Genomic DNA, 72089 nt, shown 5'->3' with positions numbered 1-72089 from the left:
TTGTTAGTGCGGCTAACCTGCCGGTTAGCCTCTGCACATCTCTCTTGGTCTTCGGCTCGGGTAAATCCAATGCCGCTTGGACTTTGTCCGGGTTCGCATCAATTCCTCTTTCGCTCACCATGAATCCGAGGAATTTCCCTGACTTCACCCCGAAGACGCATTTTTTTGGATTCAGCTTCATGCTGTATTTCCTCAGATTTCCGAAGGTCTCTGCCAAGTCTTTGACGTGGTCTTCCTCCTTGATGCTTTTTACGATGGAGTCATCCACATAGACCTCCACATTCCTCCCTTTCTGGTCGGCGAAGACGTGATCAACTAGCCTCTGGTAGGTGGCTCCGGCATTTTTCAAGCCGAAAGGCATCATTTTATAGTTGAACACTCCTGCGCTTGTGATGAACGCTGTCTTTGCTCTGTCATCGGGGTGCATGAATACTTGGTGGTAGCCTGAAAAGGCATCCATGAAGCTGAGCAGTGCATGGCCGCTGGTGGAGTCAACCAATTGATCTATCCTTGGCAGGGGATAACAGTCTTTGGGGCAGGCTCGGTTCAGGTCTGTGAAATCCACGCACATTCGCCAGGAGCCGTTCGCTTTATTGACCATCACCACGTTGGCCAGCCATTTCGGATACATGCATGGTTCAATGAATCCGGCCTCCTGCAACTTTTTCACCTCCTCGGCGATGGCTTTGTTTTTCTCCGAGGAGTAGTTCCTCTTTTTTTGCTTGACTGGCCGAGCTTCAGCGTTGACGTCCAGCTTGTGACAAATCAGCTTCGGATTTATCCCTGGCATATCTGCTGCTGACCATGCAAAGATGTCTTTATGATCCCTGAGTAATCGGATCAAATCGATTCGGAGCCTCGAGCTTAAGCCCTTGCCTATTCGGACGCTCCTGTCTGAATCCTCTTCGAGGAAGATATCCTCCATTTCTTGATCTGGTTCGGGAGATAGGGTTTCGGGGCGGGCATCAACTTCCGCGGGAGACAAGCTGCTCGTGCTTGCTCTTCTCCTTTTTGCCTCGCTTTCCTCTCCCGTAGCTCCCTTTTCTTCTTCGGGGTCGTCCCCTAGTTTGGGCTTTCGGACAGCAGTGTGGCAGGTTCTTCTCGCCACTTCTTGATCACCTCTGATTCGTTCGGCGAATCCTGCATCCGAGACGTATATCATCAGCTGGTGGTATGTGGAGGGGACTGCTTGCATCTTGTGAATCATGGTTCTCCCCATGATTACGTTGTATACGGAGTCGCAGTCCATCACCAAAAATTCGTCCCGAAGGGTTTTTGCTGCCTGGCCTTCACCCACTGTGACTGGCAGGGTGATCTTTCCTCGAGGGATAGCTGCGGATCCGTTGAATCCGATCAGAGGATAACTGACTTTCGTCAGTGCTTCCTCTGGCTCTTCGAGGATCAGCTGCTCGAAGCAGTTTCTGAAGATGATATTGACGGCACTTCCTCCGTCGACTAACACTCGATGTACGTTGTGGTTATTGAGGTCCATGGAAATGACCAGAGGATCGTCATGTTTGTACTGGACTTCGAAGCAATCATCAGCAGTGAAGGTCATGTTCGGGGGGTGTGGCTGGTTGTCTCCCACCGCGCTGAAGTTGACCCGATGGGAGAGGGCTCTTAGGTGTTTTTTGCTGGCCTGGCCAGACTTCTGTCCCCCGAACACCACTAGGATGTCATTCTTCTTGTGCCCTGTTGCTTCGTAGATCCTTTTCTGGGGTTGCTCGTGTTGTTTGCCGCTTGCGGCCTTTTCTTTTTCCTCCCTTCGGTCTAACAAGTACTGTTTCAGGTAGCCTCGGCGAACGAGGTCCTCAATGTTGTCTTTCAGCGAGTTGCATTCTTCGGTGTGGTGACCGAAGTCATCATGAAACTCGCACCATTTGTTCTTGTTTCTCCGAGCTGGGTTGGACTTGAGCTTCCCAGGTAGTTTCCACTTTTCGTCATTTCTGTTGAGGCTAAATATCTCTTTTCGGGGCAGAGCTAGTGGAGTGTAGTTGGTGTACTTGGGTTGAAGTTCACCCCTTCTCCCGTCTTTCTTCGGGCTCATCTCTCTAGCTCCTACTTTCTCTTTCCCCTTCCTTGAGCTGCCCTCGGGCTTGCTCTGGGTATTCTTTGTGTCTCTCGGATCCGACGATCCTTTCAATCTTGCAGCGGCCTTGTTGAACTCTTCGGTTCTGATGAACGCATCAGCCATTTGGAGCACGTCAGCTATTCTGGAGGGGTTCTTCATTGAGAGTTCGTCACGGAACTTCCCTTCCTGGAGCGCGTGCTTCAAGGCGAAGATGGCCACGTCTGGCTGCAAGTTTGGTATGTTTGTTGATTCCTTCATGAATCTGGCCATGAATTCTCTCAGACTTTCGTCTCTTTCTTGTTGGATTGAGGTCAGTTCTGCTGTGGTTCGCTCGGGGCGATTGTTGCTCACGAACTGTGTGCAGAATCTCTTTTTCAGCTTTTTCCAGCTCTTGATCGATCCCTTCGGCAGCGATCTAAACCACTCTCCCGCCACTCCGGTTAGCGTGGTTGGGAAATATTTACACCAACATGCTTCGGAGTAGGGACTCAAGAACATTTGCTGCTCGTAGGAGATGACATGATCCCTCGGATCTGTGATTCCGCTGTAGGTCAGGTGCGCTGGCAGTCTTACCTTCGGTATTTCTTCCATGATCAGCTCGTCCGAGAAAGGGGATGACGTGGGAGTCATGATTCTTTTCCCGAGTCTAGCCCTGATGCCTTCGTTTGCCGAGGTTCTGTGATTAGAACGTTCGGGCGTACGATGGGGGCTAGGGGTTCGATCATGCCTCCTGTCTCTTCTTCTCTCTCGGCTACTGACCTCGGGTCGTTCGCCAGATCTGCTTGGCTCGCCCACCCCGAGTCTCGTATGGATCGAGGGTCTTAGCCTTGAGTGGACCGAGGGCCTCAACCTGCTGAGCACCGAGCTTCGGACCCGAGTGTTACGAGTAGTCGATTCGCTTTGGAGAGCTGTTGGAGTAGGCGATGGTCTCGCAAACCAATCTGGTTGCTGTTGTGCCCTTTTTTGGGTGTCCCACGTGCTTTCCATCCACCTCGACGTCAAGTGTGTACCTGTCAAGGGAAGGAGTTCTCGTTCGGGTCTGGACACTTCCGCACTGGGTGGCTCGTTCAGCCTTCGCCTGGTCCTCCTCTCTTCTCTGCGGTCATTTGCCAGTCCTTGCTGCTTCTCATTGAAGAGGAAGTTTTGCATGATGGTCATGGCCGCAGTGAGCTCTTCCCTAGTTGGAATCGGAGGTCCTGCATTTGTGGCGGTCGTAGCCCTGCTTGGCTGTGACCTCGCCATCGATTGAGGGTGCCCCTCTTGGTCAGATTCTGAATCTGACCGCACCATCATATCGTCGTCATTGTTGTTAACAACATCATTCACCATTTTCGCGGAAAGAGGTGATTGATGTCTTTCAAAGGCTTTGAAGTGTTCTTCCCCACAGACGGCGCCAAATTGTTCCGGTGTTGTAAAGATGGAAACAATGGGCTTCGAATGAAGGCCCTTTTGTATGTGTTGAAGATCTTGCTTGTTTGAATGAGTGGAGTCCGAATTCACCTGCACAAGAGCAAAGTCACTAGCCTCGGGGGTGTTTCCGAGGAAAGCCCCTCCGATGCCTAAGTAAGAATGATGCTCGGATTCTAGAGAGAAGTTCTCTAGAAGAGTAGTCTTAAGGCGGTAAATTGGACGTACCTTGAGGTGTGAGCCTTGGCGGCCTATTTATAGTGTTTGCATAATAAATGCCCATAGGTCATTTATTGCTATTGGGCCTTGGGCCTTAATGGATGGCTGAATAGCCACTGGTAGGTTCGATGTTGTTGTTTAGAGCCATTGGGCTTTGGACTTAGTGGCCCAATTGAGAGTCAATTGGGAGCCCAAACAACAATGATTATATAATTACTACGTATATACTAATAAAATGTAGGTTGATTATATAATTATATACTAATAAAATGTAGGTTTCGGTACATAATCGGGTTAACCGAAGAACTTGTGACCCGATTAACTTTGCCTTTTCTCAAGCCTACTAAAAGTTCCAAAATCTATAACCCATAAAAAGTGGGATCAATCCCTTATGAACAGTAACACCTATTTTTTTTTTCTTGTTTATTATTTCTTTTAACATGTTGAGTAAAATGGCTAGCTACATGTCACGGATTGCTATATATATACATTGTAGTGATTAAAGAATATAATGGACAATGCTAACCTCCAATTAAATACAAAATCATATTAATTGTTCCGGGTATGAAACAATGGGTTTCGGATGAAGGCTCTTTCGTAATAGTGGAAGATCTAGCGTGTTCTTGAGAGTGTTTTGGCTCAAAGTACCTGCACACAAGTAAGTTAACTGGCCTCAGGGGTGTTTCGAGGAAAGCCTATCCGATGCCTAAGTAAGTACTAGGTTTGAGAGTAGAGAGAGTTCTATAAGTTAAAGTGTGTGTGAAAACAATAAATGAACGTACCTTGGTATGTGCACTAGGGCGGCATATTTATAGTGTTTGTGTGATAAATGCAACTGAGTTTTATTACAAATGGGTCGTGAGCCGCTTTAAGAGGTCTAGAACCTTCAGAGAGATGGTTGAGTTATGTTGTATTTCAACCAAGTTGGGATATCAAATCTGAAATATCAGAAATTGTACGTTGATTAATAAGTTCACTTGTACACGACTATTTCTTATACTCATAGAATGCTAGAACACCATCGGTACCAAATATCAAATTTTCAGCCACATTGCAAGCAACGCGCGCAACCAGCTACTAGTATTCCCAAAAGCCAAAAGGCTCCAAACTTCATTTAACATTGTTAGAATTGAGTTATCCAAGCTGGAGATCTGCAGTGAAACATCTGTATTCATTTTCCTTGTTGTTTCTCGTTTCCTCTGTTGGATTCTCCTTTTGCCCTCCTGCCTTACTAACTGCTGCAACTGTGCTTGTCACAATTGTTGGTATTGCGCCAAAAAGTATCTCAGTGGTGACTACTCGAGTTGGTTGATCTGCATGCAGTGGTTGCATCATCCAAATCTATCACATTGTTATTGCTTAATTCCTTCACCTTGTTGTATCCTCCTTCTCTCTGCATCCTCTAGCTTCTGAATGTCACCTTCATATGCCAATCTTGTGCCCTACTGCCATATTCAGGGCATAATAAGCAAGCCCATGAGCCACCTTATTAATTCATCTCGGGCAGTGCTTGACTACCAAAGACCTGAACCTGTCCATCAGATTCGTCTTGTTGTATCATACTCCGTACCGAAGAAGGCAATACAAGAACCCTATAGTTTACAAGAAACCTTTAAAAAAAATATTATCGCAATAAGAAAGCGAGGAAGTCTTGATCTATACTAGGTATACCAATGAAATGTTATACGAAGTACTAATATTCTGCATTTTTATTTAGTAACAAACCACATATTTTGGTACAAGAAAAGTAGTTGTATTTTCTCATGTGATACCAAACAACATAGTTTGATAACGTGGTTTCATTTTTACTTGGTTCTAATTAATATAATTTGGTACTAACAAGTCAAAGATAAATGTTATTTTTCGTGAGCCAGACTCAATTTATTACATGAGCTTACCATTTATCCCTTAATAAACCAACCGAATTTACTATTTTGCAAGTATACCATTTTAATAGTATACCCAGTAATCCGGTATAGATTCAGAAAACCCAATAAAAAAAACATAGAAAATTGTACTTTCACAATACAAAAACCTAAATCAATTTTTTTAATTTCTAAATAATTTTTGATCCATAACAGCAACTACATATAAATATAATTAATACTCCCTCCGTCCCGGAAAACTTGACCTGTTTTCCTTATCGGGCCGTCCCTTAATAATTGACATGTTTCTAAAAATAGAAATATTCTAATAATATTATATTATTTCTCACTCCACCCCTATTAACCCACGTTACCCTTCTCCATACAAAAAATAATTAAAAATTCAACCGCTACTATCCCCCAACCCCACCCCTTTACACATTTTCCACCAACTACATTAAAATAATACCCACTATCAACTACTACCTATTAAATTAAATAAGTCAATTCAAGTCCCTTAAACTCTGTGCCGGTCAAACCGGGTCGAGTATTCCGGGACGGAGGGAGTACTCCGTAGCTAGAAAATAATAACCTGATTTGACAAGATATTATCACCAAAGTCAATCACTAACTCCCCTCTTTTTTATTGATGGAATCACAAAGATGATTAAGCAAACAAACGTAATCTCAAATTTCGAATACTAATTAGGCAACCCAATGTCGGTGGTTGATATACATAGGTATCTTTTCAAAAAAAAAATTAATCATTATTTCCCTCCAATTCTGGTTATGCACGTGCATACATTATAGTTAATCCAACCTTGTTTTTTTTTTATTTTTTTATTTTATAGTTATAAACATCATTACATCAACAATAATATACCTTAATAAAATCGACAAATATTGTCTCCCATTCAAACAAATGTACGGAAGCTTCATGGGAATACAAATTAACATTTGTTTCTGTAAATGTTATGCTGCATGACCCGTCATCCACCTCCTATTCAATTGATATTCCCTCGATTTCTTGTTACTCATCCCGTTTTTCTTATAAAAGCGTCTTTTTTTTTAAGGGATTATAAAAGTGTCTCTTAATATTCACTTTGTTTTCCTTATAAATTTGTCTCCGGTTGACACATGTCATCCCCTCCTATCCATCAATTTTGTGTTTTATCAAATTTTCATTTTGTTGTTTGCTATATTTCTAACCCGTCTTCCCCTTCATCTTCCTGCATAACACATCAATTCACCACTTAATTTGTATATATTCATTCAATCTCTTTCACTTTATTTCTCTCTTTAACACTCAATATAAAGTGACCATTTAATATAAATATATATTCATTCAACTTTCAAATCACTATAAAAAATTGTACCATTAGCAACGGGAAATCCCGTCGCTAAAGGCCAATAATAGTTGATTAATGACGGGATTTTCTATCGTCTACCCGTCGTAAAAGGGGTTGTCGTTAATGGAAAATCCCATCGCTAACCGGTGTAAAAGACATTTACGACGGGATTTTTAACCCGTCGTAATTATGTTGTCGTTAAAGATACAAATTCTTGTAGTGAATTCAACCTCTATTGAAATAATATATTCCCACTAAATTACATCACCAACCCCAATAAAAATTAGGACTTTTTTTTTTTTTTTTTTTTTGGTGTTAGCACCCGGTTCACCCTTAGGGCTAATCCGGATTCGGGGCGAGTTTTGGGTGGATAGGTTCCAGTCCCCTCCCAATTGTTGTTGCGGGTGATCGAACACGAGTTCTCCCTACCAAGTTCAGCCCCAATCACCACTAAACCAACAGGCAAAACATCATTAAGCAACCACTATATAACTGTCTGTTTTTAAAAATGGCTCAAGAAATAGTTATATCTTAATAAAATCCACCTCTAACCACCGTACAAAGTATTGTCTCTCATTGAAACAAAGTACGGAAGCTTCATACAAATTAATTAACATTTGTTTCGTAATTAGCTGTTCCCAACCTAACCCTAGGAAGCTTCATTCTCATCTTCCTTAGTCTATAACTATAAAAGCATGAATTAGTAGCTAATTCTATCATCACCCACATCGTTAATTAGCAATAAAATTAAAATTAATTAAACCTCAAAAATGTTGTCAAGTCTTCCAAATTTCAGTGAGCTAAGGGACCTTCACAAACGTGCAAATGACCTCCTACACTCTTCTCAAATCCAACAAACCCTAACCCAACACCACCAAGAAACGCCGGCCACCGCCACGACATCGGTCCGAGAAATCTCCGAGGCAACATTAGAGATGCTGGATCTTTGTGGCACAACTAGGGATATCCATTTATTGGTGAAAGAACACTTGCAAGAGCTTCAACACACCTTACGTCGAGCTAAATTCGACGCCGGTGGTTTGGATTTTGAGGCTCAAATGTCAGCACACGCGCTCTATAGGAAAAAGCTTAACAAGGAGCTAGCTAAATGCTTAAGGACAATCAAGGGTACTAAAAACAACAAGTTTTTTACGTCGGATCTTTCGTTAATTGATCAAAACCTTATAGTAGTTGTTCATGTTTTAAGGGAGATTAAAGGGGCTACTATTTCTCTTGTTGAATGTTTATTAAATCTCCTTTCATTACCAACTACGGTAAGCATTGTCCATAGCCAAAGATCATTGTCGTCATCGTTGGCATCCAAGTTTCGAAGGGTAAATTGTCAAAGGTTGTTGGAGAGATGTGATTCAATGGAGATTCGAATGGCGAATAAGAGATTGGAAGAAGTAGAGAAGTCTATGGAAGATGTTGAGGTTGAATTAGAGTGTGTTGTTAGGCGTTTGATCCACACTAGAGTTTTACTCTTAAACATAGTTAATAATTAATTAATTAGGAGTAATTTCACATTCGATATTGTACAGACTAATAATTCAATATTTCGGAGATAACAAATGACATTCTTTATTCGTATATATCGAGATGTAATGTTATGCATGTTTTAATTCTGTTAGCCCCTAGTACATTAATATTTCGTTGAATGCCTATTTAATCTCCTTTCACTGCTAACTTCCGTAAGCATTGTCCGTAGCCAAAGATCGTTCCAGCTATGCATCGTTGGTAGACTTTGTTGTGTATTACTTACAATTGTCTTCTATTGAGAATATTGGTGTGTAGCATGTTATAAATATTATTATTGCAGGGAGATCGGATAAAATCTTCAAAGTACGAGATAACACGCTTTTCTAATGGTATTTCTTCTTCTTGTCTTCTTCCAACCTAGTTTTTATGCCCACAAAGAACTCTTTTCCCCTCTCTCCAAACTCAAACATCCTTCCCTCTTCCATCTCTCTCCTCCCCTCCCACACAAACAAAGAAAGAGAAAATGTCGAGTGATCGAAATGGATTATGAGATGTTCGACTTCGGCGAACATAGTCGTCGAAGGAAAATGACTTCACCCAACCCCCTCCCTAGGTGCACCGGTACTTCAAGAGCCGCAGCTACTAGAACCCCAAATTCATACTTCCCTTTCAATCACTACCACTAGACTTTCCCCTCTCAATCATTGAGGTCATCGGCGCTAAAATTCTCAACCACTATATCTGCAAAGAAGCACAGATTCCGACTTACCCTAAGATCCACATCAATAACATGACTTTCAGCCTCAAAACTCCTTCCAAATGGTTCCAAGTCAGTGCAAAGAAGATTCGATATTTAATCCTAGATCCACACGGAGTGGACACCCCATACCAGGATATGATTATCTCTCCAAAAAGCGGAGGTACGATGTATCCTTTCCACCTCTCGGATTTGAACACGATGAAAGAAATGTGCCCTATTCTGGAGAAGTTTGTAAGGTGGTGGATGGTCAGCCTAGAGGCGACAAGGGGGAGGAACATGCTACCACGGGAACTGGAGTTCATGAGCGACCCCATGCCGATTTTGCCTCAATTGAGAAGGACTTGGCAATTGTCATCCAAATCTCCTCTCAAAGGCACTTTTGGGGATAGTTCCAATGCCCTGATGGTGATATCAACAACAGAGAGTTTTCCCCAAGTGGAGATAAATGCAATACTAGTCAAGGAAATAGAGGAGGAGATTCGGGAGGAGAAATTGAAGTTTGTGGCACAGGAGGAAGTGCTATGCAGCAAGAGGAGCAAGGAGTTTATGGACAAGATGGATCCACTAACTCAAAAGAAGTACAAGGAGTGCTCTAGGACTTGCAAAATCCTTGATCCGATGATTATTGTTGCATAGAACTGCAGAGGGTTTTCGCGTCGAGGCTTCCAAGCTAACCTTTACTACCTTTACACCAAGCATCGCCCTGATATAATTATCCTAGCTGAAACTAAAACCACAAGAGCTCATACCAAACATATCCTGAATTAACAAAACCACCCCATATGAGAACTTTATGCTGGCTAAACCTTATGGGTTGTCAGGAGGAATAATAGTCATGTGGAACCCTCTCTTCATCAATTTTCAGATGATAAGGTCGGGTCGACATGCTATTCATGGCATAGTGGATATAAACACTAACCATGCTTCCAATTTTGTTTGTTTGCTATTTATGCTAGTAGTAAATACAAGAGCAGATTCGAAACTTGGCATAATTTAATTGAAATATCTACTCATATGTTTGTTCCTGGATTTTTTATGGGACATTTTAATGAGGTCACATGTCAGTCTGAAAAACTTAGGGGTAGACCTATTAAGAAGAAAAGAGTAGATAAATTTAACGAGTCTATGGATGACTGTGGATTATATGATTTTGGCTGTGTTGGTGTTTTCGAAAAGCTCTGTCTTTATCTGAACATCTCCAATGACATTGTGTGGAGGTACAAGTTCACTCAACAAAGTATATATCCAATGACTCGTGAGGAGAAATGTTTACATTCCTATTGATGACCATTAAGTAAAATGTTATCACTCGGGGGCTCGTGAGACACTCTCATTCGAATAAATTTTCCAAAATTAGATTCGCTAGACGCACTCAGTCTACAATTACTTTGATATTCGTCTTAAACATACTCAATCAAAGTGGGGGCTAACTGTAGACGCCTACATTTGATCACCGGCTAGAAGCAATAGTTCGATGACGAAACAAAACATCCACTTGGAAAACGCATTCCGGATCAAACAACAAACATTCTAAAACAGACTAACTCATTAAGGAAACCCAAGGTTTCTATTTATAGTAACTTCTATTTATAGTAGCTTCCTCCCTAAGTATTGGCTAAAGTAGTAAACCGTCCAACATACATTTGTGTCAAAGGAATTTTTATTGTATTCCAATTAAAATTCTAAAGCATAAAGGAATTTTAGTTGTACTCCAATTAATTTCCTAGAAAAGATTGAAAAGCATAAATGTTAATTGCATTCCAAAGAGATTTCTTAAGTCCTAAAAAATAGAAAAAGGATTAACAATAGAGTTTTAGTTGGAAATAACTGAAAATAAGGGCTGAAATGTAAAAACAGTTTTAATATAGCATAAAGCCGAATTAAACGCATGCAAAGAGATTCTTGCACAAGAAATCTCTTGCGCATAGGGCCTAGCGCAACTTATCCCTCGCGCCAACATTCATGCGCAAACATTATCTCGCGTACCTGTCATAATTCAACTAAAAAACAAACTCTAAAGCACATCTGGCGCCAGCACCCGTGCGCGAGACATTTCTCACGCCCAGGTGTTGTGCACGAAAGGTTTGTTGCGCCCACATGCTTTTCATCGTCCCTTGAATTCTAATAATTCATATCATTAACGGCACTTATTTCTTATACATAGAGCCTAAATAAGCGGAGAAAAGGGAACCAAAATAAGTTCGCATGTTATCCCCAAGATATAAGTCTAAGCCTAAGTTCAAGTACTCAAGACCAATGGTATTCTTCGTAATTCCACCGTAATTAACTCTTGTTAAGCGGAACTCAACCGGTATAAACACCCAACTAATTAAGCATGGATCCTTCCCAAGAGTCCAGTCAAGTCGAGGAAAGTTCTTTGAATAAAAGGAAAGCGAGTAAAGCCAAGTGGTTAGTTTTATGAGAACCGCAATATAGTCAAAACTATATTGTAAAGTGCCTTAATCTGATTTATTGCTTTAATCTCCTCTATAAATCTGTCAAACATAATCTGGTTATTTATCACGCCAAATAAAATATTCCTTGGACAATACTGATTATTATTACGTACCTTAAATCAACCTAAATCACCCTTTGACGATCGTTAGTTAATATTTTTGCATTAAAAACAACTCAGATTAGTAATATAGTCTAACGCATTTCCTATCTTCGTTACATTGAACTAGTAAGGACCTTTTCATGGGCTAATACGTGGCACTCCCCCTATTAGTAAATGTCCCTGAACCCTCAATCTCTATTCCGCTAGATGTATGTTGGGAGATTCCCACAACAGGAATCACAAGGGAACCTAAGGCTGTTGTGGTTAAATACGTTGAGCCTGGGTGTCACAAGCTAGCTTGTATTCACGTATCACAACAACCGGTTTTTGTCAGTTTTGTAAAACTGAATGACGACTCCATAAACTAGTAAAAAGAGGCTAATTGACCACACTTGGTCCGGTTTTGCATAATATTTCTTGCCACACATCTGCGAGGGAAGAAGTAAGAAAAGGCCCTAAACCCGTCTTTTCCGACCCCCCTCACACCTGAAAAGGACAAAAGATCAGTTTCTGGTCTATGGTGGTACTGATGAGTTGATTGTTGAAGGCTATACGGACGTAAGCTTCCAAACCGACAGAGTTGATTTCAGATCACAGTGGGGTTTTGTGTTTTGCCATAGTGGCAGAGCAGTAAGATGGAAAAATGCTAAGTAAAGCACTATTGTGGATTGTACAACTGAAGCCGAGTACATAGCTGCTTTAGAAGAAGCAAAGGAAGCTCTTTGGATTCGGAAGTTCACTGAAGAACTTGAGGTTGTCCCCTCCATAAAGGGACCAATGACTTTATATTGTGATAATAGTGGAGCCCTTTCCCAGGCAAAGGAACCTGGAGCCACTAGAAGGTCAAACACGTACTGCGGCGATTTCACATACTTCGAGAAATCATTGAACGGAAAGAAATAGAGATTTGCAAGGTTGAACTGACGACAACTTCGTGGATTCATTGACTAAACTGTTGCCACAAGTGAAGCACAAAGCACACGTAGCAACCATTGGAATTAAGCATATTGGATAGTGGCTTTGATTTTCTTCAGCTTGTTTTAGAACATTTTGTTGATTTGTGTTAAAAAAATTGGTTTAACCATTTCATATTTATGAAATTTTATGTTTCATATTAATTTAATTTTGGTTTAGTATTAAATGATAAAAGTTCAAGTGATTCAAAACATTCGAATGAGATGTCAATAATAGATTCTTCGGTAAAGAAACTGAAGGAAATAATGCCCTTGGTCCAAGTATGCATTTAATGTTAAGTCTAATAAATGCGGTTCAGTATTAATTAACAAGTTAATAATTCAGTGAGATCAAGTGAGCTGAATGCCTAGCTAGAGGCCGCTTCAGTTCAAGTGGAATTAATGATATTAATCCACAGCTTACTCTTGACTGAACCCGTAGGGTCACACAAATAGTACGTAAACTGATCAAGTATTTAATGGCATTAAATACTCCATCTATGGATATTCGGAATCGACGGATCTTGGTTTCAGTGGGAGCTGAGATCGTCAAGGCAAGAAATGAATACTCCGGAAACTATGATATTGCCGGAAACGGAAATATGGATCGTATCGGAAATATAAATATTATCCAAGTCGTAGATGTTGCCGGAAACGGAAACATGGTACGTATCGGAAAATATTATCGGAAATGGAAATATTACCGGAATCGGAAATATTTCCGGAAACGGAAATATTGTCAGAATCGGAAATATTATCGGAATCGGAAAATAAATACGTAAACGGAAATATTAAATATTTGTTCGAAACGGAAATTAATTCCGGAATCGGAAATGTTAAATATTGTTCGTGTCGGAAATGAATTCCGGAATCGGGAATTTAATCGGAAAGCATACCGTACGAATTAGCATCGGACGAGGCTTGCTAGACGAAGGCCCAGCACGAAGCCAGGCCGTCGCCTAGCAAGCCACACGCAGTTTTTCGGCAGTTTATTCGTTACTCATCCAAATCGAGTGAATTTTGTGTCAATTCCGCATGTAAAAGGCATTCTAAAATTTTGACAAAAATACGAATTTTCGGCCAAACCCAGAATTCCCAAATTCGAAGCCTAACTATGACTTTTCGGAGGTTTTAGTTTTTCGAACGCAAAAGTTTGTAAATTTAAGATGTTAAATTGAATATTTGCAATTCTTGTTGATAAATCTTGAATTTTTCATTGACCTACTGTATATGTTTAACAACTTTGAATGCCTAGACTTGTTAATTATACAACCTAATTTGTAATTATGATTAATTTGTTGAAATTCGAATAATTTAGAATTGATTTGATTTTCATAATTAATTAATAATTTAATTAGGTATCCATGATTAAAAACCACCATAAAAATAGTTAATTTATATTAAATTTTAAATTTTTATGACCTAGATTTGAATCCATGTTAATCGGAAATTAATTGATTAATAAATTTTCGATTTTTCGCCCTAAAATTATGAAATTAATATGTTTTATTAATTTGTCATTAATTTTGAATTAAAAATTTTAAAATTTTATGAAAAACGCCCATAAATGTTGCACGCACAAAGCAATGGAAGCTACGTGTTACCCTTAAGGGGTGTTGTATAGTGCGGGCACGCGACGACGAGCAAGGGAGCTCGTCGCCCGTGCGGTACGAATGCAACGAGCAACCAAGCATGGCGCGTGCGCGAGGCAAGGCTGCCTGGGCGTGTGTGCTATGTGCATGGGCGGTGGGAGATGGGGCGTGGTACAAGTCGAGGCGCGCGCGCGGGAGAGCGCAAGCTGGGTCGCCCAGCGAGCACTGCTCCGCGCACCAACGAGCGCTGCCTCGCCACGAGAGATTGCTCGCGCCTAGCGAGCGGTGTATCTCTTGCGTGTAGCTGCTGCTGCATTGTGCCATGGCCGTGCGATCAGTCGTGCACTCGATGGGGCGTTGGCGCAAGCCCAAGTGCCTCGTCGTGTTACGATTGAGCCGTTTTGATTTTAATTTGAAATTTTCAGTTCGGAAATAATTTTAATTAACTTTGAAATTAATAATTTAAATTGTTTTCTCGGATTTTAATTTTGAATATTATAATTATTATAAATTTTAATAATTAAACCTTGAATTAATTTAAATTCGTTTAATTCAACCGAAAATAAATTAATTGGATTCGATTATAATTTTATATGAGCTTTAAATTTTAATTAAATTTGTATGTTTCCGGTTAGACTAGAAATACATTTTTATGTTTAAAATTAGTAAAACATATAAAGTTATTGGTTTAAGTGGGAGACTTTAGTCATAAACTCTTGATTAGGTCTATAAATCCTTTAAGGTTAAACAACTTGATTAGAATTAATAAGGACTGAATAATTAGTAGATTATTGATGTCCTTGATTAATTGCTGCAAATATTTATGTGATGCATAACGTGTTTTTACTAACCAGCTATGTGGGCCATTCATGATAATGAATGGGTGAATGGTATATATTGTATATGTACTGTTTTGCAGGTTATGAAGTGACTAGTATGGCCCAAATAGGATAGAAAATATGGTCTGCGTACCATTAATTTGAATGTAATTAGTCTAAGGATTTTTTGGTATTTACTACCTTGAAAATACACCACTTTTGTATTTACTACCTTATGAAAATTTTATTTTAAATTACTACCTTAAAGTTTCAATTTATTTTTATTTACTACCACTTTACAGTTTTCTCATTTTAAAATTGAGATATCTCTTTTGTTTTTTAATCATTTTATGTGATTCAAATCCCATTCTTCTCATTTATGTGTAACGATTCCATGTGGAACTTGCTTTTACAATTTGGCAAAAGGTAAAACGAATTAAATATTATTTGTAAAAGTTTAAAATATATATGAACTATCAAACGAATTGTTTTGAAATGTCGTTCTCAATGAAATCCCTATAAAGAAAGGAGAATAATGAACTTTGAATCACATTAAACGATTAAGAAACGAAAGAGATATCTTAATTTTAAAATGAGAAAACTGTAAAGTGGTAGTAAATAAAAAAAAATTGGAAGTTTAAGGTAGTAATTTAAAATAAAAATTTCATAAGGTAGTAAATGCAAAAGTGGTGTATTTTTAAGGTAGTAAATACCAAAATTTCCTTAGTCTAATGCACCAAAGTTTGTTTTTCAATTCAAATATGGTCTGCGTACCATCAAATAGTTGTAATTAGTTTAATTATAGCTTATCCTATTTGAAGAAAAAGGCGCCTCCCATGGTGAAATTCAAGACGGAGTTTCCAATCCATTTTCAAAACGGACTTTGAAGTTGAAGCTTCAAGATGAAGTTGGGCCATACTAGATCACATTTATCTTATGCATGCTTTAAGTTATTTATTGCTTTAAATATGTCTTGATTATGCATGAGATTTTGGCTTGATTATGTTGCATGATTAAGGATTTTAGTTCACTTAAAATCTAACCAACATAGTAAGAGCCTTAAGTTCCAAACTTTAAAAATTGAGTTAAAATGTGCCATGCCAAAATAACATTTACTTGGATAACCTTTACAATCTAGTAATAGTTTTACGCTCAGTGAGGTGTTACTTATTGATCCTAAAGGGGTAAGGTACACAAATAATTGTGAGTACATGTTAGTTTTGGTGAAACTCAACGATATAAGTAAGGAGTCCTTTTATGTCGTGGCAAAATTGATAGGTTTACCTAATAAGCTCTTAGACGTACCTATTAACCAAGAGTAGTTTATAGACTATTAGCAAAAGGCTTTTGCTTACCTAAGAGATTTTAGAATTGAGTCTAAATACATAATGTGCTTAATTCTTCAATAGTTTTAGGGTCTTGGAATCATTTTATTCACACCTGCCGGAACAATAAATTCGAATAAAATGCCAATAACTTGTTCAAATTGCATGATTGCTTTAATTTTCAAGTTATTACTCATGATAAATGTTTAGACTTTGCATGCTTCAATGTATGTTTTAATTGTTTATAATTTAATATCTTGCACTGAAGTAAATCCTTTTATAAAGGTAACAGTAAATTTCCTCGATTGGTAGTGAATCCAAGAACGATTCACAAAAATGAGAGAAAATGAGCAATTTAGAATGTACGTTTCTTTTAGCGACTTTTATGGTTGTTTTCGAGTATCAAAGTCGAATGGTGAACCGATTGGTGCTTGTGAATTCAAAATACAATGTATTTTTGAGATCATAAAGCATTGAGTTTAAACGCTCAGCCTTACCAATGGTTAACAACCTAATATCTTTTATCCATTTAATTCTCGAATGAGTCTATTCCCTAGACATTCGAATAGATCGATGCTTAGAGAACTTTAGAAGCTTCTGGTAAGATCATCTAGTTGAAACAGAATATTCAACATAAATGGTAAGAACTTTGTTGGAGTGACATTGGACATGTCTAAAAAAGGTATAAAAGTCAAAACTAAAGAATTCAATTCTTAAGGCTATTAGAAAGGGTACAAGAAATAAGGAAACAAAGGAACAAAGGAAAGGAATTTACGATTCCGTTTCTACGTAAAAGTTTATGTTTAAAGAGAAGTGACCTAGCAATTGTGAGGGGGTCGAAAAAGCGCGAGGCTGATGCATGACCTTGTCCCTCGTGGGTGTGACGATTCTTTTTATTCAATCAAGTGTAATTGGATTTCCTGTGAGTATACACCCAATTGACTAGTAATATAGGAGTCGCCATTTAGTTTTTAACAACCATGAGAAAAACTGACAAAACCCGGTTATCGTGACATAAAGGGAGTGCAATTATGTTTGACCACGACGGCCGTAGGTTCCCTTGTGATCCCTGGTGTGGGGATCTCTCAATATACACCCGCAAGGTAGAGATTGAGGGTTATGGGGACTGTAACTACCGAGAGGAGTAATTCGCTCGTCGATAACTCTAGAGGCAGGATATCCTTACTAGCTCAGCATAAATAATTGAAGGGACATGCATTAACTATTAAACTAATCCGAGTTGATTTTAGCAATATGCAACATATAATACTAATTCGATCGTGATTATCTGATTTAAATAACATTAAGGGACCTAGCATGATAATCCGATTTCCCAAAAATATTATATTTGTTAGGCGTGATAGAATAATCATATTAGGTTAGTTTAACAGTTCATAAAAAGGGCGAGGAAAGCAGTTAAATCATCGAAAAGGGACACGTTACGACGCACCCTTGAGAGGTGCGTCACGGTTCTCAGAAAACTAACCACTTTGACTTTGCTATTTCTCCTTTTTATTTAACGAATCTCAATTATGGGACAGGATACGTTCTGTTCGATTTATGGATCGATTGCGACAGAACGCGTGAACAGTTTCGCAGCGAGAGGCTTAGGCTAAGGGGTTTAGAGTCAATACTCAGAATATGTTATGTGTTGTTGTGTGTTGTTTCACGTCGAAACTAGGGGCCTATTTATAGGGAAGAGTTTGTGGAAAGATAAAATTGCAGAGTTCTAATCCGCAAAGAATTAGGAAAAGAGACGTGCCCAGGTACTTTCAGCGCCCAGGCTTGGGCGCCGAAGATTTCGGCGCCCAGAGCCAGGCGTTGAAAATAGGATCTGGGCAGTTTTGTTTAGTCAGATTCGGATTCCTAAAATCCGTAGAGTTTGAGATTAATTCGAGTATTTTAGCGCGTATCAATTTCATGACGGAATGCGTCTGGGCCCGTTACGAACTCTAGGCTCGTTAGGATTTTGATTAATACGTAACTCTTATTTCCGAATCCTATTAGGAATAGGATTCTCGCGGTTTTCTATCTCATTTAGGATTTATGTTGGAGTGCAACACCTAATTCTGACAGGTTTCTATCTTTTATGATTTGCCACTTTTAGAAGCTACCTTTTACGGCAGTTACTATTTTTAGCAGGTTTCCATAAATAGCAGGTTTCGGGTGAAATGAAATGGGGAATTGAGATTCGTTTATTTTATAGGAGATGCGTTGTCAAGTGGAGTTTTTATGCTTTCATCATCGAACCTTTCCCTTGCGGGAACGAGGACAAAAGTAGGTGTCTACAGTTAGCCCCCACTTTGACTGAGTCTTGGAGTAAGACGATGGTCAAAGTATTAGACAGAGTGCGTCACACAAGCCATGGTGTATGTGACCTGTTTTGCGAGGGTCTCACGAGCCCCCGAGTGATAACATTTGACTTAAGGGTCATCACTTGAAGTGTCGACATATCCCTCACGTGTCATTGGGATTTGTCAACTGATAGTATAGAAACTTCCTCACTTTGTCATTGGAAGGATCTAAAGGTGCGTAGAAACTCCCTCACTTTGTCATTGGGAGTAACTACAGATGTTTTCGAAATTAAAGCTGTAAAGTGTAATTGGGCCTGGCCAAGCCCAATCACGAGGTAAAACGTTTTTAAAGATTCTCATTTTCAGGGCTAGCTAAACGAGAAAACCCCCTTATTTTTATAGGACGTAAAACGAAGGAAAATCCAACACATCGTTCTTTTTTGGACAAACGAAAAACCAATCCTTTAATTTTTGGAAAAAGGGAAAACCAATCCTTTAATTTTTGGAAAAAGGGAAAACCAATCCTTTAATTTTTGGAAAAAGGGAAAACCAATCCTTTAATTTTCGGAAAAAGGGAAAACCGATCCTTTAATTTTCGGAAAAAGGGAAAACCGATCCTTTAATTTTCGGAAAAAGGGAAAACCGATAAGAGTTATCGCTGCAGCGACTAAGGACCTGCGCTGTTAGTGACGCAGACCCCGCCCGCTGAAGGTGGGCGAGCCTGTCCGCTGAGGGTGGACCCCCCGTCCGATAGAAGCGGACGAATCTGTTTTGATGTTTTTGAAAAATAAGGACCTATGCGGTTTGGGACGTAGACCCCGCCGGCTGAAGATGGGGAACCTGTCCGCTGAGGGTGGACACCCCGTCCGATAGAAGTTGACGAATCTGTTTTGAAATTTTTTTATTTTTTTTATATTTTTTTTTTTGAAAATAAGGACCTACGTGGTTTGCGCCGTAGACCCCGCCGGCTGAAGATGGCGAGCCTATTTTAAATTTGAAGACTTTATTTTTCGAAAACTGAGGACCTGCGCGGCTAGTGACGCAGACCCCGCCCGCTGAGGGTGGGCGAGCCCATTTTGAATTTCTTATTTTGCCTATGTAGAAGAGCTCTTGGTGATTACAACCTGTTGGTGGGTCGTAATATTTCCTGATTAGATGTGTCCTATAAGTGGGTCCACACTGTGTATATTTTTGTTTAACAATTTTTTTTTTTAGATATCCAAACATGATATGGTGTATGGCGCAGTCTGGGAATGTGATTTTGATTGCGCGCTCCTTGTTGGAGTCCACTTTTTGCGAGCCCCCAAGTGTTGGGGCTCGTCGGTTGTTTTTCGCGTCTTGTAATCATGTTTGGGGTCACGCTCGTATGTGCGAGCGACCTCCTATAGTAGTGTGCTATTTTAGTGAAGCCGTGGAGTGCGACTTTAGTTTTCAGGCGACATCCGGTTTTGGCTTGGCCCGGATTATCCCTTTGACAGACAGACATTTTCTATTTGGAAAACCAATGACTTGACGACACATTTTTTGGTGTTTCGAAGAATGACCATGATATTTAACTTGCTTCTTTTTTGAAAAGTTTCGACCACGTTTCAATGTTATTATTATTTTTTGCTTATTTGGGAGCTAAAGGTGCTTTGGGCTTGATCTTACTTGCAATAGGGCCTCGTGTTTTAGCAACACGGTCTTAACTCCTTTCCTATTCTGTGTTTTGTGAAATCTGGGCCTTGGGCTGCATTTTCAGCGCCCAAGCTCAGGCGTTAAAAATTTTGGCGCCCAGAGGTGGGCGCTGAAAGTTCTTTCCTGGTAATATTTGATTTTCGGATTTCTAAACACGTTTCCGAATGGGATCAGGATGTTATTCGGTGCGTTCAGCTATATATAGGGGCTCGATACGTCCTTATTTTCCACCACTCTCAAATTCTTTCTCTCTTTTTGCTGTGCTCTAATTATTTACTGCTTTTGTCATGTCGACCCCTACTTTCTCACTCCAACGGACTGTTAGGCGTTGGCTACGAGCCCTTACTCCCACAGAAAAAGCCTTGTTAAAAGAATACCACTTAGAGGCACTTTTAGGCTTACAAAAAATTAATATTGATTATAATTTTCTGCATGCTGCCCTAAACTTTTGGGACTCCGATCATCATGTTTTTTCCTTTCGGGGCAATGAAATATGTCCTTTGCCTGATGAATTTGCTGCGATCCTTGGTTATCCTACTAATGCTACTCCTTTTACTCCTGGCACTATTGAAGAGGGTAAAACAACCATAAGGGCTTTCCTAGGGCTAGATGATAACATGTTTGCTGAACTTGTTGTAGACGATAAGGTTAACTTGGCAAAACTCGTAAAACATCATTTTAGGCCTAGTAAGAATATGACCGAACAAAACTTGAATATTCGAGCCCTTGTATTTTGCTTGTTGAATCATTATTTGCTGTCGAATAATAATGGTGAGTTCGGTGACATAAGGCTGATCCCCCTGATTAGCCAGATGGAAAGTTGCTATTTTATTATGCCGTTGGTTGTTGCTGAGACTTTGCTGAGTGCGGATGAGCTGAAAAAGGATGCCAAATCCGAAATTTTTAAGGGAAGCCCCCTATTACTGCAGGTAATCTATTTTTTCTTTGCGCACACATACGCCACTTTTATATATTTCTTTTCGCCTGGGGCTGAGTTTCAGCGCCCAGGACTGGGCGCTGGAATATTCGGCGCCTGGTCCTGGGCGTTGAAACTGCGCCCCAGGAACCTTTTTTTCTTTCTTTTCATTCTTTTGATTCGATCGTACCTGTTTTTGCAGATTTGGCTTGCGGAACGGCTTAGACTTTTGGAAGCTCCTGCCGATCCTAAACATTATCGCCCTATAGCTTTGGGTAACCGAAAATACTTGCACCAAGGCCAGGACGAGGCCGAATGGACCTCCTTTTTTACTTATGGCATTTGTTCTATTAAGTGGGTGGTACCATGGTGGGGTTTGACTACTATGACAGGGGGGTCTGATGTATCGGTTCATGTTTCTTTGTTGGGGCTATCTTGTCCCATTTATATTTTCCCTTACCGAGTCCTGCGTCAATATGGTTTAAGGCAGACTATCCCCTTTTCTGATACGGTACCACCTAAGGTAGCGGCCTTTTCACAAACACGGGTCTTAGCGTGGGCTAGGTATTGTGATGGTCTCCCGCGTTGGGCCGTAGCTACAAATGGCTTTGTGGGTCTTTCTGCAAACTATAAGTTGTGGATGAGTTCCGATGACAAAGATGTGAGGACCGAGGCTCGAAATGGGGAGCCGGCTGAGCTTTTGATACCTCGTATTCGTGTTAAGTATGAGGGTCCTGATTCCGCCAGACCTCGTACCTATAGTTTTAAGACTGTGAAAGCTCGTCCTGATCGAAAGCGAAAGGAAGTTCCTCCCCGTTCCAGTGTCAGGCCAAAAAAGATGCCTAACATGAAGGGGCCTGCTGTTGTTAAAAGAAGTGCAAGCTCTCGCGGAGATCGTCGCCGGAACAATGTATGGGTTAGGAAGGCTCAGCCGCCCGTAGAAACAGTGGCTAGTCCAGTTGATGATAGTAATCCTTCTCCCACCATCGTTTGTGCCCTTGAGGCTGAGCGGGCTATAACTGAGAATGTTTCTGAAGCTTTGGCATCTTTGGAAGTTAGTGTCCAGGAGCCAGTTCTTATGGAGATTGATATTGGGGCAGCGCAGAAGACTATGGGGGTGGATCCTGCGAACATTGCTCTCTTCAAGACTTTATTTGATGATCCGGAAGAACTTGAGTAGTGTAGTTCTTTGCTAGGGTGTAGGTGCCCTCTATTTATTTCAGTTGTGTTTGTTTTTATTCCTAGCACTTTGTTTCCCTTCTTATTATATTTTAATAAAGGCATATTTTTGGTTTTCATTTTCACTCTTTTTATTTTGTTTCTCCTCTTTTTTATGTATTTTATATGTCTAATTAACACTTATTGCAAAGAATATTTTTTTTATTTGGACCGAATCCTTGGTAAGGATTGCCTACGTATCTTGTCAGAATCAGGTTGCGTGTAGTTCTGGTTTTAGAATAGGTTCTAGTATGCCGGATTTCAGTAGATATGTCCTGAAGTGGAAACATATTACTTAATTGGTCAAATGAGTGAAGTATTTGCCATTATTTTCATCTGCCGTTTTCCATAGGTTGCGTAAAATTCGACCAATTTGTTGGTAAACCTATTTGGATACGTACTGTACCCCCCAAGTGTTCGTTGTTTTTCCGTTGTGTGCGGATAAAATGACGAGCACTTTCGAAAAAGAAAACTTTTGGCAGGCAGAGAGTTTCAACGCCCAGGCTGGGGCGTCAGAAATTTCGGCGCCCAGCCCTGGGCGCTGAAAATGACTCGGGCGGTCAATTTTGAGGCTTTGCTTCACATGTTCTTGCGTTTATTCCTATTTCGTTTTTTTTGTGCCTTGATATTTTGCTTTGTAGTTAAAGTTAATTTTGAGGCTGTTTTGGAGGCTTTTTTGACTGTTAGCGTGAAACGCATTTTTGTCCAGATTAATTTTGTCTATTGGTGACTCAAAACAGTTTTGAAAATGGAGTTAGGGTGCGGAACTTATGAAGATCTTTGTGTAGGCTTTGGAGGTAGGTTGGTAGTGAAGGGTATGATGGAATCTATGTTTTATGAATTTATTTTTTGGTAACATTTGCATTTGTTTTAAATTTTTGATTTCTTTTGATTTTGGGTTGCATGGATTGGCTCTTACGATGACATTGGTTGGCTTTTTAGGTTTTGAGGATGGGATAGTGTGGTTTATTTTGTGGGTTTCGGGAACTGGTTCACATGGCATTATTTCAAAACCGAGTGGGCTTTGTTTGTTGGGCCTAGAGTGGGCCGCTTCCTTATTTTTTTGTTTTGCAAGTACATTTGGTGTTTATTTAGTGTTAGAATAAAATTTTTAGGAGAAGTATTACGCCTTTATTGATTTGGAAAGTAAGGAAAACACACTGAAATAAAACTGGCCCATATTCTAAGGGGCCTTAGGACCATCTAAAGTCTCTATTTTTTTTTTATCAATCTAAAGAACTACTATGCGTTTTTTTACTAATGGTGCTCTATATGGCTCAAGCCTGGGGTTTAGTCTCATAAAACTTCGGTCCTTCACCGGTACTCTTCTTGAATCCTATTCCTTTTGCGTTGACCCACTAATATGTCTTCACCCATCCGTTCTCGACCTCTTCGAATGTTGATGCAGGAGAGATTAACCGGGTTGGATCGAAACCTTCATCTTGTAAAGCTAGGGTAGTCATCACAGTCTCGTCCTCCATAGGCCTCGATTCGTTAAACAATGTCCACAGAGCCTGGTTGTCCAATATTTGAGCTGTTTTAGTCTTGGTGAGGTGGGGTGCCTCATCCAAGGTGTGGCAGTCATGGATAATTTCAAATCCGGGTTTTAGCAAGCCATCCTGAACGAAGGGTTCAGGGAAATCACAGCATGGGTGTTCTTCTCCTTCCCGAATGAACATCCCGTTAAGGGTCCTTTGATATGGGGGAAGGAGGGTGGTTTGTTTAGTTTTGTTAAGGCGTAGCCTGGATAGGCGGTCAGCAATATCTTCCTCCGTTGGCTCATAACCTAAGCCAAATGGAGTAGATTTGTTGGGAAAAGGATGGAATGTGCATTCCTTCTTCCTTATGCCCAATGGGGTTCCTGGAAAATAGCCTTGAGCTAACAGCATCCTAGGGATGACTCGGGATGCATGCGGGTCTAGGAATGCTAAATCATAATCTTCGATGAACTGGATTGTTTCTTCCATTTGAAACCCATAAAGGTCGTCTGCAGTTTCAGACGTTCCAACCATAGTACAACTGACGTCGAGAGGAGGGGCGCGGATTTCTAGTATTACCCCGTTATGGTTAAGTTTAACCATTTGGTGCAAGGTTGAAGCCACACCTCCTAAGTCATGGAGCCAAGGTCGCCCCAAGAGGAGGTTGAAAGTGGGCTTGATGTCGATTATTTGAAACTCCGTTGTGCGTGCCACATGCCCAGTTTGTATGGTAAGGTTGATTTTTCCCAATACAGGCCTTCGGGAGTTATCATAAGCTCGTACCCCTTGTGAGGAGGTTTGGAAGTCATCGCTTCCTAGCCCCAAGCAATGGGCGGTTCGCAATGGGCAGACATTAACCGCCGAACCATTATCTACGAGCGCTAGGGGGATGTTTTGTCCTTTGCATCCAACCACTAAGTAAAGGGCTTTATTGTGAGCACCCCCCTCTTTGGGTAAGTCTTTATCAGTGAAAACTATGGCCTTTTCTCCGGCATCCCTCGTGACATGGCTAACCAATGAGTCAGGTGTTATATCTGTGGGTACTGAGATGAGGTCAAGTGAGCGAATAAGCTTTTCGCGATGTTCCTTTGAAGTACACATAAGATCCCAGATGGTAATCTCAGCCTTGGTTCTTTTCAGTTGTTTCAGGAAAGGATTTTCAATGACTTCCGCGACGGTGGCGTGCCGCCCGTTCTCAGGAGTTTGCCTAACCGGGATGTCGTCCATAGGAGGTGGGTGAATATCCGGTTGATATATCCTTCCGGATCGGGTGAGGTTGTCGACCTCGGGCTCCTGAGGGGTGGTGTCAATGAGAGCATACCCGGGCCAAGTTTCAGTGAAGAGGTCCTGGCCCGAGACTTGAGATAGGTAAATATCTTCAGCATCATCGTTCCACACACCGCACACTTCCCCCTCGATTCGATCCATAGGTACCACAACGAGTGGTGCACCTTGAGGTGTAATATACACCGTGGGGTCGAAATTCTCTGGTTGGTCGAGAGAGATGTGACAAGAGCCGAGTGGGCTCTTGTTGTTGTTGGGTTTTCCAACGTCAGGGAGAGGTATTACTTCATCCTCTATCATGTCCTGGATCGTATGTTTTAGATTCCAGCAGTTTTCAGTGTCATGCCCATTTCCTTGATGGAATTTGCAGTAAGTACCTTCGACCCAATATTTGTTTTTGACAGGAGGGTCACGGGTGGGGCCTATAGGTCTCAACTTTCCTTGATTGGTTAGTCTTTCAAAGGCTTGTACCAAAGTTGACCCGAGTAGGGCAAACTTTCGGTCTCGGACCCATCTTACAGGGTATCTTCGGGCGGGAGCCTCTTCTACAGCATGGACTTCTTGGGCTTGGGATGTGTTACCCCGATTATAGGTGTTGGTCTTATATGTGGGTTTGCTCTATATGGTTTTGGCGAGGTCGTCCTCGATTTTTATTCCCACATCATAAACCCTTTTGAAAGTGTCGAGTCCCAGGTACCTAAGGTGTTGTTTATAAGCTGGGTCCAGATTGTCAATGAATTTTTGGACCAATTCTGTTTCGGGAGGCCTATTGATTAGCTGGGCCGCCTGCTCCCTCCATCTAGCAAAGTAGGTTGTGAAACCCTCATTTTTCTTTTGGAAGAGAACTTCCAGCTCGCGCATGGTGACTTGAAAGTCCATGTTCGACGAGTATTGCTTGATGAAGACATTGACAAAGTCTTCCCAAGTGGGGAAGAGCTTAGGGTCCTGGTGATAGTACCATTTGAGCGGCACAGGTTCCAAGGACAAAGGAAAGGCAGGTAGGTACATGGACTTGTCCACGCCTTTCAAGTTCATGGTATTCACAAAGCTCAGTAGATGATCACGAGGGTTGTCCGTGGCCTTGAACTTTGGTAAGTCAGATGAACTGAACTTTTCTGGTAATTTGCCAGAAAAAGGTTCAGGCTCGAGGGAGAAGTATTTGCTCCCCATGGTTTGCTGTAGGACCATTTTTTAATTCCTCCTCTCGTTTTCGAGGTCATTTTTGGCTTGCGCAGCCGCTAAGGCTTCGTTTTCCATTTTCAGTTGGCCCATGAGTTGGGTCATTTGGACCATCTGGTCTCGCAAATCTTCGATGGACATGTTTGGAGGTGCGAATCGAGGTTGGGGAAGCGGAGATCCTTGAAATGAGGGACGACGGACGGAGCTTGGAGTTACTAAACCTGGTGTTGGTGATGTATCTCGAGACGCACTAGCCGTTGATTCCCTGATCGGCACCAAGTGGCAGGACCAGTCCTAGGCATAAGATAAGCTAAAGTTTAGGTTCCCAAAGTTTCAAGCATTACTTAGTCTAGACTTCGACTCTCTAAATTGGTGTTTTCTTTTCGCTCTTTCTTCTGTCGGTACACTTTTTGGGGGGTTTTTTTATTTTGGTCATTCTTTGGATTTTGGAAACACTTGCCCGTGTGACATTCATAGTTGTTAGCATGTTCGGTTTTGGTGCCGAGCATTGCCGTCGTAGGAGGCCTAACGATGACACAAAGAGTTATTAATTTTTCGCGAGTCGCCTTTTGAAATCGAGTGCTTTTCTTACGCCCTCGTAGCAATTCTTTTGATGAACATTTTTTGTGCTACGTACTTTCTTTTTGCTTGGGCACTGAGGCTGCTGCGCCTGATTAGAAAGCCAAGCAGCAACTTCAGCGCCCAGCAGTGGGCGTGAGAAATTTTGGCGCCCAGCCAGGGGCGTTGAAAATGCGTCCCTGGCTGGTTCTCGTTTTCTGTTTTCTGTTTATGCGACTTCGTTTTGCGTGCTTGCCTAATAATGTCCTTTACGCGTAACAGCGTTTGTGGGATTCGTTTCAGGCCATCCCGAGCGTCGCTTATTTTGTGGCGATCATTCGGGTTTGCAGAACACGTGTTTCGGTATAACTCTTTGGCAAATTAGTCTATGAATGTTTGGGCAATTTTTAAGGTCATTGGTTTTCTAGGATAGTTTGTCACACACAATCACATATTTCGCTACACATAACTACATTACAAACATGGATTTGAAAATTAAATATGCCACGTAGTTTATGATAGGCTTCTATGGCTAGTTTATTTGCACCTGGCTTGGTACCCCTTCTATCGTAGATCCAACACATGCCCCGGTCGAGGTAGTGTCTTCAACAGACGAATTTCGCTCAAGAGGCCAACCCGCAAGTGCAAGCCAAGGGGGCATGCAGGAGAGAGGGACCTAATGGGCGAGGGATTGGGTTCGGGATAGGTGTACTACCTGCACAAGTACCGAGTGGGAAACATGCGCGGCGTATGCACCCCCCTATTGGCGAAAAAAGGTATCCTTAGTCCCAACTCCCGGGGGAGCCGAGATTCGTTATGATGTTCTGCCTGTTCACATTAATATCCTGATTTTCAGGTCGTCCCAACTTGATGGGGAAATAAACGCGGGGTAGGATCGTTTCACCCTTCGGCTATTTTGATTACCTACAAGCACGAGTATTTCCTTCACTATCCCCAGTGGAGTTGCCACTGTGAGGGAGTCGAAAAAGCGCGAGGCTGATGCATGACCTTGTCCCTCGTGGGTGTGACGATTCTTTTTATTCAATCAAGTGTAATTGGATTTCCTGTGAGTATACACCCAATTGACTAGTAATATAGGAGTCGCCATTCAGTTTTTAACAACAATGAGAAAAACTGACAAAACCCGGTTATCGTGACATAAAGGGAGTGCAATTATGTTTGACGACGACGGCCGTAGGTTCCCTTGTGATCCCTGGTGTGGGGATCTCTCAATATACACCCGCAAGGTAGAGATTGAGGGTTCGGGGGACTGTAACTACCGAGAGGAGTAATTCGCTCGTCGATAACTCCAGAGGCAGGATATCCTTACTAGCTCAGCATAAATAATTGAAGGGACATGCGTTAACTATTAAACTAATCTGAGTTGATTTTAGCAATATGCAACATATAATACTAATTCGATCGTGATTATCTGATTTAAATAACATTAAGGGACCTAGCATGATAATCCGATTTCCCAAAAATATTATATTTGTTAGGCGTGATAGAACAATCATATTAGGTTAGTTTAACAGTTCATAAAAAGGGCGAGGAAAGCAGTTAAATCATCGAAAAGGGACACGTTACGACGCACCCTTGAGAGGTGCGTCACGGTTCTCAGAAAACTAACCACTTTGACTTTGCTATTTCTCCTTTTTATTTAACGAATCTCAATTATGGGACAGGATACGTTCTGTTCGATTTATGGATCGATTGCGACAGAACGCGTGAACAGTTTCGCAGCGAGAGGCTTAGGCTAAGGGGTTTAGAGTCAATACTCAGAATATGTTATGTGTTGTTGTGTGTTGTTTTACGTCGAAACTAGGGGCCTATTTATAGGGAAGAGTTCGTGGAAAGATAGAATTGCAGAGTTCTAATCCGCAAAGAATTAGGAAAATAGACGTACCCAGGTACTTTCAGCGCCGAGGCCTGGGCGCCGAAGATTTCGGCGCCCAGAGCCAGGCGTTGAAAATAGGATCAGGGCAGTTTTGTTTAGTCAGATTCGGATTCCTAAAATCCGTAGAGTTTGAGATTAATTCGAGTCTTTTAGCGCGTATCAATTTCATGACGGAATGCGTCTGGGCCCGTTACGAACTCTAGGCTCGTTAGGATTTTGATTAATACGTAACTCTTATTTCCGAATCCTATTAGGAATAGGATTCTCGCGGTTTTCTATCTCATTTAGGATTTATGTTGGAGTGCAACACCTAATTCTGACAGGTTTCTATCTTTTATGATTTGCCACTTTAAGAAGCTACCTTTTACTGCAGTTACTATTTTTAGCAGGTTTCCATAAATAGCAGGTTTCAGGTGAAATGAAATGGGGAATCGAGATTCGTTTATTTTATAGGAGATGCGTTGTCAAGTGGAGTTTTTATGCTTTCATCATCGAACCTTTCCCTTGCGGGAACGGGGACAAAAGTAGGTGTCTACAGCAATCAAACTTCCTTGGTATCATATACCGCTTGAGGTTCTTACTTTGGTAATAACTCAAATAATGGAAGCTAGGCTACACTATTGACCTACAAGTGAAAAATAAAGCACGGCAATGCTACATTAGTTGTAGGGTCATCTAGTTTGTTTTAAGTCCTTTCAAGGCTGGAACTTAATGGTTATTTTGTTCCATAATCAGCATACCTAAAATTTCTGCTTTATACACAGAAAGACTCACATTCAGAAGAACAAAAACAATGCTTGTTTGTTTGTTTATTTGAATGAAATTGTCATTTACGGGTTGAGTCAATATGCTTGATTAAAAACAAACAACTCTTTAACAATAAAAACTTTACTAGGTTCAAATCAACCCCTTGATTTGAGTTCCACTAATCTTTAGCATTGTTGCTTAGACCATATCAACAAGTTAACATTCATAAGCTCTATTTTGATGGACTTTTGAAAGTTGTTTGATTTCTAGATCATTCAAGACAAGCTAGTCTTACTTGTTGAAAGTAACAAAAGATATGAACTATTGTTAGAATGCCCAGACAATAGAGTTCAAAGCTAAAGAAAGATTTTATGACTTTATTATTTCACATGGATTTGAGTGAATCTAGGTTTATTTACTCAAAGTGATATAAACTTGAATCTGTTTGGCTAGTTCAAAGATTCAGAAGTATAAAATCCACTTGGCAAAGAATCATAAAGATCTAGGTCAGATCATGTTGATGATTACTTAAGTCAAGAATGATCATCAATGATTGTGTGTTGTAATTTCACGATCTAGCTCCATAAGATATGGCATATCTACGTTGGAATAATCGAAGTCAATTGGTACTTGATTCGATCAATGATGAATCATAAAGAATTTTTCCTATAATTTGTAAACAAAATGCTCAACTACCACCAAACTAAACCAAATTCGTCAAAGCTATTGAAAAGTAACTTCAGAATATCTTTTCAATAATATATATCTAAAGAGTTCCTGAACTCAATGGGAGCTTAGTATTTGTCATTCGACAAACTAAGGCCCAAGTATAGATATATGTTTCATTGTGATTTATTCAAATGAGACACAAGGTTATTGTTTCTACCACGGATTTTTGAGAACATAACGTTTGTTTGCTCGAAATAATGTCCTTTTGGAGATTCGTTTCCAAAATGACAAGTGGGAGAAAATAGAACTCGAAAGTCTTCGAGGCGAACAACAAACATAAACGGACATTCTGGAGGCTTTTCGAAGTGCTTCAGAAAATCCGAACTTATTCTCTAGGGACTTTAGAAGTGGCTTTAAAGAATAGATATCTCTTACAAGACTTTACAAGTGCTTCAAGGAGAACGGAATATTTAAAGGACTTTCAAGTGGCTATTGATATTCTATTGTTTGATGTTCTATACCCAAGTAGGAGTAGAGTTCAAGTCACTGAAACTATGAGATTCTTCTATTAGATAGTGAAGAAACATGGAGTTCAGGTCACTGAAGCTATAAGATTTTTCTATTAGATAGTGAAGAAACCTACAACTTACAGTCAAACTATTATCATGTAGAATTAATGAGTTTGTGACTTGTAAGAAAGCTATGACGAAACCTAGTATATAGACTCAAATGTTTTAGATGGTTAAAGGCCATAAAACATAATTAATGTTTTGATGACAAAATTGACATTTTGTTGATTTGCAAGAATAGTTTCACACCTATTGGTTGCAAGTTTGTTTTAAGGATGAAAACCATCAAACATGAAATTGTGTTCACACACAAAGCTAGATTAGTTGCTAAAGGTTACAAGCAAATTCACGACGTGGATTGTGTTGAAGCCTCATGCATAATCGTAATGCTCAAGTCTATAATTCAAGCAAGATTGCATATTGGTACATATGGCAATTGGATGACAAAACATCTTCCTCAGTCAAATGTTGGAAGAAACTATGTAAATGGCATGTCATAGGATTTGTGGATCCAAATAAATTCTTGAAAAGGAAAGCTAGCTTATAAAATCTAAGTACAGATTTAGGCAAGCAATTGGGAATTAGAACTGTGTTTTAGTGAAGCTAATAAGAATTTTGGTTTCATAAAATATACATGATTCTTATAGATATATAAGAAGTTTAGTGGGAGTAAATAAAACTTAATTGGTCCGATGTGTATCACACACATATCTCTCTATTGTGAAACAACATTCAAATGCTAATAACTTAGGTTTGAAATTCTTCATCAATGATGGACCAAGGCGAAACTTAGTGCATATTGGGTATTAAAGATCCATTCACAAAGATCTTATAATATTGTTCTGGATTAAGTAATGGCATTTACTAAATCAAACACGAAAGACTCCATTGGAGATATTCGACCCATATGAATAAATCTAAGTAAAGGATGTTTGAACTTTGTATAAGCATTTACTAAGTTAAACATCAAAGGATCTAAGTGAGATTCTTAACCTATATTATATGTCAAAGAATTTAGCTGGATTTAGTATCTACTGAAACTAGGTGAGCTAAAGTTACATGAATAGAATTCAATTAGGAATTATTCTGCAAAAGAATTTATCATGTATGATATAATATAAGGATCGCCAAAACCTATCGTATGACTTTAGGCATGACGAACATATACCAATCTCTATTGATATAAGTAAAGATCAACTAGATTGAGATCAAGAAAAACTTATGGTACTTGAAAAAGTACATAGGAATAGTTCTTGATTCAAGGAAATAAATATATGCTAAATATTGATTCTACACGCATAAACACTGGCAAAGGATCAAGCAAGATCCCTTTGGAGTTAACCATTGACAAGGACGAGCTAATAGAGCATCGTGTTTTGAAATGGCAACATGGGTCGGAGACCATGAGTTGTTGCGTGGGAAATTAAATATTAATTTCTATGTTCTAAGATACAGCTGTTAAGTCTTCCACTTATCTGTGGACTGCTTGGATAAGTAAATCCAAACAAAGCATCACTAGCAACCTAAACAGTTGAAGTAAAAGTACTTATTGCCTAAGAAGCAATAAAACAGAGTTGTTTATGTTAAAGAGTTCTTCATTGAACTTGGGTAGATCACATGTCTGCTGACTTGATGGTTCTTCATTGCAAAATGCGTAGAACCACTCTTGTAGCTATAAAGAATAGATCACAAACTAAACACACTCAAAAGATCTTATCATCCTATCTCAAAGAGACATTCGATGAAAAAAATATTAAGATTGGCAAAGCATGATAACTAAACCTATAAGTGAGAAGCAACACTCACATTGTAGCACTGGAAATCAAGCATAGCTTTGAATTCCATGAACTGTTTTAAAGATGGGTTTTGAGGCCCATGGTTGTAAAACATTGGGGTTGAACATTTATCATATATGAAATGTATTTTCATATTCCATTTAATCTTGGTTTAGTATTAAATGATGAGTCCCTTCAATTTGACGATATATATTCAAGATAGACTGTCAGGACCAGTCATGTGACTAAGAAATGTCTATCAAGTGAACTTGAATGTCAAAAGTTGAAAATGGTCCCTGGTCGGAGTTTTCTATAAAGATAGACGCATAGAAAACGTTAGACGACTAGAATACAAGATGACTAGTAGTTCTGTTTCTTGAACTATGTGGACATGGCAATGTCGTAATCATTTGCATAGATACTTACTTTGGGAAGACTAGTATCGGACATACCTATGAAACTTTACTGTAAGAGATGAAAATCTGTCATAAGTAAATTTCATTAAAATTATTAGACACTAATCCTCAATACCTGAGTGATTTGAGATTACTTGTTTGAGAACTGGTTACTTTGACGTTGTCAACCGTCGCACCGTAAAAGGAGGCCATAAAGGCAAAGCTCAGGTATTCGATCACCTATCAAACAAAGTCTAATCTCAAGATCGCAAGATTGGGATTGTCCTCCCATAAATCGGGACGAGATGCTGAAAGTTGTACAAGGCCACTCGGAGAGTTAGAAACTGTAAAATGCATGGCCGTGCTCAGATGAATCATAGGCTATGATTATCTGTTTATTTGATCAGTTGAACTCTGAAACCGAGAAACACCTCTGGACATAATAAGGATGACAACTCTTACCTTATGTTCAAGAGCAAGCATCGAGCAACAAAGAAATTAGGAAATGCACACTTGTCCCTAAGGACAAGTGGGAGACTGAAGGAAATAATGCCCTTGGTCCAAGTATGCATTTAATGTTAAGTCTAATAAATGCGGTTCAATATTAATTAACAAGTTAATAATTCAGTGAGATCAAGTGAGCTGAATGCCTAGCTAGAGGCCGCTTCAGTTCAAGTGGAATTAATGATATTAATCCACAGCTTACTCTTGACTGAACCCGTAGGGTCACACAAGTAGTACGTAAACGGATCAAGTATTTAATGGCATTAAATACTCCATCTATGGATATTCGGAATCGACGGATCTTGGTTTCAGTGGGAGCTGAGATCGTCAAAGGCAAGAAATGAATACTCCGAAAACTATGATATTGCCGGAAACGGAAATATGGATCGTATCGGAAATATGAATATTATCCAAGTCGTAGATGTTGCCGGAAACGGAAACATGGTATGTATCGGAAAATATTATCGGAAATGGAAATATTACCGGAATCGGAAATATTGCCGGAAACGGAAATATTGTCAGAATCGGAAATATTATCGGAATCGGAAAATAATTCCGAAAACAGAAATATTAAATATTTGTTCGAAACGGAAATTAATTCCGGAATCGGAAATGTTAAATATTGTTCGTTTCGGAAATGAATTCCGGAATCGAGAATTTAATTGGAAAGCATATCGTACGAATTCGCATCGGACGAGGCTTGCTAGACGAAGGCCCAGCACGAAGCCAGGTCTTTGCCCAGCAAGCCACACGCATCCAACAACACGCCAAGGCCTCGACCAGGCCCAGCGCAAGGCCAGGCCCAGCCAAGGCTTGGCGCGCGCGCTCAGCGATGGGCTGCGAGCAGTGGGCCTCAGCGCTGTGCGCTCAGCGTGGGCCGTGAGGCTTGCGCATGGGCGTGCGGTGCTCGTGCGCTACGTGTGTGTGTGCGCTATACGAATCCTAAAGCTATCGGAATTCGTGCATAGATTAAATCCTAATCCTAAAAGATTAAATTAATTATTTAGAGTTCTAAAAGGATTCTAATTAATTAATTAGTATTCTAACAGGATTCAAAATCCTTTCCATGGTTCTATAAATATATGCCTAGGGTCATAAATTTATACACGAGTTTTTTGAACAAGTATTCATACAATAAAACAGTGATTTTTGAGCAGAAAAATCAGTCACATTCTTGCCCATAATTAGCCGAAAATTATAGTACCTTAAGGGCGATTCTAGTTGGTCAATCTTAAGACGGATCCGGACGTGCTGTGGACTATCTACGGAGGGATGACATTTGGAGTCCTAAAGACTTGTTCTTGTTCGGTTCGGGCGCAGCTAGGGAGGGCACGCTACAAAGTGTATGCACCTAAATTATGCTAAATGACTATGTGCAAATAATATGTTTCTTGGCATTATGGTTTTCCGCATGATTTATGTTTCGTCATCTGTATCATAACCTAACAGAAACACCCATAAGTGAACTTGAATATTAAAGTCACAAAGGATCCCTGATCCAGGTCATTGAAAGGTTGGAAAAACAATTACTAATGAAGATTAGATTGCAAGTAGATTTATTGTTCAATTTCTTGAACTAAATGATACTTGAATGTTGGAAATCTTTTGCATAGATACTTTTTGGATTTCGTATCGGATTGACCATGAAAACACTTTAAGAGATTAAAGTCATGGCACAAGTCGGTCTCATTAATGGTGATTAGAATTATTCCTCAAAATATGAGTAATTATGATTTATATTGATTGTTTGAAGATTTTGCTTTGATGCTCGCTAAACGTCGCACCGTAAAAGGAGACTATGAAAGCAATATACAGGTGTATTATGAATCAAAGTAAGTATTCATAGATTACAAGATTGGATTGTACTCATATATTTGACATGATATGGTGTTGTTCTGTAACAAGGCCTCTCGGAGAGTTAGATACTGTGAAAATGCATGGCCGTGCTCATAATGGTTAAGGTGATTCAACCTTCTGTAAAAGTTTAACAATTGAACTTAGTGATCCGAGAAACACTTATGGACCTAATAAGGATTGCTTGGATCTTGAATCATGTTCAGCAAATAACACTAAGCGACAAAGGAATGCGGATGCACACTTGTCTGAAGGACAAGTGGGTGACTGAAGGAAATGTGTCAATACCAAGGGATATATTAATTACGAATAATTAATTTAGTAAGATCAAGTGATCGGAACAACTAGCTGTAGCAATTTTTCCAATGAGTGAGTTTTAATCCTTATTATGCTCACAACTTAATCTTGACTGAACCTACAAGGTCACACCAATGACATAAAATAAATCTCCGGATTAAATGAATCGGAAATTAATTTAATGGCTTTTTAGCTAGCTGTAAGCCAAATTAATACGCAACACGAAGGGCAGCCCACGAGCCGAGTGCACGAGGAACTCAAGGCCCATGTGCGGCAGCGCCTGTGCACAAAGCAGCAGCACTGGAAAGCCAGGCCATGGATTTGCCACGCGCGTGCGCTGGGCTAGCATAGCAGCAACATTAGCGCTACACAAGGCAACATGCTTGGGTGCGGCCCAAGGCCCACTGCCGTGTAGGTTGTGCTTGTGTTTGTGTGTGTGTTGGTCGGCCTTGGCCCTAGGCCTTGTGCCTTGGTCGGTTAGCACATAGACTTAATAGGTTATTTTATTAACCTAATGCTAAGTTATCCAACATAACGATTAATACACAAACCTTAGGCATCCTTTGAGAACCCTAATCCTCTCTGTGCCTCCAAACTGTGTTCTTCCCTAAAAGTGAAAAACCTTAATTAAGATCTAAGCTATCAATACTCAAGGAGGATTTGCATGAGTCGGTGGACTTAGTAGAGGAACTATGATTGGAGTTCTCGTTCTTGTTCATAGACTAATACGGGAGTACACACTACAAAAGTATGTATTACATAAACTATACTTTATACATGGATTCTGGAGTTGGGATTTGATATTCCAGTAAGAACACGTTTTAGTGAAGTTCCTTGCAGAACTTAGAAACGACAAAGAAACTGAGAAACAAGGAGACGAAAGATAAACAATTGAGGAAACTTCTTGATGCTAATCAAGAAGGAAAAACCTCAAACACTCTTTTATATTTAAGTAATACCTCAATTACAATAATACTACAAAACACGAGTTCCACTCAAACATGAGTTCCTTACAGTTTTCTACTTCGAATATTGCACTCTTCTTCCTCTCTGTTTCTCAGACTTAACTAAGTTTTTACAAGGATCACTCAGTCCCTTCACACTCAAAAATACAATATTTATGAGAACACTTAGTATTAATAAAGCTTAGATATATTAGGAATTTAGGAACTTGAATTTAACTAGGATACAAACTCTTTTATGAAAACTCTTTAAAACACTTTTAGGGTATAAAAGACTCTTGGAATATTTGTGTGATTTTACCGGAATACGTCTAGCCTTTATGTAGAGATTGATCATTAGGGTTTGTTTACCTCAAATCTCAACTTGCACTTACAGTCACCTTGGTCTCCACGTCCCTTGTCTTGAGGAACAAGGGAAGACCACTTCCCACGTAGCTTCCACAATTGCTGGACGTGTTTTAGACCAATTCAACCACCCAAAGATTTTCTAAAACAATTTTTTTTAGCTTACAAAATGTTAGGAGAAATATTAGGAAATCTAAAACAGTTTTACTTGGAAAATAAGATAAAAGAAAAATCTGATTTTATTAAATACGTAAAACTTATAATTATTTATGTAAATATTTTCCATAGAATTTGCTACCAGATATTTTGATAAGTATTCTAAATAAACCTAAGTTCCTCGTGTTCCATATATACCATTAGAAATATTAATACTTTACATAAGTTCTAAATACAGTAAACTACCTAGACTTTACGTCTTCCCTTTTCTAGAGCTTGCAACTCGGAAGATTCAGTAGTTCCAACCCTGGAACAGATGAGTTCCTTGTTTAGTATAAAGGAACTCAGGACTAGGATCTTCATCATTCTTTGCTTAACATGAGAACCATCCAATTACAATAGTTATTCCTTTGATGCTCTAGCTTTGCCACTTCAAACTCAGGAACTCCAGCTGCTATCCCTAGTTCCTCACAAGAACTCGAGCTTTTAACCATAAACATCAATCAACAATATTAGGAAGTTTTCTTTTTGTCATCAACCAAAACTAGGGTCAACATGATTGTTTCGCTATTATGTTAGTTTGATTGACTTTAAATCCCATCACTACCACCCCCTATAGCCACCCTATGCGTGCAATAGTGGAAAAAGTCATCCTCAGTACAATAATGACTTATGTTTTATGTTCATTTGAATGCATTAATTATATAGTTGTTGTTGTGGGATCTTTTACGGTGCTGACGTGGCACGCGCTCCTCGGAGGTATCAAGTATGACCTGGCACGAACTTCTGGCAACCTGCAAAACAAGAATATTCCCGTAGGAATATTCCCTCCGATGCTTAAGTAAGTATAAGCTAGAGAGATAAGTAATTTGTAGAGAGAAGGCAGAGCAAAGATAGGTTTTTTGTTGTTGGGCAAGAATTTAATGCCCTTTAACCTTGGGATCTGAGCTATTTATAGTGCTAGGGTTTCTTGGGGACTGCACCCTCAACCCTAGCTGTGGGATGCGTGCCCCTTGGGGATTTAGGACACGTGGCCTTCGGCCTGCAATGATGGACCTTCCATATTTGGACCGGCTTTCAAAGAGAATGGGCTTTGCCAAATGGGGCTCTGTCTATATTCTGGTGGGGTACCAGGATTTTGGGCCTTCTTTCTAGGTCTGAGCCCATCTGACTAGTATGAGTGTAGGCTGCCTCTTTGGGCTTTGTGGGAGATATATTCAAGCCCTCATCATTTGCCCCTCATGAGGAGTGAAAACAGACGTTAGTTTTCACTGCTCTTGGAGTGTCCAACGAGGTGATGACGCGTGGCAGGGGTAATCATTTCTTACCCCTCTATAAATAAGTGGCCAATTTGAGTGATTTTCCCCCTCATTTCCAGTGATCATTTTAGAGCAATAGGAGAAGGCGATTTCCGGCGTCTTACATCCACCGAAATCCACCGTAGCACCGCCACGATCTTCAAAGTCGTGTTCTTGCAGTTCTTCATCCAAGTTCTTTCACAAACTCTCTTTTGATTTATCAGGTAAATTCTTTCTTTGGAAAAATGTGGCTGTTGATTTTGATTCCTCCGAATTCTCTTCTTAGTCATGCATGGGTCTCGTCAAACTGAGGGCGTCATCTTGTCCCTTTGACGTCTTCTTTTTTCAAGTTTGTCCCTGCTTTGAGACAAGTCTTGGCTTATTGCAGGATTTAATGGCGCGAATAGAAGACGAGGAGCAGTTCGAAGGAGAATCCTCTTCTCCTATAGAGGACGTCCCTGAAAGCACCGATGCCGCGCCGGCTACTGCGTCAGGTGGGGAGGAATGTCACCTTCATCCCAGCGCCATCTTCCCACTTCAGACGTGGCTGAAATTTCTCACCCTCGAGGGGAAGGCCTATGGGGAGTCTCTGAATCTAGGTTCGGAGTACAAATTTCGTATGCCGGCTGGCATGGATTGCACCAGCTTTGGACTGGTGAAAGGAGAGTTCGCCGTTTACGGCTCATTCTGAAGCTGGGTATGAGATTCCCCCCTCACCCCTTTTTGGTGGTGTTGCTGGACGGCTTTAATATTGGCCTAAACCAAATGTCCCCGAACTCCTGGGCGGGTGTGTTTGGCTATATTGCTCGCTGCGAGCTTGCAGGCATCACCCCTTCTCTTCCGGCGTTCCTAAGAATCGCCTCTATGTCCCAAGTTTCGAGAGCCGCCGCGGGCTGGCTGATTCTTACATACAAGGGGGCCTACCGGACGGTGATGGGGAAGGCGTCTAAGTGGCATCACTGGAGGAAGAAGTGGGTGGTTATCAAAACCACCAATCTGGAGATGTGTGAGAGGATGAGACGCTGGAACGTCAAGCCCAACTTGGTTGGGAAAGGCGCTTCTTTACCTCCCGTCTCCGTCGAGCTCTGGGAACGGATCTCGTCGCTGTTCAAGTTCAAGCCGCTCGTCATCAAGGACAATACGGCCTACATACCCGAGGGGTGGTTGCCTCATCTGGATCAATTGAGCAATCCCATTTTCCTCCCGGCTGTAGGCTTGTGTCCGTATATGCCGAGAGGTAATGTATCTATACTTCCAACTCTTCATTGTTTAATCATAAACGCACTAATGTCTTTATTTTGTTTTTAATTTTTAAATTTTTTTTTTCAGACGAGGCCATGGGTAAGCTGGACGATGCCTCCAAAGGCCAAGTGGATATGCCGTTTTGGTTGGTGAAGGTACTCGACGCCAGTACCTTCAAAGCTTGGAAGCGTCAGCAGGCAGCCGAGCAAGCCATTTCTGAGCAAATGGCTCCCCCTCCTGCTGAGGAGAAGGTATTGATCAAATCTTCCGATGTGATTCCCTTTGTTGTTTACAACTTATGTTTTCATTTCTTCAGAAGACGATGAAGGCGACCACGGACGCGGCTCCTACTTCTAAACGCAGGGCTGGCGGCACAGGAAAACCCGTCTTCAAGTCAGTGACATCGAAGGCTTCTAAGGGGTTTGCCGTCCCCAAGGTTGCATCCGCTTCTCCTAGCTTGGAGAAAACTGGAGGGACAGCTAATCCTCTTGCGGGGATTCCTGAAGTCGTCCGCCGCAACATCCCTCTGAGGACGGCGGAGAGAGCTAGGAATGCTGGGGGTAAGTTTTATTCCAACATCGTAACCACCTGCCGTTCCTCGTCTAGCAGTTCTCTAGTTTCCCCCAGGGATTCTAAAGCCGTTGTTTTTCCCATAGAAATTCCCGATCCTCAGAAAGACATTGATGCTGAATTGGATCAGATCCCTTCTTCAGGCGGGTTCAATTCTCATGACCGTAGGAAGATAATGACGCTGATGCGCAATGCCATTCCTCCCCAATATGCTGAAACTCTTCCTGAGGTGGCCGAGAATATGCTTGCCGCCATGCAGTCCTCGGCGCTGGACGTAAGTTTCGTTATACCTTATTTTTACATACTCGTTTCTTTTTGTTTGACTTTTACTATTTTTGCGCATATGTTCATTCTGTTGGACTCGCTGAAAAAGTGGCGCACTGCTTTGGTGCATGAAGAAGCTCGTCACCGTCTTCTGGCCAGTCAGTGTGGTGACCAGCATTTTGCTGCACTGGAGAAGCTTCGCTTCGACAGGCGGGAACAGATTGACGCTGTGACTACCGCCCTGGCCTCCCAAAATGCTGAGAACACAGCTCGTCTCCTGCATATTGATCAGAACTTTTCTGAAATGGAGGATCTTTCCAAGAAAATCAAGGAGAAAGAAGCTGAGTTTTCTCGTCTGGAGACTCAGTTTAAAGAGTTGGAGGTTCGGCTGGAGGCGGCTAGCAAGGAAGTCGCTTTGTCACAGAGCGTTCTCGACCAGTCGGCCATGCTAGGTGAGAAATCGATCCGAAGGGGTATGGAGCTTGCATGGAATGCTGAATTTGCAAGTGAACGTCCCTTCAGCTGGTTTGAGAAGTTTCTCACCTATCAGATTGAGGTGGAGAAGGCCCAAAAGGAAGGACGCACCCCTCCTGAGTTCGTGCCCAGCGAGGATGAGGAATGAGTTCCTACGCGTCTTTGTATTTATTACTGTTTTTTTTTTCACATGTTCTTTTGACACCATGCTTGGTGGCTTTGTGCATAATTCTTGTAATTATGACTAACTTTTTGGGAATGACATGATGCCCTTTTGAACGTCTTATTGCGTTTTAGCTTTCATCACATTTTTTTTTTATGATTACATCCGACGCCCTCAATTTGAGACGTCAGATGTCTGCCCTGGTCTTTTTGCCAAGGTCTTTTGCTACTTTATATAGCTGTGTTAGGAATGTGTAACCCCTGTGTTCTAGGTGATCAGCCTAGTGAGGGTGCTAATCTGGGCCACTTCTTAGGCCTTTAAACGACTAGTCTTTTGGGAGAGCATTAGTTTGCATTTCTCCGAGAGATTTGATAACATTCTTTTCGTAAGGATTTCCCAGCAAGACCGGCTTGCAGTGAATTTTTCATTTAATGTTCAAAACATGTTACATGGTGCGTCTAGGCTCTAGACGTCTTTACAATGCATATAATCTAGATAAGTGTCAATCTAGAAAAAGTACTTCTTGAGGTTATCCGCATTCCATGTACGCAAAATCGGACGTCCCTGCATATCTTGGATCCGGTATGTTCCGTCTCGAACCTCCTCGTAAATCTCATACGGACCTTCCCAAGTAGGGGTGAGTTTCCCTTGCTCATTGGCGCGTCCGACGGCTTCCATTTTCCTAAGTACAAAATCTCCAACTTTAAGTATTCTTCTAGAAACCCTTTTGTTGTACTCCCTCGTCATTCGGAGTTTGTATAGCTGCTATCGTAGAGCCGCATTCCCTCTGGTTTCTGGTAAGAAATCCAAGGCCGCCTTCATCATTTCCCAATTGGCATCTTCATTAAACAACATGACGCGCAGGGTGGGTTCGCACATTTTTTGCCGTGGTCCGTATAGACCATAAAACATTGGGTAACTCGTCGGCCCATAAACCCTTTGCTTCATCAAGCTTCTTCTTCATCCCTTCAGAGATAATCTTGTTGAATGCCTCTACTTGTCCGTTAGCTTGGGGGCGTCCTACTGATGCAAAACATGCTGTGATACCATGGTCGGCCAACCAATCTTCTAATTTGGGCGTCTTGAATTGTGGCCCATTGTCGAAGACGATAGACTGAGGTACACCAAATCTTGTGATTATTTTTTTCCAGATGAATGCTCTCACATCCTGTGCTTTAGTGTTCTTTAAAGCCTCAGCTTCTACCCATTTAGTAAAGTAGTCGACGGCTACTATTACGTAACGCAGTCCTCCTGGTGTCGTCGTATAGGGGCCTAATAAGTCCATCCCCCATTTGGCAAAAGGTGTAGGGCTGGTGATTGGCGTCAGTTTCTGTGCTGGTCGTCGAATTAGGTGAGCAAATCGTTGGCATTTATCACAACGCTTGACCATATTGAGGGCGTCTTCTTTGAGAGTGGGCCAATAGTATCCGGTTCTTAAAGTTTTTTCGGCCAGGGCCCTCCCTCCTATGTGGGAGCTGCATAATCCCTGATGAAGATCTTTCAGTACCTCTTGCCCCTTCTCGGGGGTTACGCAGCGGAGAAGAGGCCGTGAAAAGGCTTTTTTGTATAGTGTTCCATTCCATATCTCAAACCATGTGCATTTCTTTTGTAATTTTTTTGCCTGCTTGGGGTCATCAAGGAGTACTCCATTCATTTTGAAGTTGACAATGTCATCCATCCAGGTGGCTGTTCGGTCCAAGATGTCTGTTCTCGAGGAGTCAATGCTTTTGGACTGTTTTACCTCCCAGAATACATGACGTGGCGTGTCGCAGGATGCTGAGCTTGCCAGTTTAGATAAAGCGTCTGCCTTGTTATTTTCAGACCGGGGTATGTGTTTTACTTCAAAGTTAGACAGGTGTTAAGCTTCTTGGAGGACTTTTTCCAAATATCTTATCATGGCCTCGTCCTTGGCCTCATACTCTCCTTTGACCTGACTGGCAATTAACTGCGAGTCAGACAAAACCAGGACGTCTGTTGCCCCTGCGGCTCTGCTCATCTGAATTCCACATATCAGGGCTTCGTATTCAGCCTCGTTGTTTGACGCCTGAAAGTTAAACCGCATTGCATATTCATAGATATCTCCTTCTGGTGATTCAAAGATAATGCCGGCTCCTGACCCGTTCTGAGTGGCAGAGCCGTCCACATGTACTATCCACTGGGTTTTTTCATTCTTCAAATAGGGTGGCTTGGTCAGTTCCGCGATGAAGTCAGCAAATGCCTGTCCCTTTATTGCCTTCCTCGGTTCATACGAGATATCAAACGCGTGAAGCTCAATTGCCCAATTGAGCATTCTTCCGGACGCTTCAAGGTTGGTGAAAGGCCGCTTAAGAGGTTGATCCGTGTACACTACCAATCAATGAGCCAGGAAATATGGACGAAGCTTCTTACTAGCGAAGAACAGAGCAAAGCCAAACTTTTCGACTGTTGGATATTTGAGTTCAGCATTCTGCAGCATGTCACTGACAAAGTACACAGGTAGTTGCGTTCCATCCCTCTCTGTAAGCAAGACGGCGCTTAGCGCGTATTCTGAGATGGCAAGGTTCAGATACAAAACTTCCCCCAAGAGAGGGCTGACCAGTCGTGGAAAAGTATGCAGATGTTCTTTTAGGCGGAGGAAGGCAGCCTCAGCTTGCGACGTCCACTCAAACTGGGTGCCCTTTTTGATTGTACTGAAAAAGTAGTGACACTTGTCTCCAGCTCTAGATAAGAATCGTCCCAAGGCGGCGAGACACCCAGTGAGGCGTTGCACGTCTTTGACCGTCTTTGGCGACGTCATATTAATGACCGCTTGCACTTTGTCTGGATTTGCTTCAATGCCCCTTTCGTCAATCAGGAAGCCAAGGAACTTACCAGAAGATACCCCAAATATGCACTTCTTGGGATTGAGTCTCATCTGGTATGTCCTGATGGTTTCAAAGGTTTCTCTCAAGTCGTCAAGGTGATCCTTCTTCTGCTTGCTTTTTACAATCCTGTCGTCAATATAGGCTTCTATATTCCTCCCCAGCTGCTTTACGAAAACTGTGTTTACCAACCGTTGAAAGGTAGCAGGGGCATTTTTTAAACCGAACGGCATTACTTTATAGCAGTACAATCCTTGTTCCGTGACGAAAGACGTCTTCTCCTGATCTTCGGGCCATAATGGAATCTAGTGGAATCCGGAGTAGGGGTCCATGAAGCTCATCATGGCATGTCCGGCGGTGGAGTCGACGAGTCGGTCTATCTTTGGCAGTGGGAAGCTGTCTTTAGGGCATGCTTTATTGAGGTCAGTGTAATCAACACACATTCTCCACGTCCCATTGGGCTTGGGTACCAGGACTACGTTAGCTACCCAGTCTGGGTACTGGCACGGGCGTATGAAGCCTGCATCCATTAGTTTCTTAACCTCGGCAGCGGCGGCCAAATTTCTTGCTTCTCCATGATTCCTCTTCTTTTGTCGTACTGGCTTCACAGCACTGTCCACATTCAACTTATGCACGGCCACCACCGGTTCTATACCGGGCATCTCCTCTACCGTGAAGGCAAATATCTCCTTGTATTCTTGGAGTAGTTGCACTAATGCTGCTGACATGGGGTCGTCAGGGTGGACCCCAATGGAGATTGTTCGAGACGGGTCCGCTAAGTCCAGGATTATATCATAAAATGCTCCCACTGGCTCAGGTCGTCTTGCTGCATTGTGCTCTGTCGGTATTTCCCGGGTTTTACGGCGGCTTGCTGAAGGTTTAGCTTGCTCCTTTCCCTTTGGAGAAGCTCCCCAGGCCGTTGGCTCCAATGTCGATAAGTAACAATCCCTGGCCAACTGTTGATTTCCATAGAGAGATCCAACGCGTCCGTTGCTTCCAATAAATTTTACCAACAGTAAATGAGGGACGATCACAGCTTTTAGGTCGTTGAGTGTTGGACGGCCAAGTATGATGTTGAATGTGGTGAGGTTTGCCACTATTATAAACCTGATGATGACTTCTTTGATTACTGGGGGAATTCCAACAGAATCCGGAAGCAAAATGGAGCCAATTGGACGAACGATGCTCCCTCCAAATCCTACCAAGGGCCCGTAAACTTTTTCTATGTCTTCTGGATTGTGCCTTAATTTCCGCAGGCATTGCAGACTGATTATGTCGGACGAGCTCCCCGTATCCACCAGTACTCTCTTTATCTTAAGATTAGCCACCTTAACCTCTATAACCAGAGGATCATCATCATATGGCGCGGCCGCCCTTCTATAGTCGTCTTCGGAAATTTCTACAGAGGGTAGGTTCTTCTGCGCTAGGCGAAGATGAGGTGGACCTTTTTGCCGTCCCTCCTTACATGGTTCTCCTACAACTATTCCTCCTGATATTACCATAACTCTTTCGTTTGAATACTTAGAGGTGGGGCTCACTTCTTTATGTGCGTCCTCTAGATGGACGTACTGGCGAAGGTGTCCTTCAGCCATGCGATCAGTTAATATCTTCCTCAACATCCGACAACTTTGGGTGTCACTACTACAAAAAAGGGAATAGAGAACTGTTGAAATAGGCTTTAGAGGATGCCTGATGACCGTTCTCCTGGTAAGCGATCTCTATAGTTTAGAGGACGGTTGGGACAGGCGTTTTATATACATATGAATAGAGTATAGTGGTCTCAGCTGATCGTTCTCTATTCCCTTCCTAAAATCAGAAAATAGAGAAGGAATAGAGAACGGTTAAGACACTTAACTGTTATGTATTTATTAAAATAGAGGACAACTTGCTAAGATAGGCGTACTCTATTCTTCCTTTTTTACATAATCATAGAGGATGATTTTCTTAGATAACCGTCCTCTATTCCATCTTTTTTTTAAAAAAAAAAAAATTAAATACTTTCATAAACAACCATTAAATATAATTTTGCATAAACAAGCATTAAATATATTAAAAAATAGCGTACATTTTACAAGTTACTCCTACGCGTTTACAAAATGGGAAAGGAAAAAAACATAATGTAACAATACCCTTCCCCTAATCCGTGTACAGGTTCATTACTCAAGCAAAGAAAATCAGCCTGCGGTCTTCTTGAATGAGGATGCACATCAGTAGGAGCAGCAAAAGGTTGCACTCCGGAAACTTCAGCTTGCACTCCGTAATTCCCTGAAATTTTTAATACATCACAGATTCACAACCAAGCTTCTCAGCAAGGAACATAAAAGCTACCAAGGTTCTGGTTCAACAAAAATCACACAAAAACGAAGTAGCACAACAGTCATTTAAGATCTTAATAGTAAAGGATCACTTTTGATCATGCAAGTACTAGATAATTCATGTGCAATGCAGACTGACAAGGCTGACAACACCAGAATGAATATCTCAAAGACCATAAACGCCGCGATAAAGTACCACAATGAACATTAACTAATGTTTGACAAAATGCACTTACATATTCCTCAAATTTAGGGCTTAGCAAATGGACCGAAAGATTTTTCATCAATAGCAATAATACCTGGTAATTTCAAATGAAACATCATTAAATTACAAAGAAAGTATAGATCATAAACATATGAAAGGCTGGTCTGAATATCTTTTGTTCAGTTAGGTTGATCTTAATATCTGATATTTATTTTGTAACAGTATTCTTATCAGTCATCACAGATTATATGAAATGATGGTTATAAAACAGGGTTATAATGAGTAGAAACTGTGCCAGAAAGTTTTTTAGCTATTCCGGATGATGCAAAACAAAAGGTAAAATATAGCCCCGAGAGCATGAAAGTTGTAAAAAACTATTATTTAGATCCAGGGAGGTGCAGCTACCTTGACCTTGAACTGTTGATGAACTAATAGGTGTTGGTTGCATAACAGGTTCCACACAGATATCTGATCAATACCTTGACAGAAGAGAGAGAGCAAATCCTGAGTTGTCAGCCGGAACCTTCAGTGTCCAACTTCCGGTTTGACCAACCCCATTCAGAAGTGGCTCAAAAGTTGTTTCTTGATTATTTTTGAAGTAAAGATCAGGAAGTTGTGACATTGTAGGCCAAATTATAGTAAGAGTTTGTGGGCAGCAAAACTGGAGCATTACATCTACTGCATTTTGAATATTTTATAGATTTTCAAGAAACAAGTCCTAATATGATATATATGTAGCTAATGCCATAAAATCTTTGTTGGATGAGAATTGATTATATCACCTGTATGAGATGACAAAAAGGCAGCAACAGAATTAGGCATGTAAAAGGCTTCAGGTTGTCTCTTCTTGCTACGTCGATTATGTACATCCAACCGTTTTCTGCAGCTTCTCTTAACCTCGTCAAACTCTTCAAGGGACTGAAACCTAAGGGATTGCAGTATATACTATGACAGGAACAAAAAGCAAAGATATAGCATACCAAAGGTGATGCAACAGAATCAGTGCAGCACCCAAAATTCATTACTCTATGTACCTACATTTTCAATAGACCCACTTTTCTACAATCAACACCAGCAACTTAATATATAGAGTAGTTTCTTATCAGCGCACCTTTAACAAGGTCAATGACTCAATGGTCTATCAAGACATTTATTTTGAGAAGGAAGGAGTATCATTTTTTTTTTTACCTGGTACATTGCTAGCAGAACCGTTGCTCCTTCCCAGCAACAATAACCAACTGATGCATTACTCAAACTAAAACAACAATTCACCCATAAATCAATAACAAGTTAACAACCAGTCAACATTCCATTAAATTAAAACAACAAACAAATTGAACAATTAAAACAAACAACAACAACAACAACAACAACAACAACAACAACAACAACAACAACAACAACAACAACAACAACAACAACAACAACAACAACAACAACAACAACAACAACAACAACAACAACAACGAATTGAACAATTAAAACAAATTCATGAATTATATGTTGAAAATATTAAAACAAACTCAAAAATCAAGTCAGTGGACTAAATAATGATAACTCTCTGTTATCAATTTTTTTTACTTCACTTTCATTTGCAATTTCAACTTCAATCAATCATAATTCAATCAGAAATGAATTAAAATCCTGCAATAACCAATCTCATAAATCATAACAATACTAATCTGACTAATATCTCAATTCCAATCACCATTCACCAATAATACAATAACTGAAATTTTGACTAATTAACATGAGAAATCAATCATAATTCATAAATTGTAATAAAAACATGAAGCAATTAGAGATTTAGAGACCAATTAGGCATTTAGACCGACCTTGCGTCAGTTGCGTCTCTGAAGAATGGACCGAATGGTGATTGGTGAATGGTGACTCGTGAGGTGGGCGGGCAGGCGGCTGTCGGAGTTCCGGCTGGGCACGCGTTGAGGTGGGCGGCCGCCGGCCGGGGAGGCTGCTCTAGCTGAGTGGCTGGGCTCGCGTTACTTGAGGAGTTGAGAACTTGGTGAGCCGCGGAAACGGAGTACTGCTGTACTGGACGGCTGCCGGCTGGGCAAATGAGGTGAGGTGAGCCGCGGAAAAACGGCTGGGCGGAGGAGAGAAGGCTGGGCGGCGTTATGGGGGAGTAGAGAAGTAGGTTAAGGTCCTGCCAAAACTATTGGGCGAAATTCGGGTCTGTAGTCTGCTTTGGGCGAAGTTTTTTTTTTTTAAATTCTTTTTTCAAAAAATTCGCTGGGTCATGTGACGCATCCGCACGCTAATAATACAGATTATTAATTTTTTTTTTTATTAGAAAATCTTTTTCTAAAACCCAGAATACACAACAGTTATCATAAACACAGCTTTGTATTTTATCGAGTATTTAAATTAAATAGTTGTTTTTATTATGGTAAATAACATAAGACGGTTACGTAAGGTGATCGTTCTCTATTCTTTTCTTCATACAACTGTTATAAGAGAAATGCGTACTCTATACTTCTAGAAAACATTTAACATACTTGACGGTTCTCTATTCAGCGTTTCTTATTCCAACTTTTGTAGTAGTGTGTCATGCCCTTCGTCGTTGTGGAAGGCACAGAAAGGTACTTGTGGGCAGGAGGTGGACAATCGTCGGGGGGACGGTTCTATTCCCAGACTCGGTCCTTCAGCAAGGAGGTTCTCGTCAAGAGCCGTGTTGTGAAGGAAATAATGCCCTTGGTCCAAGTATGCGTTATATGTTAAGTTTAATAAATGCGGTTCAGTATTAATTAACAAGTTAATAATTCAGTGAGATCAAGTGAGCTGAATGCCTAGCTAGAGGCCGCTTCAGTTCAAGTGGAATTAATGATATTAATCCACAGCTTACTCTTGACTGAACCCGTAGGGTCACACAAATAGTACGTAAACGGATCAAGTATTTAATGGCATTAAATACTCTATCTATGGATATTCGGAATCGACGGATCTTGGTTTCAGTGGGAGCTGAGATCGTCACAAGCAAGAAATGAATACTCCGGAAACGATGATATTGCCGGAATCGGAAATATGGATCGTATCGGAAATATAAATATTATCCAAGTCGTAGATGTTGCCGGAAACGGAAACATGGTACGTGTCGAAAAATATTATCGGAAATGGAAATATTGCCGGAATCGAAAATATTGCCGGAAACGGAAATATTGTCAGAATCGGAAATATTATCGGAATCGGAAAATAATTCCGGAAACGGAAATATTAAATATTTGTTCGAAACGGAAATTAATTCCGGAAACGGAAATATTAAATATTGTTCGTATCGGAAATGAATTCCGGAATCGGGAATTTAATCGGAAGCGTATCGTACGAATTAGCATCGGACGAGGCCCGCTAGACGAAGGCCCAGCATGAAGCCAGGCCATCGCCCAGCGAGCCGCACGCACCAACGCACGCCTCGACCAGGCCCAGCGCAAGGCCAGGCCCAGCCAAGGGCGCGCGCGCGCAGCACAGCAGCGTGGGCTGTGCGCCTGTCGTGGGCCGCAAGGCTTGCGCGGGTGCACGGCTTGTGCAATGCTTGTGCGGGAAATCCTAATCCTATTAGGATTTGTGCAAAGATTAAAATCCTAATCCTATTAGATTTGTTTTGTTATTTAGTGTCCTAATAAAGTTCTAACTAGCAAATCCACATCCTAGTAGGATTACAATTCCTTTTCCATACTCCTATAAATAGGTGCCTAGGGTCACAATTTATGGGCACGATTGAAGTATTCAAAGGGTAAGTTTTTTGAAATAAAAATCAGCCATACGCTTGCAAACACAAGCCGAAATTCCTAAGCACCTTAAGGGCGATTCTAGTTGGTCTAACTTGAGGCGGATCCGGACGTACTGTGGACTATCTACGGAGGGACGACATTTGGAGTCCTAAAGACTTGTTCTTGTTCGGTTCGGGCGCAGCTAGGGAAGGCACGCTACAACATGTATGCATCTATTCTATGCTAAATGATTATGTGTAAATAATATGCTTTCCTGGCTTTATGGTTTTACCGCATGATTTATGAATTGTCATATGTATCATAACCTAACATGTTGAACCTAAAGGGACCTCTAGAGGACGTCCTCCTTCGCCCCCTTTTTTCTTCGGAGCCACAGCCATTCTTCCTTCGGGCGACGCTCTCATGCTGTCTTCTAGGAGCCTCTAGAGAGTAACGGTCCTCATTTTTCTTCTGTAAAATTCGTCTCGTCCTTCTTCCTGGACGAACCTCTTTGACATGCCGACTCGCTTCCTCCAGGGTGCGTCTCTTCATAGGTGAGTCAGGATCTTCTGAACGGGAACTCTACCATCCTACCATTATCGTGCTTAAGATTGACTTCGTGAGGACCATCCAGCAAGGGTCGAATAGAAATGACGGCGGCAGGCTGGCTAGCTGCCGTGTCACAATGAGTGTTGGACCCGTCCTTAAACACTCCTTTTCTGGCTGGGAGTTCTGATTTACCCTTGGTTTTTCCGCAGTCAGTTTGAAGTTCAGCCATGACACTGTACCTCCCCACAGACGACGCCAAATATTGTGGGATCTTTTACGGTGCTGACGTGGCACGCGCTCCTTGGAGGTATCAAGTATGACCTGACACGAACTTCTGGCAACCTGCAAAACAAGAATATTCCCGTAGGAATATTCCCTCCGATGCTTAAGTATAAGCTAGAGAGATAAGTAATTTGTAGAGAGAAGGCAGAGCAAAGATAGGTTTGTTGTTGTTGGGCAAGAATACAATGCCCTTTTACCTTGGGATCTGAGCTACTTATAGTGCTAGGGTTTCTTGGGGACTGCACCCTCAACCCTAGCTGTGGGATGCGTGCCCCTTGGGGATTTAGGACACGTGGCCTTCGGCCTGCAATGATGGACCTTCCATATTTGGACCGGCTTTCAAAGAGAATGGGCTTTGCCAAATGGGGCTCTGTCTTTATTCTGGTGGGGTACCAGGATTTTGGGCCTTCTTTCTAGGTGTGAGCCCATCTGACCAGTATGAGTCGTAGGCTGCCTCTTTGGGCTTTGTGGGAGATATATTCAAGCCCACATCAGTTGTAATATGAACTGAATTAAGGCTATAAATAGCCATATATGGATGTAATAGGCAGAACACAAGCCTTTTCACGCGAAACATATCAAACACTTTGAGTGTTCTTTAGGTTGAGTATAATATCCTTCCCCTTGGTGGTGTTACGGTATCCATGGTTCCCTTCTCCACTACTTCCTAGTGGTGTTTCGATCTGTATCTAGGAATAAGAGAGTTATATCGCCGGAGTAGCCGACTAGCGTGGTGATTAGGCTAATTCTATCCGACCCCTACCTAGTACGGTGTCAGAAAGCCAAGGCCACCTGAGTATATTGCATCAAGGAGATAATAGCATTCCCCCCCCCCCCCAAACAAAACTAGTATCATCTCTTCTGATAATGACATCTCTTTTTTTGAAAACTTTAACTTTAAGCAGTGCTTGTGCCATTGATGGTTGTATTTTTGTTCCACATATAGTGGAAGCTGATGATATCAGCATAAACTTGTTGTTGTATATGTTGGAAACTTTAACTAAGTAATGGAGTGACTCTTTCTCACAAAAAAAAAAGGATGGAATATAGAAAACCTATGTTCAAATTAAGCGCAACCATAATTTAGAGGTTAGCTATTTCTATGGAATATTGTAGCTCAACAAGACCCAAACCCGAACTCACCCAATTTTTAATAGATAAAATGACTCAACAAGACCGAAACCGATGTAAAGCAGGCTAAGCAAGATTGCATATACCAAATAGCATTGGCCCAATATGACCCAACCTGTAATGATCGAGAATAAGTGCATGTCAATGCTTACTTGGCAAAGCAAAGAACGAAAGTTCCCTCCTAAAATTATGGATTTGTAATTCTATTCTATATCCATACATTTTCTTTCAAATCATATCTTATCAAAATCAAACTACAACATGACTGACGCATTATTTGTTGCAATTTTGCATGTGTCTGTTTCACTTTAGATACATTGCACATGCATGTACACCTATGTATTATTACATATCTTTTCAGACTTGCTGCATTATAATCAAGCAGCTTAATACAATTTATAAAATTGTATGTATCAATTCATCCAAGACTAGCTTACTGTCATTTTAATATTACAATATTGAAGGATTTGGAAAATGGTTGCATAAAAAGAGAGTATGAATAAGATTGATTTCTAATAATATGTCGGTCCATCTGTCAAGTACATCAGAGTACATCCGAATTATCCGGGTCTAGATAAACCGGTTTTTGAACATCAAACTCGATGTGAGCTTCATTTTTGACATGTTTACTTACAAGTTACGAATACGAATGCATATAGTTACGAATTTGTCAGAAATGACCTTTTAAAACACAAAAATTGTGATAAATGACCTTTTAAAAAAGGAGTTATGAAATAAGGCCCGATTGAAAAAAAAATTGTTGTGAATCAGAACCAAATGTGATTTTTCGGTAGTCAAATACTACTTTCCGGCGTTGACCACCACGTGACACGCACATGTTTCATTTTAAACGATTTTTTTTAAACACTTCCCTCCAATTTTTCCCCACCCCAACTCAACTTCCACCTCACAGGGATGGTAACCATGAGGGTCACTAGATCATTGTCCTATTTTTAACATGTTTACTTACAGGTTAGGAATACTAGTCCATATGAGGATATATTTTCGAATAACATATACTTCCTCCGTTCTTTTTTAAATGACACAATTATTTAGGCACGTTTGCCAATGCACGATTTCAAACCTTAATATCTCTAATTGTGCATCGAAAAAAATTATAAAAAGTTGATATTTAAATAATATTTACTGATACGAATCTAGTAAGACCCCACACGACTATGTTTTATCTTATGTATACACCACAAAAGTAAGTCAAAGGTGTTTGTGTGAATAGTGTCTAAAACCCCATTGTGTCATTTAAATAAGAACAGAGAATTAAAGTTGTGCTTGCAAATGCATATCATAGCAAAAGACAAAATAGAAAAAAATAAAATATTGAATGATACTTTTTTAAACAAAAATTGTACTTTTTTTACAGAATGATACTTTCTTTAACCTTAATGGCATTTCATTTTTTCCTACTTTGTCTTTTAGCTATTTATCTTTACTCTGAGATGTGTGTTGCCACAACTATCAGATATCCGAAAATACTTCATCTAGTGCATATAGGTGCTCCGTATTATTTTAATGTCTTCCTTAAATTTTCACGTACGGCAGGCAACATAAATCAATATTATTCGTGTATCTTAACTTCCTCCCACCTCCATGCAATATATGTACGGAAGGTACACTATGTATGTACGTAAGGTTCCTTGTAGATCTAAGTAGCGAGCTGTTCCCAACCTAGATTTTGTACTTAAATTATTCCGTACATTATCATCAAAAACGAAACTTCATGCTCTTCTTCCTTTATTTATTTTCATGTCTTCTAATTTGACCTATTTAAAGATGACCCATAATCTTAACCGTATAGTAACTTTCATTCACCAATTACTAGCTTAGAGAGAGATCATAATTAAGAGATCGATAATGTCATCTCCTTGCCCTAACTTCACTGATTTAAGTGACCTCCACAAATGTGCAAATGATTTGCTACACTCTCCCCATATCCAACAAGCCCTCCACCACCACCACCACCACCAACAACAACAACAACAACAACACGAGGCGATGTCGTCCGTTCGAGAGATTTCAGACGCGTCTTTGAAGATGTTGGATTTGTGTGGTACAACAAGGGAATTCCATTTACTTATTAAACAACACCTTCAAGACCTACAACACACACTCCGTCGAGCCAAGATCGAGGAGTTTGACTTCGACGCCCACATCTTGGTACATAACGTATACCGGAAGAAGCTCAAGAAGAAGGTATCTAAATGCCTTAGGAATACTAAAGGGTTCAAGAGTAAATATTTTACGTCCGACCTTTCGCTTTTAGACCATAGTCTTATTGTAGTTGTTCATGTTTTGAGGGAGGTTAGAGGTGCTACAATATCTACATTAGAATCCCTTTTATCTCTTGTTATATTGCCAACTAATATACCTAGAATTAATAGTGGCCAAAGCTCGTCGTTTTCGTCGAAATTAAGGAGAATTAATTGCCGAAGGTTGTTGGAGAGATGTGATTCAATGGATGTTGTAGTGGCAAGTAAGAGGTTAGAGGAAGTAGCAAGTGCAATGGAGGAGCTTGAGGTGGAGTTAGAGTCTATCATTAGACGTTTGTTGAGAACTAGAGTTTTACTCCTTAACATACTCACTAATTAATTATCTTAACTAGTGTGTAACCTGGGTGATGCCCCGGTTGCTACTTTGAATAATTAAAATTCGAATTTTTTTTCAACTCAATATTTGACTAAGATACATGTAGAACATAAAAGTGAAAAGATTAATTAAGTTCATCAACTATACATGTACATTACCTTCATCATGCAAAGTAATTTTCCTAATATTTTAATTGTTTAATTCACGGTTTTCCTAATATTGTAACTGTTACTTTATCAAATATAGTCCATACGAAATAAGAACTAACATAAAAATTTAGTTGTTTTAGTCTTCATGTTAACATGTATTATAAATTAACGTGCATGGATAAACAACAATTAGTGGTTGATTAAGATGGTAATGAGAGTTATTCTCTAAACTTGAGGTCTTGTGTTCGAACCTTATTGTATTGATTTTTAGTTGTCAATAACATCACATAACCTTGGTGAGGGGATGATGTGGTGTAAGTAGGAGAGTTCTATGTGACACATAAACATTGTTCGCAATGCCTTTTAATATATTAGTATAGATTCGTATTGACAAACCTATTTAATTTCTTTGTCTAATAACGTGGCACTATATATGTCTTTGCATAACATTTATTATGCACATGGGTGCAGTGGCGGAGCAATGATTTTTTTTTTTCCAGAGTTTTAGCATGATGACTACATACATCCTAAAAGTATTGTACTTCCTCCGTCTTTTAATACTCGCAACGTTTGTTAGTTTCACGCATGCCGATGCACAACTTTGATCATTTATGTCTTAAATTTTCTTTATGCAAAAATTATAAAAAGTTGATATTTTGAAAATACACATTGAGACGAATCTAACAAGATCCCACATGACTATGTTTATCTTATATAAAAAACACTACGAATAGTCAAAGTAGATTATATGAATAGTGGCAAAATTCCAAACGTTGTGAGTATTAAAAGACGGAGGAAGTATAAAATATGTATATAACACATTTCATAAAACTTTAAAAAGGTTGCATATCGAACTCAGGAAATCTTTCGAGTCAATTTCAATGATTGGGAAAATTTTCCCAATCTATTGGCATTTTTGTAGATGAGTGAGGGTTTTATAATGAAACTGTCATTAAAAGTGGGTCTCAAGTACAATCATATGTTATTTGATGTGGGCCTTCTGTACAATCAGTATTATATTTTCGTAATAAATCAACAACCTTGTAATATATTGTCAACGACTAGCATTATAAAATACACATCTATTAATACATCATCAACAGCAATGGGCGGAGAACTTTTTTCTGGCATCACAAATGGGCAGGAAAGCAGACATTACTGGATGTAGCCATTAAAGAGCCACCCCCAGAATTAGAAGACGCCACGGTACAAGAGCTTTGGGACTTGAATGTGGGATGGAAGTGGGAAAAGTTTGCAGAATATTTGCCAGCAAGAGTCCTGCAGCAGATTGACTCATATGAGTTAACGGATGATGAGGAAGCTATAGATAAAGTGTTTTGGTGTGGTTCGAACTCTGGGAAATTCACCATCAAATCAGCACTAAAAATAATTAGAGGCGATTTGGATATGGGTGCTACTGAGCATTGGAAATTCATGTGGAAAATACCAATCCCACAGAAAGTAAGGTTCTTCGTGTGGCTAGTAATGCATAACAGGCTATTATCGAATGCCAACCGATTTATCTGAAATCTCACGGATGATCCACATTGCTTTGTGTGCGGTGAAGTTGAAGAAAGTATCGATCATATCCTTCGATGATGCCCTATTTCTACTATGGTATGGAGGAAATTTCCCGGCATTAATGACCACTAGATTTTCAGTGGAACTCTTACACAATGGATTGTACGCAACACTAAGCCTGACACTACTAGAGATGAGCAGTGGCCAATTGTCTTCTGTACAACGATATGGTGCCTATGGAAGTGGAGGAATAATAGGTGTTTTGACAGAGAAACTGAAATTCCAGTGGACCAAATGGGTTTTATCATGGCCAAGGTGGGACTGACTATCCAGGCTATGCAGCGAGGGGAGATGGAAAATAACAGGGGTATGAATGCTACTCGAGAAATTGGCATTAAGTGGGAGCATCCTCTAGACGGATGGGTGAAGTTAAATACAAATGGAGCGTCGAAAGGAAACCCAGGTCAGGCGGGAGCGGGGGGAATTGTAAGGGGAAGAGGTGGAAGACGATTGAGTATGTTTGCAGCAAACTGTGGCGTCGCATCGTGCACCAAGGCAGAGTTCCTGGCAGTCTTGAAAGGGTTGGCTTTGGTATGGAATTTGGGCAATAGACGAATTGTACTGGAAGTGAACTCTTTGGTGGTAGCTCGTGCTCTGCTAGGTGAGGATATACCTAGCTCTCCTTATTATCATGTTATTAGAAGATGCAAAGAGATGGTTAACAAACAAGATTGGGAGGTGGTGGTTTCCCATTGTTATAGAGAGGCTAATCGAGCAGCCGATTGGTTAGCTAACTATGGAGTGGGGCTGATTCCTAAGCTTGTGATCATGGAGGCGGCTCCGGTGAGCCTTCGAACCGTTTTATTGGAGGACGTCAGTGGGGTGGTGCTGCTCCGTCGAGTCCCAGCAGTGGTAGCTTGAGGATTGGAGAAGTGAATAACGTAGTTAGCAGTTAATTTGTTTTCCAGTTTTTAGTTCTTGTTTTTCGTTTTTTCCAGTTTTGTGCGTTTTGTAGTGTGTAGCTGTGTGTGATTTTCCCTTTCGTTGTTTGGGCTAGGCCCGTCTTTTGCACCAAAAAAAAAAATCATCAACAGCTATAAATATACAGCCAATCACTTACAAAATAAACACTATTGCATTTTAATATATAATATATCATCAATCATAGAATATATTGTCAACGACTAAATCTATACAATCAATAACTATAAATATACAGTCAACCACTAAAATTAGTAAGACTTTTAATAAATTTATTAATTTTTTTTTGGGTGGTCAGTGGACCACCCTTACACCCACGTGGCTCTCCCATTGCAAGGGTGTATCTAGCGTGCATGTAGTCGGAGGTACACTCCCGACCCTCACATTTTCCTATTCACATGTTTAGTACTCCGTCCTAGGTGCTAACTAGATGTAAGATGAAATAAACTACTCCCTCCTTTATTGAATGTTAGCCGTTTGGTTTATTGAGATGTTCTTTTTTATTAGTCCCTTATAAAAATTTTCTTATTTGTCCAATATTTATCCCCTTTATACCCTTATAGATATCTAAAATGGGTCATTTGTTTACTCTCATGTGAACTTTTATCCATTAAACCCCTTAATTATTTTTCTCTCCTTTCCACATGGTTAGATTGAAATTCATGTGACAATTATACTTTTGTTGGATTGTTGTAGATTCCAAAAGAGACTAACATTCAAGAACAAAGGGGGTACTCGATCATGTTGTCTCTGGCCTCTTCCTACGTGTGTAAATTGTAATTAATACTATTTAATTAATTACATTTTGATGACAAAAATTAAATAGGCTTAAAGCGCGTTTGAGAAGTCTAGTGTAATGAGGAAAAGTGTATAAAATTGTGGAAATATGAGAATTACTAAGTTTTAGCTTGTTTGGTAATTTCAATGAAGGGTGATGATAAAAGTCGTAAGTTGCGACAACATTTAGTTGTCGCAATCCTATGTGTCAAATTCTAAATGGTACTGTAGGGATTTTTTATTGAGTGTAAGTGGTATTTTTCATATTTCGTATATCATGTACATTGAATTTTGTATGTAAGTTATTGATGAATCTAGCTTGTTCAAGACTTAGCAAATTCCCTAACTTGTCCAATTTCTCAAGTGTGTGATCAACTAGATTTGACTTGATCTTCTCAATCCCACCCCTAAAAGGGGAGCCAAATTCTAGGTTCACACAAGTGATGTAATTGAATTTTGAACATAGAAAATCAAGGCTCAAAATATAGGAAAGTGCGTAAAATACCCCTACGTCTTTCAGAATTTTGAACATTGATGGAGTCCCCACCAAACAAATTTTCAGGTCTGGTTTAGAAAGACCAAATATGAATCGGGATAAGGCTTTACCGATAGAAACTCGAGTAAGGGAACGAGGCACTTATTTGCGTAAATTTTGCAATTGGTTTATACAATACAAGCATCATTTTCGGAGTATAATCCTAACATGACACTAAGGTTTAGGCGGGTGAGCATGCATAATTAAAACAATGAAATTGTTAAGTTTGCATGGTGATCACTTTGCTTTAAGTCAAATTTAAGGAACCTAAACCGGTTTGTCCAAAAATTATCTCTGTTAAGCGTGATTAGAACTTGTATTTTGTTGATTTAGCATGTTGGGTGATGGAAGCAATAAACAAGTAAAACATCATCACAATGGAAAATAAATACGGAATTAGTAAAAATACATAAACACCTAGAAAAAGGACTAGGCAAGTAAAGTTGCATAAATAGTAAGTGAGGAATTGAAAGGTGCAATATTTAAAGGTGCGGAATGAAAGTTACAATATTTAAAGGTGCGGAATTGAAATAAGCAATAAAGCATAGAAATTGTAAGATAGAAATTGAATAACTTTAATATTGAAAATTCGATTGAGGAACACTTGCTCAAAATTGATTTGGCTCGCCACGAATCCAATTGTATGATCAATCTCACTTTAAAATGAGTTGCTCATTAAAAAGTATCATCGATTTTGTATATTAAATATTGAAATAGAACTTGAATATAGAACTTGAACTTGAATATTGAACTTGTATGTAGAAATTAGGAGGATTTATTCTCAAAGGTCAAGACGTACTTTTTATATAAAAACTTTACCTTTGATAAACTCCATACTTGTATTTGATTGTTGGTGGCTAGAGAGACGTGGCTTCCTCTTCTGATCAGGCTGGCAGGTATTCTTTCTCGCATGGAGGTCTAGATAGGGTGTCTTATGTGACTCCTCCTCAGAGTCACTATGGGGGTGTAGTTTCCCAACCAGGGGGGTCTAGTTATGCTATACCATCTTGGGCTTAAATTCAAGAGATGGAGCAGGTGCATCTGTTCGAGGAGAGGGAGATGCGGCGCTGGTTTGCCGCTGCTAAGCAGACTTATCAACTTTTCTCCCGTCAGCACTGAAGGAAATAGTGCCCTTGGTCCAAGTATGCATATAATATTAAGTCTAATAAATGCGGTTCAGTATTAATTAACAAGTTAATAATTCAGTGAGATCAAGTGAGCTGAATGCCTAACTAGAGGCCGCTTCAGTTCAAGTGGAATTAATTATATTAATCCACATCTTACTCTTGACTGAACCCGTAGGGTCACACAAATAGTACGTAAACGGATCAAGTATTCAATGGCATTAAATACTCCATCTATGGATATTCAGAATCGACGGATCTTGGTTCCAGTGGGAGCTGAGATCGTCAAAGGCAAGCAAATACTCCGGAAACGATGATATTGCCGGAAACGGAAATATGGAACGTATCGGAAATATAAATATTATCCAAGTCGTAGATGTTTCCGGAAATGGAAACATGGTACGTATCGGAAAATATTAATGGAAATGGAAATATTGCCGGAAACGGAAATATTGTCTGAATCGGAAATATTATCGGAATCGGAAAATAATTCCGGAAACAAAAATATTAAATATTGTTCGTATCGGAAATAAATTCCGGAATCGGGAATTTAATCGGAAGCGTATCGTACGAATTAGCATCGGACGAGGCCTGCCAGACGAAGGCCCAGCACGAAGTCGGGCCATCTCCCAGCAAGCGAGCGCGCCACATGATCGCGAACAGCCAAGGCTGCGTCAGGCCCACCGCAAGGCAGGCCCAGCGCGCGCCCAAGGCTGCGGCAGTTGTGGGCTCCTTAGCAATTGGGCTGTGTTGCTCGAGCTGTGCGCGCGTGCGCATGGCGTTCCTCATGGGCTGCTGTGCGTGTGTGTGTGTTTGTGTTCACATACAAAACCTAAAGCGTATAGGATTCGTTTAATGATTAAATTCCTAATCCTAAAATATAAATTAATTAAATAAGAGTTCTACTAGGATTCTAATTTAATTAATTCGTATCCTAGTAGGATTCCAATTCTCTTTCCATACCCCTATAAATATGTGCCATAGGTTCACAATTTATAACAAGTTTTTCAAGTATTCAAAGTGACATTTTTGAGAGCAAAATTCAGTCATATTATTGCCCTATAATACCCGAAAATTATAGTACCTTAAGGGTGATTCTAGTTGGTCAATCTTAAGGCGGATCCGGACGTACTGTGGACTATCTACAGAGGGACGACACTTGGAGTCCTAAAGACTTGTTCTTGTTCGGTTCGGGCGCAGCTAGGGAGGGCACGCTACAAAGTGTATACATCTAAATTATGCTATATGATTATGTGTAAATAATATGTTTCCTGGCATTATGGTTTTTCCGCATGATTTATGTTTATTCATATGTATCATAACCTAACAGTGGTATCAGAGCCTCTTATTATTTTCATAATCTAAATTGCATGAACATGGTTAAATTTTACAAATTTGCAAGGAATTAAAGGGGTGATTAGTTTTCGTAATTAATTGCAAATTGCGTTTATTTAATTATATGTACGCAGTTTTTCGGCAGAATATTCACTACTCAACAAAATCGAGTGATTTTTGTGTCAATTTCGCATGTAAAAGGCATTCTAAAATTTTGACAAAAATAATAATTTCGGCCGAACCCAGAATTCCCAAATTCGAAGCCTAACTATGACTTTTCGGAGGTTTATGTTTTTCGAACGCAAAAGTTTGTAAATTTAAGATGTTAAATTGAATATTTGCGATTCTTGTTGATAAATCTTGAGTATTTGATTGACCTACAGTATATGTTTAACAATTATGAATGCCTAGACTTGTTAATTATACAACCTAATTTGTAATTATGATTAATTTGTTGAAATTCGAATAATTTAGAATTGATTTGTTTTTCATAATTAATTAATAATTTAATTAGGTATCCATGATTAAAATCTACCATAAAAATTGTTAATTTATGTTAAATTTTAAATTTTTGTGACCTAGATTTGAATCCATGTTAATCGGAAATTAATTGATTAATAAATTTTCGATTTTTCGCCCTAAAATTATGAAATTAATATGATTTATTAATTTGTCGTCAATTTTAAATTAAAAATTTGAAATTTTTATGAAAACGCTCATAAATGTTGCACGCACAAAGCAAAGGAAGCTACGTGTTACCCTTAAGGGGTGTTGTATAGTGCGGGCACGCGACGACGAGCAAGGGAGCTCGTCGCCCGTGCGGTACGAATGCAGCGAGCAGCATAGCATGGCGCGCGCGCGAAGCAAAGGTGATGGCCGTGTGTGCTATGCGATGGGCGTGGGCGAGGGGCAAGGCAAGCGAGCAGTCGCGTGTGGGCAGCAAGAGAGCTGCGCCACAGCGCGCACTGCCTCGTGCCAGCAAGCGAAGGCTCGCGCAGCGAGCGCTGGCTCGCGTGCAGCGAGCGAGGCCTCGCGAGGGAAAGCAGCAGCTGACGCGACACAGCACGAGGCTGCGCGCAGCGTGGCCAGCGATGGTTGCGTGTGCGTGTGGCTTGTGGCTGCGTGTTGCGTGGAGCTATGTGTGCCTTGTGCAGCGACCAGTCCTGCACACGATGGGACTTGGGCGCAAGCTCAAGTGCTCGTCGTGTTACGATTGAATAGTTTTGAATTTTAATTTGAGATTTTCAGTTCGGAAATAATTTTAATTAATTTTAAAATTAATAATTTAAATTATTTTCTCGGATTTTAATTTTGAATATTATAATTATTATAAATTTTTATTTATACTAATTATTTTACTAAAATTAAACCTTGAATTAATTTAAATTCATTTAATTCAACTGGAAAAATTAAATAAATGGATTCAATTATAATTTTATATGAGCTTTAAATTTTAATTAAACTTGTATGTTTCCAGTTAGACTAGAAATACATTTTTATGTTTAAAATTAGTAAAGCATATAAAGTTATTGGTTTAAGTGGGAGCAATTTTAGTCATAAACTCTTGATTAGGTCTACAAATCCATTAAGGTTAAACAACTTGATTAGAATTAATAAGGGCTGAATAATTGGTAGATTATTGGTGCCCTAGATTAATTGCTGCAAATATTTATGTGATGCATACAATGTGTTTTCACTGACAAAGTCCATGTGGGCCATTCATGATAATGAATGGGTGAATGGTATATATTGTATATGTACTGTTTTGCAGGTTATGAAGTGACTAGTATGGCCCAAATAGGATAGAAAATATGGTCTGCGTACCATTTATTTGAATGTAATTGGTCTAATGCACCAAATTTGTTTTTCAATTCAAATATGGTCTGCGTACCATCAAATAGTTGTAATTAGTTTAATTATAGCTGATCCTATTTGAAGAAAATGGCGCCTCCCACGGTGAAATTCAAGACGAAGTTTCCAACCATTTTCAAGACGGACTTTGAAATTGAAGCTTCAAGATGAAGTCGGGCCATACTAGATCACATTTATCTTATGCATGCTTTAAGTTATTTATTGCTTTTAAATATGTCTTAAATATGCATGAGATTGAAGCTTGATTATGTTGCATGATTAAGGATTTTAGTTCACTTAAAATCCAACCAACATAGTAAGAGCCTTAAGTTCCAAACTTAAAAATTGAGTTAAAAGGTGTCATGCCAAAATAACACTTACTTTGATAACCTTTACATCAATCTAATAATAGACTTCGCTCAGCGAGGTGTTACTTATTGATCCTAAAGGGGTAAGGTACACAAATAATTGTGAGTACATGTTAGTTTTGGTGAAACTCAACGATATAAGTAAGGAGTCCTTTTATGTCGTGGCAAAATCGATAGGTTTACCTAATAAGTTCTTAGACGTACCTATCAACCAAGAGTAGTTTCTAGACTATTAGCAAAAGACATTTGCTTACCTAAAAGATTTTAGAATTGAGTCTAAATACATAATGTGCTTAATTCTTCAATGGGTTTTAGGATCTTAGAATCATTTTATTCACACATGCTGGAACACATAACTTGAATAAAATGCTTAATGAACATTAAATTATGTATGTATGCTAGAATTTAAGTTTATTAAGAGAAACTGTGAATGATTATTTATTTGTTTATTCTTTTTCAATTGTAGTTTTAATTATGGAAAACAACAATTCATTCAACATTCAATCAATTCTCGAAAAGGAGAAGTTGAACGGGAAAAACTTCCTTGACTGGCAAAGGAACTTGCAAATAGTTCTTATGCAGGAAGAAAAGGAGTATGTCCTGGAAGAGGCGATGCCCGAAGCCGCAGGCGAAGGGGTCACTCAGGCGGCCCTCAATCGTTGGATTGATGCCAACAAGGATGTGAAATGTCTAATGCTTGCAACCATGAGTGCAGATCTACAGAAAACGTTCATCAACTCAGATACTTTCACGATCATCAGTGAGTTAAAGAACATGTTCCAAGATCTGGCTCGGGTCGAAAGATTCGAGACTCATAGGCAAATTCTCGACGCTCAAAAGTGATAAGCAAGATGTGCTTATGGTGCGTGGGGGCAAGTTCAAGAAATCTGGAAAGAAGAGGAATGCTAAGAAAGGTGGCAAGAAGGCCAGCCCAACTAAGCAAACTGGCGCCAAGTCTGAAAAGAGGAAGGTCAGTCAACCCACTTCTGAATCCGAATGCTTCTACTGCAAGAAGAAGGGGCATTGGAAGAGAGATTGCTTGAAGCTAAAGGAAGATCAGAAGAACGGAACAGTCGTTCCATCTTCAGGTATTTTCGTTATAGACTGTATACTTGCTAATTCAACTTCTTGGGTATTAGATACAGGTTGTGGCTCACACTTATGTTCCAATCCACAGGGACTAAGAAGAAGTAGAAGGTTAAGCAAGGGTGAAGTCGACCTACGAGTGGGAAATGGAGCACGGATTGCTGTATTAGCTGTAGGAACTTATTATTTGTCGTTGCCCTCTGGGCTAGTATTGGAACTGGAAGAGTGTTTCCATGTTCCAAGTCTTACTAAAAACATCATTTCTGTTTCTTGCTTAGATGCTAAGGGATTTTCCTTTTTAATAAAAGACAATAGTTGTTCGTTTTATTTTAAAGAGATGTTTTATGGATCTTCTAGATTAGTCAATGGACTTTATTTATTAGATCACGACAAACAAGTTTATAATACAAATACCAAAAAGGCTAAAAAGGATGATTCAGATCTCACCTATCTGTGGCATTGTCGATTAGGCCATATTAACTTGAAACGCATGGAAAGACTTCAAAAGGAAGGAATTCTAGAACCATTTAACTTAGAGGATTATGGTAAGTGCGAATCATGTTTACTTGGCAAAATGACAAAGCAACCTTTCTCTAAAGTTGGAGAAAGAGCAACTGAACTATTGGGTTTAATCCATACAGATGTATGTGGACCAATGAGTACAAATGCTAGGGGTGGTTTCAGCTACTTTATCACTTTCACTTGTGACTTTAGTAGATATGGTTATGTCTACCTAATGAAGCATAAGTCTGAATCCTTTGACAAATTCAAGGAATTGCAGAGTGAAGTAGAGAATCAATTAGGCAAGAAGATTAAGGCACTGCGGTCTGATAGAGGCGGTGAATATCTGAGCTATGAATTTGATGACCATCTGAAAGAATTGACTCCTCCTGTAACACCATAATGGAACGGTGTGTCGGAACGGAGGAACAGAACCTTGCTAGACATGGTTAGATCAATGATGGTCAGGCCGACCTTCCAATAGAATTTTTGGGACATGCACTAAATACAGCTGCACTCTCTATAAATAGAGCTCCGTCTAAAGCTGTTGAAAAGACTCCATATGAGTTATGGTTTGGAAAGCCTCCAAATGTGTCTTTTCTTAAGATTTGGGGATGTGAAGTATACGTTAAACGATTAATTTCAGACAGACTTCATCCAAAATCTGACAAATGTATCCTTGTGGGCTATCCAAAGGAAACAAAGGGGTATTACTTCTACAATACATCTGAGAACAAGGTATCTTTTTGGAAAAGAATCACATTTCCAAAATAACAAGTGGGAGAAAAGTAGACCTCGAAGAAATTCGAGTCGAACAACAAACTCTAGAGAATGCTCAAGATGACATTCAGGATGAAACTCATAGATCTTTAGAAGTATCTGGTGAGAATCATGGTCAATCTAGAAATGTAACCCCCCGTAGATCGCAGAGATATAAATCTCAACCGGAAAGGTACTTAGGTATTTTGACGAACGAGAGCTATGACGTTCTATTACTTGAAAGTGATGAACCTGCGACTTACAAACAAGCTATGACGAGCCCTAGCTCTAAGCAATGGCATGAAGCCATGCAATCTGAATTAGACTCCATGTCTAAAAACCAAGTATGGGATTTGGTCGATTTGCCAGATGGCTACCAAGCCATAGGAAGCAAATGGGTTTTCAAACTAAAAAAGGACAAGGATGGGAAACTTGAAGTTTTCAAAGCTAGATTGGTTGCAAAAGGTTACAGGCAAGTCCACGGTGTGGATTACGATGAAACCTTTTCACCAGTTGCAATGCTAAAGTCTATTCGGATAATGTTAGCAATCGCTGCATATTACGATTACGAAATATGGCAGATGGATGTCAAAACCGCTTTCTTAAACGGCGTTTTAACAGAAACTGTGTTTATGACACAGCCTGAGGGTTTTGAGGATCCAAAGAATGCTAAAAAGGTATGCAAGCTAAAGACATCAATCTACGGATTGAAGCAGGCATCAAGGAGCTGGAATATACGTTTTGATGAAGCAGTCAGTGACTTTGGTTTCATCAAGAACGCAGACGAATCTTGTGTATACAAGAAGGTCAGTGGGAGCAAAATTGCTTTTCTAGTACTATATGTCGACGACATATTACTTATCGGAAATGACATTCCTATGTTGAACTCTGTCAAGATTTGGCTTGGGAAATGTTTTTCGATGAAGGATCTAGGAGAAGCACAATACATATTGGGCATCAAGATTTACAGAGATAGATCTAAAAAGATGATTGGACTTAGTCAAAGCTATTATATCAATAAGGTGCTTGAAAGGTTCAAGATGGCAGACTCCAAGCGAGGCTACCTACCCATGTCTCATGGAATGACTCTAAGCAAGATTCAGTGCCCAAAAACACTTGATGAGCGTAGACGAATGAGTGGGATTCCATATACATCATTGATTGGTTCAATAATGTATGCTATGATATGTACACGCCCGGATGTTGCGTACGTACTTAGTGCTACGAGCAGATACCAGTCAGACCCAGGAGAGGCACATTGGATTGCTGCCAAGAATATTCTGAAGTACCTGAAAAGGCACAAAGATGACTTCCTGGTCTATGGTGGAGATGATGAATTAATTGTTAAAGGCTACACGGACGGAAGTTTCCAAACCGACAAAGATGATTTCAGATCACAGTCTGGGTTTGTCTTCTGCCTCAACGGAGGTGCAGTAAGCTGGAAAAGTGCTAAGCAAAGCACCATTGCGGATTCTACAACTGAAGCGGAGTACATGGCTGCACATGAAGCAGCAAAGGAAGCTATATGGCTAACGAAGTTCATAGGTGAACTTGGTGTAGTCCCCTCCATTAAAGGACCAATAGCCCTATATTGTGATAATACGGAGCTATTGCCCAGGCAAAGGAGCCTAGACACCACCAAAGAGTCAAGCATGTACTTCGTAGATTTCACCTTCTACGAGAGTTCGTTGAAAGAAAAGAAGTCGAGATAAGAAAGATTGGAACTGATGACGACATATCAGAACCATTGACTTAACCTCTGCCGCAGGCGAAGCACAACTCGCACACTGCAGCTATGGGAATCAAGCATATTGGAGAATGGCTTTGATGTCCTTGTTTAATGTTTTAAAGTTTTAGACTTTAATACTTTGTAAAACATTATTGGTTAATCATTCACAATAAATGAATAGAATTCATTTTTCCATTTAATTTGTGGTTTATTAAATGATGAGTCCCTTCAATTTGACGATATATTCAAGATAGACTGTCAGGACCAGTCCCGTGACTAAGAAATGTCTATCAAGTGAACTTGAATGTCAAAAGGTTAAAATGGTCCCTGGTCGGAGTTTTCTATAAAGACGGACGCATAGAAAACGTTAGACGACTAGAATGCAAGATGACTAATAGTTCTGTTTCTTGAACTATGTGGACATAGCAATGTCATAATCATTTGCATAGATACTTACTTTGGGAAGACTTGTATAGGACAGACCTATGAAACTTTACTGTAAGAGATGAAAATCTGTCATAAGTAATTTCATTAAAATTATTAGACACTAAATCCTCAATACCTGAGTGATTTGAGATTACTTGTTTGAGAACTGCTTACTTTGACGTTGACCAACCGTCGCACCGTAAAAGGAAGCTATAAAGGCAACGCTCAGGTAATCACCTATCAAACGAAGTCTAATCTCAAGATCGCAAGATTGGGATTGTCCTTCCATAAATCAGGATGAGATGCTTAAAAGTTGTACAAGGCCGCTCGGAGAGCTAGAAACTGTAAAATGCATGGCCGTGCTCGGATGAATCATAGGCTATGATTATCTGTTTATTTGATCAGTTGAACTCTGAAATCGAGAAACACCTCTGGACATAATAAGGATGACAACTCTTACCTTATGTTCAAGAGCAAGCATCGAGCGACAAAGGAATTAGGAAATGCACACTTGTCCCTAAGGACAAGTGGGAGACTGAAGGAAATAATGCCCTTGGTCCAAGTATTCATATAATATTAAGTCTAATAAATGCGGTTCAGTATTAATTAACAAGTTAATAATTCAGTGAGATCAAGTGAGCTGAATGCCTAGCTAGAGGTCGCTTCAGTTCAAGTGGAATTAATTATATTAATCCACAGCTTACTCTTGACTGAACCCGTAGGGTCACACAAATAGTACGTAAATGGATCAAGTATTTAATGGCATTAAATACTCCATCTATGGATATTCGGAATCGACGGATCTTGCTTCTAGTGGGATCGGAGCTGAGATCGTCAAAGGCAAGCAAATGAATACTCCGGAAACGATGATATTGCCGGAAACGGAAATATGGATCGTATCGGAAATATAAATATTATCTAAGTCGTAGATGTTGCCGGAAACGGAAACATGGTACGTCTCGGAAAATATTAATGGAAATGGAAATATTGCCGGAATCGGAAATATTGCCGGAAACGGAAATATTGTCTGAATCGAAAATATTATCGGAATCGGAAAATAATTCTGGAAACGAAAATATTAAATATTGTTCGTATCGGAAATAAATTCCGGAATCGGGAATTTAATCGGAAGCGTATCGTACGAATTAGCATCGGACGAGGCCTGCCAGACGAAGGCCCAGCACGAAGCCGGGCCATCGGCCAGCAAGCCAGCGCGCCACACGAACAGCCAAGGCTGCGCCAGGCCCACCGCAAGGCAGGCGCAGCGTGCGCCTAAGGCTGCGGCAGTCGTGGGCTCCGTAGCAATTGGGCTGCGTTGTTCGGGCTGTGCGCGCGCGCGCATGGCGCCCCTCGTGGGCTGCTGTGAATGCGTGTGTGTTTGTATTCACATATGAAACCTAAAGCGTATAGGATTCGTTTAATGATTAAATTCCTAATCCTAAAAGATAAATTAATTAAATAAGAGTTCTATTAGGATTCTAATTTAATTAATTCGTATCCTAGTAGGATTCCAATTCTCTTTCCATACCCCTATAAATATGTGGCCTAGGTTCACAATTTATAACGAGTTTTTCAAGTATTCAAAGTGACATTTTTGAGAGCAAAATTCAGTCATATTATTGCCCTATAATAGTCGAAAATTATAGTACCTTAAGGGCGATTCTAGTTGGTCAATCTTAAGGCGGATCCGGACGTACTGTGGACTTTCTATGGAGGGACGACACTTGGAGTCCTAAAGACTTGTTCTTGTTCGGTTCGGGCGCAGCTAGGGAGGGCACGCTACAAAGTGTATGCATCTAAATTATGCTATATGATTATGTGTAAATAATATGTTTCCTGGCATTATGGTTTTTCCGCATGATTTATGTTTATTCATATGTATCATAACCTAACAAGCACGGATCTCCGCAGTTTCCTCCTGACTATCTTGGTCAGAGATCTGGTACTCTTCTCATTTCGGAGCAGAAGCCAGCTAACTCGGGGACAGAGCTTGACCGAGACATGGAGCGGTACATGAGCCGGAATAGAGGAAGGGACATGTGGAGACTGTGGTGGTACCTAATGATGATTCGCACAGATCTTGCACGGTAGCGAGATCTAGCTTTTGCCGGCCGAGCTGTTTGTATTTGGAGTATTTATTTATGGTTAGTATTTGCGAATATTTATATTTGTATGCCTTATGGTTTTGATATTTTGGATTTCGTATTTGAATGGTTTTTGAATGGTTTGGATATTTGCTGTGTGCTTTTTGTATTTGTTTGTCGAGTTCGAGTTGAATTTTTATGCGTTGTGTGTGAATTGAAATTTATAGCTACATGTATGCATGAAAAATGAAAAACTTTGCACATTTTTTGGGTGTATTTACCCACTATAGGCCCACTTTAATTGAGGTTTTTTGGTATAGAAAAAGCGCAAGTCAAAGTATATTCAACTTTTGCTAATGTAGATGCTGACTCGACTTAGGACGCCGGTCTAGGACTAGAATTTGATTTATGCATGATTTTGAAAATATAAACCCTGAAATTAGATTGTGTGCTGAAATTGGACTGTTTCTTTTTGAATTTCCAGTGCGTAGCTTGCAGTTTTGAAGATTCCTTCCTGATTTGTACTAGCATTCTGCTAATACTCATTGCACTAGGCATTGAATGTGGACTATTTTACACCATAAAGAGGAAGATTTTGAATCATCCTCTGGCCAGGCTTACGCTTGGCGCCATCCCAGCGCCTGGCGCTGGACTTGCTTTTTGGTACAGCTTCGAAAATGCAACTTTTTGTATAAATAGGATGCTTGGGATGAGGTATTCAGTGCACCTCTCTTTCTTCTTCTTGCTTTAGTTTGAAATATATATGGCACAAAGTTTTGAAAAGGACTTGCATGAATGGCTCTACTCTTTTAACAAATCAGAAAAGAGAGAGCTAGATGGTATGAATATTAAGGTGTTAGCCTCTTTTAGATTCATTAAACTGGATTTGAACTTTCTTCATGCTGCAACAGGCTTATGGGATGCTCAAACCCATGTCTTTCGGTTCAAAATCGATGAGATATGTCCTTTACCTGAGGAACTTGGCGCTATTATCGGGTGACGGACTATAGATGAACGTTGTATACCGAGTATCGAAGAGCATTTATTTTCACCTTTTGGGAGGTTCTTATGATTGGAGCTCCCAAATTTGAGCTCCATTGTATATGGGCGGGTGTCGATCTTACCCTTCTCGTTGCCTATTTTGCATAAGGTATGTGGTATGAGGGCTTTGCATTTTTGCCTGTTTGCCCGCTTCTTATTTTCCAAACAATGGTCTCGAAATTGCTCATGCTACTCTTGTGGATGTAGTGGAGCAATCCACCCTTGGGAAAGACCGGATGCCATTAGTGATCGGAGAGACATTGATGAGTCTTGACAAGGCTAAAACCGACCCTTCTTCTATGCTTTCGGGAAGTCTGGTGCTTCTTCAGGTATGTATTTGCGATTTCCTTTTGAATTTTGAATTTTTAACTTGAATTTTGAATTGGTTAATTGAATATTGCCCATTTTGTATTTCTCCAAGATTTGGCTTTTGGATAGACTCATGCTGGTGGCACCACCGGAGAACATGTAGGGCTATAATAAGAAAGGCTTCACTATGCGGCCTTTGAGATATGGCCGACTGTCTTTGCATGAGTGGGAGAGCATACTCCTAGAGTCTTCCATCAGATGGGTGGTTCAATGGTGGGGAATTGTTTCTATGAGGTATGCACTTGGCTCTTCCGTTTTGAGGGTGCCCAGCCTTACTGTTATGAGCTTTTACTCTCCTGTTGGAGTGATGAGGCAATATGGCTTGAGGCAAGAAATTCCGCATTGTGCCATGGAGAACCCGAAGCCCATTATACCGAATGCTAACCGCCTTAGGCGGTGGATAAGGTATTGGGCTTCCAAGCCTTTTGTGAATGTTCAATTCCCATCTGAGCCTGCTACTCTTTCTGCTGGGTATGTTGTATGGATGAATTAAGGTTTTTGAGCCATTTGTACTTGTTCCAATTTTGAATAAAATCATCATCATTTTCTTTGAAAGTTGTGTCCAATTCGCTAGAACATGCTTTTCTTTTATTGCACATTTGGAATACAGAAGACAATATTGTTTGAA

At 40.2% G+C, this 72089-nt stretch overlaps 2 protein-coding genes and 1 long non-coding RNA gene across 3 annotated transcripts; 2 read left to right on the top strand and 1 right to left on the bottom strand.

Annotated features, from left to right (window-relative positions):
• The first annotated feature begins 7540 nt into the window (after positions 1 to 7540).
• On the top strand, positions 7541 to 8553 carry LOC110796961 (uncharacterized). The gene has a single exon (XM_022002059.2). The coding sequence runs from the start codon at positions 7682 to 7684 to the stop codon at positions 8414 to 8416; it is 735 nt and encodes a 244-aa protein (XP_021857751.1). The 5' UTR covers positions 7541 to 7681; the 3' UTR covers positions 8417 to 8553.
• A 37490-nt stretch (positions 8554 to 46043) lies between these two features.
• On the bottom strand, positions 46044 to 48780 carry LOC130460796 (uncharacterized). The gene is made up of 4 exons (XR_008920909.1): positions 48376 to 48780; positions 46946 to 47795; positions 46572 to 46634; positions 46044 to 46285 (listed from the first exon to the last, which is right to left on the bottom strand). It is a non-coding gene; the product is annotated as an uncharacterized lncRNA (long non-coding RNA).
• A 5285-nt stretch (positions 48781 to 54065) lies between these two features.
• Positions 54066 to 55133, top strand: LOC110796957 (uncharacterized). The gene has a single exon (XM_022002057.2). It carries the CDS (start codon positions 54094 to 54096, stop codon positions 54826 to 54828), a length of 735 nt encoding a protein of 244 aa, XP_021857749.2. The 5' UTR covers positions 54066 to 54093; the 3' UTR covers positions 54829 to 55133.
• Positions 55134 to 72089: the final 16956 nt, after the last annotated feature.

This window comes from Spinacia oleracea, chromosome 5 (assembly GCF_020520425.1).
Source record: "Spinacia oleracea cultivar Varoflay chromosome 5, BTI_SOV_V1, whole genome shotgun sequence".
Lineage (NCBI taxonomy): Eukaryota > Viridiplantae > Streptophyta > Magnoliopsida > Caryophyllales > Amaranthaceae > Spinacia > Spinacia oleracea.
The sequence above is the reverse complement of the archived record's forward strand: the minus strand, read 5'-3'. Positions and strand labels throughout refer to the sequence as shown.

What these genes read in the sequence shown, in the direction of transcription:
- LOC110796961 (XM_022002059.2), top strand. Translation starts at nt 7,682, where the DNA reads ATGTTGTCAAGTCTTCCAAATTTCAGTGAGCTAAGGGACCTTCACAAA.
- LOC110796957 (XM_022002057.2), top strand. Translation starts at nt 54,094, where the DNA reads ATGTCATCTCCTTGCCCTAACTTCACTGATTTAAGTGACCTCCACAAA.